This window comes from Thalassophryne amazonica, chromosome 22 (genome assembly GCF_902500255.1).
Source record: "Thalassophryne amazonica chromosome 22, fThaAma1.1, whole genome shotgun sequence".
In the NCBI taxonomy this organism is placed as follows: domain Eukaryota; kingdom Metazoa; phylum Chordata; class Actinopteri; order Batrachoidiformes; family Batrachoididae; genus Thalassophryne; species Thalassophryne amazonica.
In genome coordinates this window covers 9,437,204-9,508,580 of record NC_047124.1, presented here as the reverse complement: position 1 = coordinate 9,508,580, position 71,377 = coordinate 9,437,204, and the positions used below count along the sequence as shown (strand labels likewise).

Sequence of the window (71,377 nt, the reverse complement as noted above, 5' to 3'; positions counted from 1 at the left end):
AGGTTTTGGGGGCGTGTAAAAGAAATTAGTGGTCTCTGAAAGGTTCAGTTCACCTGGTGGGTTCCATTTGGGTATTCTGCCCCCTGCTGGGCTGAGGGAGACTGCAGGTTTGGAAACTGTGGACGAGGCAGGCCGTCTGGATTCTGGTGCAGGCTTTGCTGTAGGACTTCTCACTGGAGTGGAAGTTGCTAGAAGATAAAATAACTCGATAATAAGATAAAATGACTGGAAGAGATACTTGATGAATTATAAGAACGTACCCTGTGCCTGAGATTGAGGGTTTGGCGCCTTGCGTGGTTTCTTTTCTTTCTTTGAGGACAAAGGTCGTTTTGTTTTCTCACTCATTTTCTCCTTCTTTGATTTTCGGGCATTGTTTACTGTAAATTCCTCGTCTTCGCTCGCAGCTTGATCACTGAAATCATCGCCACTTTCTGAATCTGTAAGACATTTTTGGATCGTTGCCATTGTGAAGATGGGAAAAAAAAAATACTCCCTTCATGAACAGTAAACCCATCATTTATTAAAATGAACAATGAAACTCAGTTGAGTCTTCTTTTTTTTGGAGGAACTAATTTAAATTCAAACAGATGTCAGTAACTATAAGCAGGGTGAATTTTATTATCTGTATTTTTATTTTACTATATAAAAGCATTTATTATCCAGTGATAGGCTTATTTTAAAATATTCTGATTATACAAAATTGGTTCTTTTTGCATTTATATTCTAAATCATGTACTTGAAAAATCAGGCTTGCCCACAGGTTTTTTTTTAAATATAAATATTCAAGGGAAAAAGTGAATAAATTGACCAAACTTAAGTGAAATGTTTTAGAAGAGGTAAAAACCTGGTGTTGCTTTGGGCTCGTAGTCTTCGTCTTCATCTTTAAACTTTCTTTTCTGTACCTCACTGAGCTTACTGGCAGCTTTTCTTTGTCTGGGTGAGGAACAAGGGGATTCACTCTCTGTTGTAATTTTGTCTAGACCTAAATAAAACAAAATTCAAAAACCATTTTGTACCAACTGTAGTATGTATTTGCCAAACACGAGGACAGTACATGTGTGATCAAAAGAGGGGTGTGTAAAACCAAATTTACCAAGCAATGTGCTGTCCACACTGCAGTTAGAGTGCTTCAGTGATGCTGGATCTGTGTTTTCATCGACTGGAAACTGAACCTTGACGTCTCCTACAGACATTTAAGAGCAACATTTGACAAATCCTGAAGCCTAAAATACACTTTAATAAATCTTATATAAAGCGTGGTAAACCTTTATTGGTTGGGGGCTGCTCTTGGAGCCCATCTGCAGAATTAAGCAAGGAAAGTGTAATTGCTGCTTCTATGTCGCGTTCGTACAACTTCTCATCCAACGGTCGTCTGCATCACAAAACAAATTCTTAGCAAAATCTTCAAAATATTCCAGGTTCAGGTGAAGTTACAATGAGAGTTAACGTCCTTCGAACTGCATTTCCATATTTGAGCTTTTGGATTTCATTCTAATAATATGGCACTATGTACACTGCATACACAAATTAATGCATTATGTCACATACACAATTCATAACATACCGGATGTTCTGGCTCGCTGTGGACTGTGAGTCGATCTCTTGACTGGAGGATTTGCTCAATGATTTCTTGCGTTCTTGCTGTTTTATATCCTCTCTGGCTTTTTTGCTGGGTGGTGCCTTCGTACAAGTAAAATCCTCATCTGTCCCAAAATGAAAAAACATACGGGTGATGACAGATGAGTAAAACAGACTATCAACACAATAGCATCAAAGCGGTCTGGTGCGTTCAGGAAGAGCTCAGTTTTATTTTACTCACACATAAGTATCTTTTTAACTGGGAGTCTGGTCAATATTTGTCAAACCCAGTCAAATTAAGGTTGACATTAACCATGTGAACTGTACCTTTATGGGAATGGAACCAAAACATCCGCCAGCTCCAGAAACTGAACATAGTTCAAATATTAGAGAATTTTGGCATCTTTGCATTTTAGAGAATTAGCCCACAAATATAACATTAAAGTATATATATATATAAACACTAACTCACCATCATCATCCTGGGATTCACAATAATTCAAAACCTTTGTCTTCCTGTTAACAAAACATTAGTCAGATTAAGTCGACGAATCACAACAAACAGAACAAATTAAACGAAAAAGCGCTTTTAATCTGACGAACCTTGATGGTCGCTCCATAGCTAACGTTAGCATTTGCCATCCACAAAAAGGACAGAAAGCTAATAAAGCTAATTTAGCGCTTCCCCGACAGCTGCTCTTAAAACGTGAATCTGATCATTAGATGTGTGAAATATGTTACATTCTAAGTAATCAGCGCGTGAAACTGATTAACGTCACTACTGTGACCGAACTGTTGTTTTTAATCAGCCCGCCAACGAGTGTGACGTACTTCTTCTTCGTGTTAATTTTATCGGCAGCTTGTAATCGTTGTGCATTTTCGCCATCTACTGGACTGAGGTGTGAATACCTTGGGAGAAAAAAAAAAAAAAAAACAACTATCTATCTATCTATCTATCTATCTATCTATCTATATATATATATATATATATATATATATATATATATATATATATATATATATATATATATATATATATATATATATATATGTGTGTGTGTGTGTGTAGTTAGACTGGCTAAAGGACATTCCCTGAAGAGTTACTCGTTTATTTATTAATTCATTTATTTTTTTAACGGTTGTTCACAAATGTACTCTTGATCTTTGCTAGAGTAGACTTAATATCAGGAGTTTTACAAACAGGTCAATACATAATGGACTAATTTACTAAGTCATGTGATTCCCTCACCAGATGTTTCATTTAAAATTCATTTCAGAGGATTTTATAAATCTGTCATTTTTATATTGTTGATTGTTTTTATTATATTTCTTGATAAGTGTTGTATTTCTGACAATTTTTAGTATCTTTGGACAATTTTAAATTTCTATTTATGCATGATGTGTTTTTATGTACTATTGTACACTTTTTAATCACAATAATAAATGAATTATGAATTTTAGAATTGAATCATGGAGGTAAAATGAAAGAATTTCACTAGATAGCAGTAGTGCCACTCTATGGATGCCAGCTGCCATAAACACTGAAGAATGATGATGATGATGATGATGATGATGGAGGACGTGGTTACAAGTTGTTGGATGTCCCAAAAAATTGCTCACTCATTCTAGGCAGTGGAGCAAGATAAGAAGAAAAAAAAAATCAAATTCATGACTGAATTTTATTATTGGAGAATTTAAAATCAAAATATGTTTGTGTATGATTGCTGATAAATGATGTGTTGATTACAATCTTCACCTTCAATCAGTCAATCTGAAGAGAATTGTGTACAAGCTGACTTCAAAATACTTATATAAAATGCTCGATAACAAGAACTCAAGTGGAACTGGCAATGATTTCATACAACTTAGTGTTGATTTGTGCAACTGTGAAGCAACTGGGATGAGGATCAGCATCTCCAAATCTATAACGATGGTCCTCTGTTGGAAAAGGGTGGATTGTTGAAGCTGGAGAGGGGGGAGCATTATTACCCCACATGGAGGAGGTCAAGTATCTGGAGGTCTTGTTCATGAGTGGGGGTAAGATGGAGCGTGAGATCAACAGATGGATTGGAGCTGCATCTGAGGTCATGTGGATGCTGTACAAAACAGTCGTGGTGAAGAAAGAGCTGAGCCACAAAGCAAAATTCTGGATTTACCGACTGGTAAATCCAGAATTTCCAGAACTATCTACACTATCTACACATGACCTATCCTTGCGTAATGACCGAATGAATAAGGTCCTGGATACAAGCGACAGAAATTAGATTCCTCTATTGGGTATCTGGAGACAGGGTGAGAAGCTCCAATATCTAAGTGGGACTGAGTAGAGCTACTGTTTCTTCACGTCAAAAGGAGACAGCTGAGGTGGACTGGACATCTGGTGAGGATGGTCGTCACCTGAGACAGGTTTTCTCAGCACATCCAAAATGGAGGAGGCCTCGGGGAAGACCCAGGACACACTGGAGGGATTATATTTCCCAGGTGGCTTCGGAATACCACTGGAAGAGTTAATGGACTGGGCCAAGGGTAGGGTGAACATTTGGCGTGGCCCACGTGGTCTACTGCCTCCACAACCTGGAGCTGCATAAATGGTGGAAAAATTAACGAATGAATGGTGTTGTTTGCATATGTAGCATAAGCCATATTACAAACATTTAAGTTGTTTTTTGTTTGTTTTTTTACAAACCTGTTTTGTAATTCATATCTATGCACTAAGCAGGGTTTTGATAACTCAAAAATGTGAGTGCATGAGTCTGGGAACATTGGTAACATAACTCCCAAACAAATGGACATAGCTTCTTTAAATTTTGCATAACAGTGAATATTAAATCAATGGTGTTCTGGTTATAATTTGGTGCATTTCTCCAAAGCCAGCCATCAGTTATTGACTGAATGAATGAATGAATGAAAGTTATTCTGAACAAAGGAATAATAATAATAATCCACAAGAAAAATATGTCAACTAAGAAAGCGAGCAGGTGAGAGATCATTAATATGTATGAGAAATAAAAGAGACTCTAATATGGAGCCTTGAGGCACTACACATGCCAGATCAATAGGTTCTGACAACATCACAAGCTGGAGTTCTTCCTGAAATGTAAATCATCCTAAATCCAACACCATGTATCTTTGGTAACAGTAAAGTATATTTCAAATATGAATCTGAGTGTTTAAAGTTCCAGTGTTATTACTTCAGCCAACACTCAAGTTGAGGTTAACAGCTAATATGTTACTTGCCACCCAGTGTTTCTGCGCCTTTTGCTTTGGTGTCAATATGTTTCCGCTTTCAATAACAAATGGGCACATTTTCAGACTCTGCACACCAACCGCAGGCTGAAGTAGTTATTTGGCTGCCAAAGCTAAACTGGCATGAGGGCATATGTAGGTGTGTGAGGGCACACACGGGAAAAAAAACCCACTTCCTGTTCAAAAATATGTTTGGAAATATGTTTGAAAAACATGTTTGCGTATACACAATGCTTATTCAAACTGTACTTTTAAAAATGTGATATATTGAACTACACTGTATATTAATGGAATTTTATCGCATGTTAATCCAACACTATACTCTGAAATTTACACTGTAACAAGTTAGTAGAACAAAACAAAAAGAAAAAAAAGCTGATTAGCTCCAATTTTTTTAAGTTATACCAACTTAAAAAAAAATTGAAGTTAGTATTATAAATATGTTTTGAATGCAGCTAAATTAAACCACTTAACTCAAAAGTCAAGACATTTTGTTTAAGCATAATTAACCTTTTGTTAAAATCTGAGTTAAATCAACTTGAACATAATAATGTAACACCCCCACCCACCCCACCCCCCCACACACACACACCACCAATAAATAAGTGACAATAGTAATAATAATTTGACATGTTTCACTATGATATAAGGAAAAGTTCAGGTACTAAATCAGGGATCTTCTGAATTATGAACAAATTGTGCTCAAGTCCCAACTCTATTAAGGAACAATGTTGAATCTGCAATTCGAGTGCAATTCAGTTCTGCAATTCAATTGTTTTTATTGTGTTTTTATCTTCTAGTGTTTTATCTTATCTGATATCTTCTTTTTGTTTTTATGTTTTTAATCTACTGTATTTTAACTTTATTTAAATTTTTATATTTGATCTGTTGTGTAGCGCTTTGGTAACCTTGTTGTTTCTTAAAATGTGCTATACAAATAAAGTTGGATTGGAATTCTGCCTTGCGTATAACTTTAATAATTTGTGTACTTTGTAGTTAAAATTGTTAAGTTCTCTTAACTTATACAGTGTAAGTTCAACAGTGGAAAATATTTGAGTAAATTTAATCAGCATTTTTAATTTAGCTGCAATCATCGCATATATATATATATATATATATATATATATATATATATATATATATATATATATATATATATATATATATATGTGTGTGTGTGTGTGTGTGTGTGTGTGTGTGTAACACTAACTTCAAATATTTAAGCTGTAATAACCTAAACTTAAAAAATTTGATGTAATCAGTTATATATTTTTTCATCAACTTGTTTGGGTTTACAGTGTATATGAAATGTACTTGTTCAATATGGATAAGATTTTTATCATTGTATGTATTATTTATTTATTATTATATTATATATTATTATTTATTTATGTTTGTTCAGGGTGAATAATTATTAATGTGTAATTTTCCTGAGGGCCCTACGTGCCACCTCTCGCCCTATGAGTGCTGGGACAGGCTCCAGCTCCCCCGTGACCCCTAAATTGACTAAGCAGATATAGAAAATGAATGAAAGGATTTTTTTTTTGTTGTTTCTTCTTTTGCAGGATATCTTGTCACCAAGCAGCCAGGAGCCCAGCAGATGGCACTAAAAGGCCGATCCTACATCATCAGATGACAGAGGTAAACTCTGACTTGGTGATTGGCATGAACCAGTCACCCACACTCAGTTGCCACAACCAATCACGGCTCCCTCTCAAGTGCAGCAAAAAGAGCATATATATTTTTCTACAGCACATTAAAGAGAACAGTAGCCGTATTGAGGGTTATCATTTTCTAGTTTGTGAGTGGGTGGCTGTGGTTTGTCACAGCGTGGACCTGGAGGAGACGCTCAGGGATGTGAAGGTTCATGTCTTTGGACCGAGACTAGGGAGGAAGACGTACAGCTGTGGGGCCAAAAGGCCCTGCGGTCACACATTCCTCAACTCCTCCAGTGCTGCCTACAGCCACGACTAAAATATCAGACCAGTCATGAAACCCTGCAGTCACACTGACATTAACACGTATGGATATTTATGTTGGCGCCCTGACAGGGTCTATACATGACTTCTTCTTAACCACTTGGTTCAAGGTAATCACGACAACATTTATTTAGCTGGGAAATTATTTGGAATTATGTTGATGTAATGAAAATTGCAGCACCTCCACCTCTATGGTCTTGTTGCCAAACAAAGTCACAGGTACAAGAACACGCAAATATGGCAGCTTGTTGAACTAAAAGACAAAATAACCTTCGAGATGAACTGTGATCATCATATTACAAACAGTATCCTGAAGAAGATGTCCTGAAGATTACAAATTTTGTTTGTGTACATTTGTGGTTGGGGCGGAAGGGGGGTGTTTGACCTTAATATGGACTTTTAAAAAATTGGGTTACCTAAAAAATAAAAGTAAATAATGAAAGGCAGAGGGCTGATGCATACCTGTGTACTCTACACAACATAATATGAATGTAATAGTGAATATAGATATGTCTGTAATGGTGTTTGTGACTTCTATTTGACTTCTCATTCATACCAATCCATCTCCGATATTTTGTTGATTAATATATAGTTTAGATCATCCATCTAGGCTTCTTGGTTGCTAAGGTGTTTTCAGACTACGTTTTCCAATACCTTTCATCAAACTATTCCAAAATCTAATCATCTCTCAATATCTATCCAAGTAATGGTCCCACCAGGTTTGATCCATCTAGGCTTCTTGGTTGCTAAGATACACAACATAAGGTGTTTTCAGACTACGTTTTCCTTTACCTTTCATCAAACTATTCCAAAATCTAATCATCTTTCGATATCTATCCAAGTAATGGTCCCACCAGGTTTGATCCATCTAGGCTTCTTGGTTGATGAGATACACAACATAAGGTGTTTTTCAGAACATGTTTTCCTTTACCTTTTGACTAAACTATTCCAAAATCTAATCACCTTTAGATATCTATCCAAGTAATGATCCCACCAGGTTTGATCCATTTAGGCTTCTTGGTTGCTGAGATACACAAAATAAGGTGTTTTCAGATGTTTTCCTTGACCTTTCATCAAACTATTCCAAAATCTAATCATTTCCAGAAATCTATCCAAGTAATGGTCCCACCAGATTTGATCCATCTAGGCTTCTTGGTTGCTGAGATACACAACATAAGGTGTTTTTCAGACCATGTTTTCCTTGACCTTTCATCAAATTATTCCAAAATCTAATCATCTCCAGAAATCTATCCAAGTAATGGTCCCACCAGGTTTGATCCATCTAGGCTTCTTGGTTGCTAAGATACACAACATAAGGTGTTTTCAGACTATGTTTTCCTTTACCTTTCATCAAACTATTCCAAAATCTAATCATCTCTCGATATCTATCCAAGTAATGGTCCCACCAGGTTTGATCCATCTAGGCTTCTTGGTTGCTGAGATACACAACATAAGGTGTTTTCAGACTACGTTTTCCTTTACCTTTCATCAAACTATTCCAAAATCTAATCATCTCTCGATATCTATCCAAGTAATGTTCCCACCAGGTTTGATCCATCTAGGCTTCTTGGTTGCTGAGATACACAACATAAGGTGTTTTTCAGACCACGTGTTCATTTACCTTTCATCAAACTATTCCAAAATCTAATCACCTCTAGATATCTATCCAAGCAATGATCCCACCAGGTTTGATCCATCTACGCTTCTTGGTTGCTGAGATACACAACATAAAGTGTTTTCCAGACCATGTTTTCATTTACCTTTCATCAAACTATTCCAAAATCTAATCACCTCTAGATATCTATCCAAGTAATGTTCCCACCAGGTTTGATCCATCTAGGCTTCTTGGTTGCTGAGATACACAACATAAGGTGTTTTTCAGACTATGTTTTCATTTACCTTTGTCCAAACGATTCCATAATCTAATCACCCCTAGATATCTATCCAAGTAATGATCCCACCAGGTTTGATCCAACTAGGCTTTTTGGTTGTTGAGATACACACAAAAAAAGTTGTTTTTCATACCATGTTTTCCTTGACCATTACCAACCCAGGTCTACATATTGGTAGGCCAGTTCCTTATCCTCTGAAGTGCTTTGTTTACAGCGTACTCATAAAAAGAGATATTTTTGGACAGATTTCTATCTGTAACACCAGCAGTCACTAATACCAGGCTAGTCAGGAGATGGACATCCAGCTCATTTTGCGGCGCTGCACTAGCTGTCAGCCATGAGGTCATCAGTCGTTTTAATTTGAGCTTGTTAGTTGGAAGTGGTCAGGAGGCCGTTTTCCGCTTCAACCACTGATGTGAATGCCACCATTATGTTTGGCATGTGAGAGTGGTAGTTTGTGCAGGCCTCGTGTCCTGTCACTTGTCCTTGTATGGGCGTTCCGCAGGCAGAGACTGCACTGTTGTTATTTACATTCCAATGAAAAAATAGATTGGAGCGTCACTACAAGGTATTTTAGGCAGAACGCAAAACACTGTTTTGCACGATAGGAGTCATGAGTGTGGATTTGTGTGCACCGATGGCAACTCATAAACTGTTATTTTGATTGAAACTTGAAGTCAGATGAAATATTTTTAAGGTTTCATAGAGACAAATATGTATATTCATGACTGCAACACAAATCGACCTACGGATATCAATAAAGTAACCTGAACCTGAGTTGCGAGTCTCAAACTGACTTGCGAGCCTCAAACTAAACGCATTGCTGAATGCTTCGGATATCCGGTGCTGCAGTTGTGTCAGTGTGGTGTTGTTACTAAAACCTAGAAATGGCCCATGTCTTTAGTCCTGGACCAGCAGTGACCACAGCACAACCACAGCAGCAGGCAGTTCTGTCCATCAGCGGCTTCCGGAATTTGTTGTGTCTTCTTAAGTACATGCTTTCACTGATTTTTTTTTTTTTATTTATTTTTGAGTGCACACACCAGAGCCACGAAGCAAATTACTAGGGAGATGAGAGGAAGAATCTCGAGGGATTTTTGTTACTGCAGAACTTCGATTGACATAACGGACAGCAATCCCAAAACTCAAACTGCAACCTGACATTTTGCATCCAGCTTTTCATAAAGATAACAGATGTCACCAAGTGCTCTAAAAATTATACAGTAGTGTTCAGAATAATAGTAGTGCTATGTGACTAAAAAGATTAATCCAGGTTTTGAGTATATTTCTTATTGTTACATGGGAAACAAGGTACCAGTAGATTCAGTAGATTCTCACAAATCCAACAAGACCAAGCATTCATGATATGCACACTCTTAAGGCTATGAAATTGGGCTATTAGTAAAAAAACAAAGTAGAAAAGGGGGTGTTCACAATAATAGTAGCATCTGCTGTTGACGCTACAAACTCAAAACTAATATGTTCAAACTGCTTTTTTAGCAATCCTGTGAATCACTAAACTAGTATTTAGTTGTATAACCACAGTTTCTCATGATTTTTTCACATCTGCGAGGCATTAATTTTGTTGGTTTGGAACCAAGATTTTGCTGGTTTACTCGTGTGCTTGGGGTCATTGTCTTGTTGAAACACCCATTTCAAGGGCATGTCCTCTTCAGCATAAGGCAACATGACCTCTTCAAGTATTTTGACATATCCAAACTGATCCATGATACCTGGTATGCGATATATAGGCCCAACACCATAGTAGGAGAAACATGCCCATATCATGATGCTTGCACCACCATGCTTCACTGTCTTCACTGTGAACTGTGGATTGAATTCAGAGTTTGGGGGTCGTCTCACAAACTGTCTGCAGCCCTTGGACCCAAAAAGAACAATTTTACTCTCATCAGTCCACAAAATATTCCTCCATTTCTCTTTAGGCCAGTTGCTGTGTTCTTTGGCAAATTGTAACCTCTTCTGCACGTCTTTTATTTAACAGAGGGACTTTGCGGGGGATTCTTGCAAATAAATTAGCTTCACACAGGCATCTTCTGTCACAGCACTTACAGGTAACTCCAGACTGTCTTTGATCATCCTGGAGCTGATCAATGGGTGAGCCTTTGCCATTCTGGTTATTCTTCTATCCATTTTGATGGTTGTTTTCCGTTTTCTTCCACGCGTCTGTTTTTTTTTTTTTTTTTTTTGTCCATTTTAAAGCATTGGAGATCATTGCAGATGAACAGCCTATAATTTTTTGCACCTGTGTATAGGTTTTCCCCTCTCCAATCAACTTTTTAATCAAACTACGCTGTTCTTCTGAACAATGTCTTGAATGTCCCATTTTCCTCAGGCTTTCAAAGAGAAAAGCATGTTCAACAGGTGCTGGCTTCATCCTTAAATAGGGGACACCTGATTCACACCTGTTTGTTCCACAAAACTGACAAACTCACTGACTGTATGCCACACTACTATTATTGTGAACACCCCCTTTTCTACTTTTTTTTTTTTACTAATAGCCCAATTTCATAGCCTTAAGAGTGTGCATATCGTGAATGCTTGGTCTTGTTGGATTTGTGAGAATCTACTGAATCTACTGGTACCTTGTTTCCCATGTAACAATAAGAAATATACTCAAAACCTGGATTAATCTTTTAGTCATACAGCACTACTATTATTCTGAACACTACTGTAGCTAATAAATAAAATAAACATACTGTAAAAATGTTTTTTGTTTGTTTAGTTTTAAATTTAAAAAGTTAGTGTTCAAGATGCCTTAATATTTTAAGTTAAATGAACTTGAAAAGACTGGTGATTCAGCCATTACAACACAGTATCATGTAACTTTATGTCATCATCGTAAATGACTGATCTACTCATATGTAGTTGTGCTAAATGACACGTAGTTCAGAAAGAACTATAAAACCTGTGTACAGGTGACTTTGAACTGTGAATTTGTAAAGCAGGTGCACTGCCAACATGGGCAAGTTTTCTTACCTGCACACAATATTGTTTCAGTAATGTGTGCTTATGTATAAATCTAAGAGCACAATGGTTATTACAGAATGAGACACAAAATAACCTTTATTTTTTTGTATTGTGCAGAACTTTTTAAAGAAATAATAAGAAATAATAAATCCGAAGATCAACATTCATGCCTGTAATATGAAAAGATGTGATACTGTGTTGCAATGCACTGAAAGAAGAAAACTGTTCTTAATAAACCGCTTCAATTGGTAACACGCAAATGAATTAGGATGGTGGAAATTAACTTAATATTTACAACAATTAAGTTAGGTTTTATAAGTCTTTTCAAGACTTATTTATTTAAATTGGCTTTTCATACCAAATGACTCTGTGACAGGTTTTGCTTTTCTGTGCCATTTTTTTTTAATTCTGCTGTATGTTTGCCTTTATTTTATTTTGCTAAAAAGCACTTTGATCATCTTTTGGCAGCTGTAAAGAGCAATAAAATAAATGTGAATGAATGAATGAATGAATGAATTTATTTGGCACACAGACTCAACAATAACAAAAACTCATAAACAGAACAATTTAACAGTGAACTTGTGTGACCAAAAGGGTGTGGGCAGAAGCAAAAGCTTATAAACGCCCACCCCTTTTACCATGAAAAGTAAAATGTACGTGTGTGTGTGTATATAGATATAGATATATATATATATATGTGTGTGTGTGTGTGTGTGTGTGTGTGTGTGTGTGTATGTTGATGATGTTATTGTATTTTAGTGTGGTTGACTCATAAAAGTGACCTTAGCTTGTCTTTAAACAGAAGCAAAAGCTTATAAATGCCCACCCCTTTTTACCATAAAAAGTAAAATGTTCGTATATATATATATATATATATATATATATATATATATATATATATATATATATATATATATATATATATATATATATATATATATATATATTTATATATATATATGTGTGTGTGTATGTTGATGATGTTATTGTATTTTAGTGTGGTTGACTCATAAAAGTGACCTTAGCTTGTCTTTAAACTTATGTTTTCAGGACAATTAAGAATTCAAATGTGGATTTTGTTTTTGTGACATATGCAACAAAGGTCTCAAATGAGTCATTTCAGACCTAAATCGTGCTTATAGCAGGATACGTTTTACAAGAACACGTAGAATTAAGGGACCTTGAGGATCTTTACCAGGAAACCTCAGCAATATTTAACTGTAAGCAACAGATAAGCACCCAATTTGAGACCCCTTTAAAATTAGTCAGTGAGAAACTGTTTATATTCGACATTAACAGCCACACTTGATAATAAAGCAAAAAGCCATGTTAATCAATCTTCTCTGCAGACGTTTCAACATGCTGAATCATTACAGAAAGACACTGCTGTTGTGTTTTTCAGAGTGTCATTGGCCCTGGATCAGAAATCTGCAGTGTGATTATATGTGTTGACAACAAGTCAAAGATATAAACGGCATCAAAGGGTCCACAACAATTTAGTTCCAGTTTCACACCATGACATCACTGGAAATAGCCTCTCTAACACAGCATTGTTTCCCGTTGCCCTGCATAGCACTTGAAGGGCATCATGGGAGCATTCTCATTAGGACGACCTTTCAACAAGGAGGTCAGCAGAAGGGAGGGGAGGGAAAAAAAATGCAAGCACACAAACCCTCAATGACTTACACGTCACCATGCCTGGGATGCACTGTGCTCAATGCCCTTTCATTCGCTGATGGATCTGCTGTATCAGGTTCTCTGGTGTTGGTTTTCCACAAAGTGCACTGCGACCCTGTGCCATACAAAACTCTAATAATAAGAGTCCAAATAGCTTCAGGCTGCAGCTTCTCCCTGCAGTTAGCCATGTCAGGGTAATCTGTCCTTTTTAAAAATAGTGAAATTATCACACACTTGCATCAGAGGTCATTTAGCAACTAAAGCAAAACGATGAGTGACATGGTGGTGTCAAAATTCCTCGGCGATACACTGCCTGCAATGCAGAGGAAGACACACACACACACACCCACACATCCTTTGTGCATCAGGTGCAAGAAAATTAAAAGTAAATATGTGCGCTTATGTGTCATGTAAAGAATTCATATCCTGAAAACTCATCTCACAAGTTATAGTGGTTTACCCAGGAATTAGTCAACCCACATGCCAGTGTGTTTGCTGCAATGCAGCGAGTATTCAGGGGTGCCTGGTATTTACAGCTGATCCACACCAGAGGGCGATGTTCACCTGAGGCAGGGTGAAAGGCCTAAAAAAACAGCTGTAGGCTGAGGAGGTGTAGCTTTTCAAGGTTTAATGTTGACCATCGTTACATGTTTTGACAATATTTCATGACCAACGGCAAGGAAACTAAGAGAGAACACGCATCAATCAAGGCCCAAAAGCGCCTGATCTCACAATGTGGCATCTCAGCTTCGTTACCCAAATCCACCCACAAATTCAATGATTTCAAACTTGATTTTAAGAATTCATTGGCAGGGCACCAGCTTCTTTATTTAAGTCTATCAGGTTTGAAATTTCATCTAGCAGGTGCTGACAGAAATGGAACAATCTGACTGATACAGAACAAAGCGGTCGCATCCTCAGAGCCGGCAAAGGCGTTTAACGAGTGTGAGAAGGTGAAGAGAGAGAATTCTTCACATTCTCCTGCACAGTCCTGGTGGCCTGGCTCGGTGTTAGGTTCCTGGGAGAGAGGGGAGACCAGCCCAGGGAATCAGCTGCCGACTCAGCAGCTGACGCTTCCTCTGATCTCCATCGCTTCCGAGCGCAATAAACCAACCCTGACGTACCAGTGTGGCAGCTACGTCAAAGGCCCTCTCCCACCGGCCTGAAGTAAATCTGCCACAGGTTTTGTTCAAAGGAGCAGTGAGGTCAAGGTGGGAAAAAAAGTGTGCTCATATTGGGACCTTTTTGGAAGCGCTTTTCTTCTAAATAGTTTATCACACCATTAATTATCGCTTATCTTCGTATTCAGGTAAACGGTCTTCATGGACATAGGAGCTGATTTTGAATTCTGTTCAGCAGACGTTTGCACGTTTCAGCTCTATCGGGATGACAACGTGACGACTGAGTTTGAATGGAGAGCAACGGCCGCGAGATGGGGATCTGACTCTTCACTAAAGCTTAATATAAGCAAGTTTAGAGTTTTTACCTTAATACATTAATGGCCATATCTGAAGAACGAGATGAAGTACTGAAACGTGGTTTTCTGCATAGATGTTAGCTCTCTCGAAGCTAATAAATGCATTAGACCTCTAACCCCACTGACATCATGAGTTGACATTGAACAAAGCTGAAAAATAGGGCAGCGGAGTCTCGTTTGAACCCTGCGTGATATCGCAGACATCCGCTCCCGTTGCGCAATATATACACAGCATAACTTCACACGGGAAAATGGTGTACTGTTTTGTTTTCGGCTGCAATCACCTAAGCTGTTGCGAAAAGTGCCGTTTTTTTTTTTTCGGTTCTCAATGGAGAAGGGAAGACGAGGTGTATGTGAGGTTAGCCGACACAGCTAACCAGAGTAGCTACGTTCTCTCGCCTGCAAAACCGCCTCGACTCATTAGAGTTCTGGGTCATAAACAAACCGCAACACATGTCCACTTTCCCACCGCATCGTCACTTTTTCTTTGCATTTCCACTTTGTTTGCGTGTAATTTGCCAAAAAACTCATTTTACCCTTTTCAAACAAGACCGCGCCGCCCAATTCGCTGGTGGCGTTGAGGTACTGCAGTCGTGTTGATGCATTGGTTAATGAGTACATCAACACTTTGCTGATAGGCTTACAGAATATCTGAAAAGACGTCGCCGTTCATTTTTAGGATTGATTCTTCGTGTCTTGAACAAAAATTGCAGTCATGAGCTAGAACTGACTGAGATTTGTACATAGTTTAGAAGTCACAGCTGCCTTGTTTTCTCACGTCACTCAAAGATCATTTTTGCAGCAGAGTCAAATCTGTCTTCAAGACATTCACCAGCTGTACTTGACATTTGTATCCAAAGATCTCATCTGACAGGTGACGCAACAACAACGCTCTTAAATTTTAGCTATTGCCTGGAACCAGTCAAGTTGGCTGTTATTAGGCTCCCAGAGAACTCTGTATTTCTCACAGTATCACGAATGTACAAAACAGCAGTCCATAAAGCATAACCACGTGGTTTTGGTGCAGTTTTTGCCTTTTGAATTATACATGAGCCGCTTCAGCAAAAATCTAGATCCTGAGCTCCTGAGCGCTTGAGATAAAATCCAATTATTTACAATCATTCACCACAAGGCTATGCTCCTCAGCAATAACCCTGAACAAACTCAAAAGTTTGCAAACTCAAGTTTTATTAAGGTGTCCTAGAGATGGTTAATATTATTAGTTTGGAACCTGTACTGCAAAAGTGTAAAATGTCTACGCTGAAGCATTTGTAAGTGTATTAATACTGCAAATGTTCCATTACCACAGGGATATATATACATATATATATAATTCCGTCTTTCAGTAAAGGGTTATGTTGCCTGCAGATACCATTGGGCTGAGTGACTGTGATGTCATTCAAGAGAAATCCCCCTCCAGCCCCGGGTCCCCCCAGCTGTTACTCCAATATGTTTTAAACCAGGTGTTATTAACGAGGTAATTGAAAGAGCTTTACTTCCTCCTGTATCCAGTTACACTTGTGTAATGTGCACAAAAGCTGTTTGCCTGACTTATTCCCTTTGGTCCGTTCTGACTATGTGTGGTGAGTGCTAAAAAGATCCTATAATTGTAACGAAGGACAGCTGACCTGACAATAGTAAACTTCTATTGCACACCCTAGATTCTGTCAGTTGGGTTTCATGTTTCTTTCTTCTAATTTAGGCTAAATATGTTTGGCCAAAGTGAGTCTGTAAGCAAAATCAATTTGTTGTGCTGTGACACAGAGTCAGTGTCCCACTTTGACTCGGTCATAGTTGCAGCTTTTGTAGTCTTATTTTATATTATCAGCAAAAGTTCAAGCTCAACTGTAACAACAAGGGGCACTAAACGAGCGCAACACCCATGTCTTAAACAGTGGTGGGCACAGCGAAACTAAAAGTTAGCTTCACTAACCGCTAATGTGCTAACTGATAAGTCAGCCCAGTGTCATGTATTTTCATGATATCGTCACAAAATGTATTATATTTTTGTGATGCAGTCACCCTTCGCTCACTATTTTTAACCCTAACCCTAACTACAACCCCAACACACACCCCTCCCCAGCAAAACACAATTTTTTTATGACACCATCACAAAAACCTACTTCATTTCGTGATAGTATCACAAACTAATAGATTAAACCAGTTTTCGTGCACCCATCACTGTTTTTTTTTCATTATTTCAAGTCCTACCCATTCCCCTAACCCTAACCCTGACTATAACCCCCCCAGACCCGCATCACTCCACATTTCGTGCTCCCGTCATGAAAAGCGCGGTATCAGAAGCCATAGATTAGTTGGCTTTTCATGACGCCACCATGAGCTTGGCGTGACATCGGGTTGGTTACGTTACTTGTGATACCGCTACGCCAATAAACTGCAATATAAACAATAACTTTTGTTCCCTAAATTTAACTTTGGTTTGGTTTTTCAGCTCTAAAACCCTGAAAAAGTGACCAAAAACAGATTTATATATATATATATATATATATATATATATATATATATATATATATATATGTTGTCGACTGTAAATAAAGGTTTGCAGTCATACTGATGCAAAATCTAGTGAAAGAGAAGCCAGATGTTGTGTTTCATGGTGGCTTATTCCAGCAGCAGATTGGACGAATTCCTACTATTTTTGTGCCTGTAGCGCCGATGTAGCAACACAGGCAGCACGAATGACCAACCGCATCCACATCACAGCAGTACACCTCCACCTGCAGCACCAACATCACTTCCTTCTTGCTACTGTGACGTACAAACCAGAAGACGTGACGATGAACAACTCGATCGAGAAACTGCTTTCTAAAATGGACTAATTTTGTCGATCCAACGTGGCACTTTGTTTAAAGACAAAAACTGATCCTACAATGTTTATTTTCAGAGAAATGGAAATGCAATGAGCTCTGCAGCAGCACATGCAAATAAGCGTGTGATTTGCGTAATGAACAGATCAGAGTTACTGGACAAAAAGTGCCGTGCAGCTTGCCAAAAATCAAAAGCCAGTGTAAGACTATTAGCTAAATTAATCACAGAGCTCAGCACTGTCTCAGCACGACCCACCCAGTCACATTGATTGAAGTTTGGCTTTGTCGATAACGCACTAGTTCTGTTTATTCAGGTTGCCTATGTGTGTATCTGCGTAATGGTGATATTGTGTATGTGGAAAAAGTTTTAGATCTTTGAGTTCATCTCATACAAAATGGGAGCAAAACCAAAAGTGTTGCGTTTATATTTTTGTTGAGTGTAAATAAGTCTTTAACTTAGATTTAAAAAGTGCTAGGTCAGGAATAGTATGTAACTCAAGAGGTAGCTCATTCCACAGTCTGGGGCCAGCTACCGCGAAAGCATGATCACCCCAGCGTTTATATCTTGACCTTGGAACATCTAAGTAAAGCTGGCCAGATGCTCTTAATGTCCTACTGTAGGTGCGCAAAGTTAAAATTTCAGACAAGTAGGGAGGTGCAAGGCCATAAATAGCTTTAAAAACAAACATTTAAATTTTAAAATCAATTCTAAAACGAACTGGAAACCAGTGGAGTGAGTACAGGATGGGCGTATTATGCTCACGTCTAAAAGTGTTTGTCAAAAGACGAGCAGCAGCATTCTGCACCAACTGGAGACGTGCAAGAGACGACTGATTAATGCCCGAATAAAGTGTTTATGTTTATCTTGACTATCCTGATTAATTCTCATGTTATCCCAAGAGTCATAATTATATATACTAGCAAACTACTAAAGTTTGCTAGGTGAAGATTTGGAATGCTGAAATCATACATACCAGAATGGAATTATAATTGTTGTGTGGGCCGCTGAAGAGGAGGTACTGCTGGCCCACCACCAGAGGGCGCCCTTCCTGAAGCGCGGGCTTCAGGCACGAGAAGGCGCTGCCGCCTCACAGGAACAGCCGGGAGTGACAGCTGTCATTCATCAACTCCTGACAGCTGTCACCTATCACCATCTCATCAACCACTTCATAAAGGCCGGACGACATCTCCACCCCGCTGCCGAGATACCACCTACCATTGGAGGTAATTCCTCAGCCATAATCTGTGCCGTATCGCACGTATTTGTTGTCTAATCCTCTACAGGAGTTCCTGGTAGCTTGTGTCAGCGGGAGGCTGAGCTGGTCGTGGACGACAGGGTGATAAGCCGCACCCTTCCCGATCCGTGCAGACAAGTGTTTGTATCAGATCTGTAGAGACTCTGTGTTCGTAATTGCGGAGGTGGAGGTGTACTTCCCACCTGTATTGCTGACTGTTACTAGGTGTGCACACACCCACACCTAACTGTTTCTGCTTCCTGCCAGCAGTACCAGATCCGACAGCTGGAGACGGTGGCCACCTGGGGACTCGGGACTTGGCGGCTCCAGTATCTTCTGGGCTTGGTGGCAGTGGAAATCGTGTGGGATCCGGTTCTTGTCTGGACAGACGTCTTCTATCCTCGAGTCTGCCCACACGTCACCTCTGTGGATTGACTACATATAAATTCCATAATCGTCTGTATTTCGTTGTGCACATTCACAACAGTAAAGTGTTGTATTTTGGCTCATTCATTGTCCATTCATTTACGCCCCCTGTTGTGGGTCCATGTCACTACACTTTCACAACAGGATATCTCGGCCAACGTCATGGATCCCGAGGGGCGTCAACCATCTGTTGGACAACCAATGGAAGAGCAGGGTGCACAGGCATCAGCAGGAGGCGTGATTGGTGAGTTGCAGCAAATCCTCACCGCCTTTACTGCTCGGTTGGATCTAATGACCGAGCAGAACGTCATCCTCAACCGCAGGATGGAGGCTCTCACCGCGCAGGTGGAAGCACGCGCTCAGGGCGCTGCTGCAGCTTCTCCTCCTGCTGACCCGGTGCCAAATATAGACATTCCAATGGTCATTCAACGACCCCGCCCAACATCCCCTGAAGCATACATAAGTCCCCCAGAGCCGTACGGAGGTTGTGTGGAGACGTGCGCTGACTTTTTAATGCAGTGTTCGCTCGTCTTTGCACAGCGTCCCGTGATGTATGCGTCAGACGCCAGTAGGGTGGCTTATGTAATTAATTTGCTTCGAGGTGAGGCACGCGCTTGGGCTACGGCGCTTTGGGAGCAGAATTCACGGCTCCTTACCACTTATACTGGGTTTGTGAGGGAGTTCAGAACGGTTTTTGATCACCCCAACAGAGGGGAGACCGCGTCAACCGTGCTGCTGTCTATGAGACAGGGGCATTGGAGCGCAGCTGAATATGCAGTCGACTTCCGTATCGCGGCTGCGAAGTCCGGCTGGAATACGACTGCGCTCCGCGCCGCCTTCATAAACAGACTGTCGTCGGTCCTGAAGGAGCACCTGGTGGCCAAGGAGGAACCGCGGGATTTGGACGGACTTATCGATCTAGTCATACGTTTAGACAATCGATTAGAAGAACACCGTCGGGAGTGAGACGAAGGACGTGGCCGGGCACGCGCCGTCCCTCTCCCTTCCGGGTCCGAAAAGGTTCCGCCCTCCCCACGCTCCACAGCCTCGGCGCTCCGTGTGGCAACAGCTCCCCCTGCTGATGATGCTATGGACACGAGCAGGGCCAAATTAAGATCATCTAATAGACAGAGGAGACTGGCCCGCGGGGAGTGCTTTCTCTGTGGCTCAAGTGAGCATCAGCAGAGAGACTGTCCCAAGCGGTTAAACACGAACGCCCACCCTTAGAAACTGGGTTAAGGGTGGGCCAAGACATTCACGTGGGACATACACGTATTTCCACACGTCTCCCAGTTACGATCCTGAGCGGGGATTTAACCCTTCAAGCCCCAGCACTGGTGGACACGAGGTCAGAAGGGAATCTGCTGAACAACAGATGGGCAACGGAGGTAGGGCTCCCTCTGGTGGCGCTTCCTTCACCTTTGAAGGTTCAGGCACTAGATGGCACCCTTCTCCCTTTGATCACACACAAGACACAACCAGTAGTTCTGGTGGTGTCTGGGAATCATCGGGAGGAGATTGAGTTTTTTGTCACTCCTTCTACCTCCCGCGTGATTTTGGGCTTCCCATGGATGGTAAAACACAATCCCCGGATTGATTGGCCATCTGGGGTTGTGGCTCAGTGGAGCGAAACCTGCCACCGGGAGTGTTTAGGATCCTCGGTTCCCCCCAGTTTAATTGCTAATGAGGAGGTTAAAGTCCCCCCCAATCTGACTGCGGTGCCGGTTGAGTACCACGACCTTGCTGACGTCTTCAGCAAAGATCTGGCACTCGCCCTTCCCCCGCACCGTCCGTACGATTGTGCCATTGATTTGATCCCGGGCGTCGAGTACCCGTCCAGCAGGCTGTACAACCTCTCACATCCTGAGCGCGAATCAATGGAGACCTACATCCGGGACTCATTAGCTGCCGGGTTGATCCGGAACTCCACCTCCCCGATGGGTGCAGGTTTCTTTTTTGTGGGCAAGAAAGACGGCAGACTCCGTCCATGCATTGACTACAGAGGGCTAAGCAAGATCACGGTTCGCAACCGATACCCTTTGCCCCTGTTGGATTCAGTGTTCACGCCCCTGCATGGAGCCCAGATTTTCACCAAACTAGATTTTAGGAATGCGTATCACCTGGTTCGGATCCGGAAGGGAGACGAGTGGAAGACGGCATTTAACACCCCGTTAGGTCACTTTGAGTACCTGGTCATGCCGTTCGGTCTCACTAACGCCCCCGCGACGTTCCAAGCTTTGGTTAATGATGTCTTGCGGGACTTCCTGCACCGATTTGTCTTCGTATATCTGGACGATATACTAATCTTTTCCCCGGACCCTGAGACTCATGTCCAGCATGTACATCAGGTCCTACAGCGGTTGTTGGAGAACTGGCTGTTTGTGAAGGGCGAGAAGTACGAGTTCCACCGCACTTCTTTGTCCTTCCTGGGGTTCATCATCTCCTCCAACTCCGTTGCCCCTGATCCGGCCAAGGTTGCGGCGGTGAGAGATTGGCCCCAACCGACAAGCCGTAGGAAGCTGCAACAGTTCCTCGGCTTTGCAAATTTCTACAGGAGGTTCATTAAGGGCTACAGTCAGGTAGTTAGCCCCCTGGCAGCCCTGACCTCCCCAAAAGTCCCCTTCACCTGGTCGGATCGGTGCGAAGCCGCGTTTAGGGAGTTGAAACGTCAGTTTTCGACTGCACCAGTTCTGGTGCAGCCCAATCCTTGCCGCCAGTTTGTGGTTGAAGTGGACGCCTCTAACTCAGGGATAGGAGCCGTGTTATCCCAGAGCGGGGAGTCCGACAAGGTTCTTCACCCTTGTGCCTACTTTTCTCGCAGGTTGACCCCGGCGGAGCGGAACTATGACGTGGGCAATCGGGAACTTCTTGCTGTGAAGGAGGCTCTTGAGGAGTGGAGACACCTGTTAGAGGGAGCTACGGAGCCGTTCACGGTTTTCACGGACCATCGGAACCTGGAGTATATCAGGAACGTCAAGCGGCTGAACCCCAGGCAAGCCCACTGGTCATTGTTCTTCGTGCGTTTTGACTTCGGGATCACCTATCGTCCGGGACCAAGAACCAAAGGTCGGATGCCCTGTCCCGGGTACATGAAGACGAAGTCAAAACAGAGCTGTCGGATCCGCCGGTATCCATCTTACCTGAGTCCACTATCGTGGCCACCCTCACCTGGGACGTGGAGAAGACCATCCGGGAGGCCCTGGCACGGAGCCCGGACCCAGGCACAGGCCCAAAGAACTGCCTCTACATCCCACCAGAGGCCAGAGCTGCAGTCCTGGACTTCTGTCACGGTTCCAAGCTCTCTTGTCACCCAGGGGTGCGAAGGACCGTGGCAGTGGTCCGGCAGCGCTTCTGGTGGGCGTCCATGGAAGCCGACGTCTGGGAATATGTTCAGGCCTGTACCACCTGTGCCAGGGGCAAGGCAGATCACTCCAAGACTCAAGGACTTCTGCAACCGCTCCCGATGCCTCGTCGCCCCTGGTCCCACATTGGCCTGGACTTTGTCACAGGCCTCCCGCCGTCCCAGGGCATGACGACCATCCTCACGGTAGTGGACCGTTTCTCCAAGGCGGCCCACTTCGTGGCCCTCCCAAAGCTCCCAACGGCCCAGGAGACAGCAGACCTCCTGGTCCACCACGTCATGCGTCTGCATAGGATACCAACTGACATTGTCTCGGATCGTGGTTCTCAGTTCTCCTCACAGGTCTGGAGGAGCTTCTGCAGGGAACTGGGGGCCACCATGAGCCTCTCGTCCGTGTATCACCCGCAGACCAACGGACAGGCAGAACGGGCCAACCAAGAACTAGAACAAACCCTACGCTGTGTGTCGTCCACGCACCCGACGGCCTGGAGTGACCATCTGGCCTGGATCGAGTATGCACATAACAGCCAGGTGTCCCGCGTGGACAGTACGCTGGCTCCTGGACGTCCGACGTATGGGCCGGGGGTTCCAGTATTTGGTGGACTGGGAGGGGTATGGACCCGAAGAACGCTCCTGGGTGAAGAGGAGCTTCATCCTGGACCCGGCCCTCCTGGCCGACTTCTACACCCGACACCCCGACAAGGGGGGGTCCTTTTGTGTGGGCCGCTGAAGAGGAGGTACTGCTGGCCCACCACCAGAGAGTGCCCTGCCTGAAGTGCGGGCTTCCGGCACTAGAGGGCGCTGCCGCCTCACAGGAACAGCCGGGAGTGACAGCTGTCATTCATCAACTCCTGACAGCTGTCACCTATCACCATCTCATCAACCACTCCATAAAGGCCGGACGACATCTCCACCCCGCTGCCGAGATATCACCTACCATTGGAGGTAATTCCTCAGCCAAAATCTGTGCCGTATCGCACGTATTTGTTGTCTAATCCTCTACAGGAGTTCCTGGTAGCTTGTGTCAGCGGGAGGCTGAGCTGGTCATGGACGACAGGGTGATAAGCCGCACCCTTCCCGATCCGTGCAGACAAGTGTTTGTATCAGATCTGTAGAGACTCTGTGTTCGTAATTGCGGTGGTGGAGGTGTACTTCCCACCTGTATTGCTGACTGTTACTGGGTGTGCACACACCCACACCTAACTGTTTCTGCTTCCTGCCAGCAGTACCAGATCCGACAGCTGGAGACGGTGGCCACCTGGGGACTCGGGACTTGGCGGCTCCAGTATCTTCCGGGTTCAGTGGCAGTGGAAATCGTGTGGGATCCGGTTCTTGTCTGGACAGACGTCTTCTATCCTTGAGCCTGCCCACACGTCACCTCTGTGGATTGACTACATATAAATTCCGTAATCGTCTGTATTTCGTTGTGCACATTCACAACAGTAAAGTGTTGTATTTTGGCTCATTCATTGTCCATTCATTTACGCCCCCTGTTGTGGGTCCGTGTCACTACACTTTCACAACAATAATCCTCATTTAGTCATTTACATGCTATATAATAGTTATGATGGGGACATTTGATCGAAGAGTTTTTCATTTGATTGAAGAGTTTTCATTTCACAATCACTGATGTTTATGCAGCGATGTACATTTTGACACAGGTATTTCTGCATCAGTATCACCAGTGGTTGTGGGTGGATCGATGCAAATATTGATACCAACATTGGTATCGAGTTTGATCAATACTGGTGTAATGAGATTGATACTTTAGTTTCAGTGTCTCCCCCTGTATGCACTACTGCATTCAGGGAAAAAAAAAAGTGCACTGAAGGGGAGAAATTTTGTTTTATTTTTTGTATTTTATTTCCTGAACACACATTCTACTTGTTTTATAACAGTTGTGGAGTGATAATTGTGTACACTTGATTTAAGAAAAGAAAAAAAAGAAAAACAGAAAAGAAGTGCAATGAAGGGATAAAGTTTATTTAATTTTTCTCTTTTAGTTTCTGCATCTTCTACCTGAAAAAAATAACTGAAATTGTTCTCGAATGATAATTTTGTGCACTTTATTTAAGAAAAAAATCCAGACATGACAATGTATAGCAAAAAACATTTTGTTACTGTTATTGTTGTTATAATAAAGTATCTATTTACCTATAAGCTTTGCCTAAATTCTGTCCTGGGTTTTAACTAATTAATAATACAAAGGAAAATAATAATAATAAAAAACACTTAAACGTCATGAAAATTCATTCAGATTTAGCAACGTGATGATGCACTTTAATTATTAAATAGTATCTGTATCAGTATTGGTGATAATGTCGAATAATGACGCTGGATATTGAAAGACTGTATTGTAAAAAGGGGCAGAAAATATAAGACTTGTTCTTCTCTCTGCTCCTTTTCATTCTGGTAATTGAGATGCTTTATTTCTGCTTTTCTGTTTTTTTTTTCTTTTAAATGAATGAAATAAATAAATGAATGAATGAATGAATAAAGGCCCTGTATTTACTTAGTATTGGACCGATAAAAAATCTTGCAGTGTTGCAGACCAAATCACCACTATCACATTCCACTCTCCTATCATAGAACCTCTGGGTACACAGCATTCTATCTATTAACACTTCCGGTCAGATGATGTGACGGTAATGCAGATGTTGCTCTGCCAACCACCAAAAAACTTGACAAAAGACTTCTGGCTAGTTAGCATGCTAATACTTTAGTCTGAAATGATAGTACCAATGTCATATACATATGAGTGGCATTTGAAAATAATACAGAATTCTACCTGCAAGATCTGGACAGTAAATTCTGATATAAAGCCTTTTAAGTTGCTTCAAAGGGGTTTAAACTACTTTAAGCTAGATATTGATTTTGGAATCACATGGATTTAAGCTGGTTACATTTTAGGAGCAGGGTTTGACTGACAACTACCAAGTGAATTTTGTTGGATTATCACTAGCATGCATATAACGGCAATAATAATAAATAAGTCCCTTCAGCTGCTCCCTTGTTTTGCACTCTGTGTCGCCACAGCAAATCCGAGGTGGATATACATGTTGAATTGGCACAAGTTTTACTTGACAAAACTCCACATTACATGATGAAATGCGGCAGGGGTGGGGTTTGAACAGCATTAATAATAATAATCATAATAATTAAAGCTACAGTGTGTAGGATTCATTGTCATCTATTGGTGAGGTTGCAGATTGCATTTCTACGTCATCAAACTTTTGCATTGCACACTTTACATTTTCGCTTCTTTGCAATAGGTATAATTCTTCATTTTCCAAAATAACGGTTTCACAAACTTGTTAGCCTGCACTAGCAACCAGTAGACAGTGTATAGAGGAGCAACCACTGATTTCTCTCTTTTTATTTTCAGTTATCGAGTAAAATGCAAAAGATGTCCCTTTTGGGCTACTGTACCAATATGGCGGTGCAACATGGTAGCCTCCATGAGGGATCCATTCCCATGTAGATATGGACGACTCATTCTAAACTTATGAAAAACCATATTTCGGCTAATAAACACCCCTAAATACCACACACTATAAGCTTGAAAATATGTAATCCTTCTCAAAATCTTATCAATGCTTACTTGACCCAAGACAAACCTTTCTACTGGATATTACTGAAATACTTTTTACTTTGCCTCTTCTTATAGAGGTAATCAGCCTGATTCTGAATGGAATCTACTGATTCGACTGGTAGCTGTTCAGTTTCTGAAAGGGCATTTCTGGAAGCACAGCTCCAAGTTCTGCAATAAAGATCATCTCTTTTGTTTATTTGTTGTTTTTCTGTTATTGACTGTGGCCTCGGTTGCTAAGGTTAGCCTGAGGCTCCCTGGCAGCTGAGAACACCTTGGGGCCCCTGTGCCCTGTGTGACGTGTAGGAATTCCCCCGAGTCCTTCTCCTACAGCAAACTACAGGTTGGCAGCAAACAGGGATGTAAAGGAGAGTGAACCTGGTGAACTCATCTTCCATTGTTGTTTGCACATTGTACTCCCGCTTTATTGATAAGGAATAGTTGGCACATTAAGTCCTGGTAGATTATTGAGAAACGCTGAGGGAATAGCACCTCTTAACAGGAAATAAAAAGGATCTTATTCGCCGCTGGACCTAGGCGTGGAGTAACAGGTTCCTCACAACAATGCGGTGTATTTGTCACATGCTTCTTCTGAGTGGCACAGTGTGTTCTTACAATAATAATGACAATGTGACCACTCCAAGTATCTGGTGGTGTAAACTTCCTGAACAAACAGCTAAGGAAGTGTCAGACAGGCTTGCCATGCTCTCCTGTGACTGGCAGACTGTTTTTACACCATCGTTCTAAATAAGGCAGCGGCCTGCCATGACATGTGACTACAGCCCGATTTGGGTTCTGGACACAGGATCCATCCGTCCAACCCATGATTGCTCAATGCCAATGACAGCTTCACCACCACCACCACCACCCCACCAGGTCTTCCATATGAAGAAGAGCTGCATTAAGTAAGCTTCAATTAGCCAGCAAAAGACTAAAATTAGATTAGTTGGCCTTCAAAATAAAAGCATACAATAGTCAGAATTTACAAATTACACCTACACCTCAAAATCTTTCTAAAATGGGAATTGTTGAATCTGTCAAATCATCTAGTTCCCATGTTTAAATCCACTCTAATCTAGCCAAAATCCTTGAAAATAATGTTTTAGAAAAATTATTAAATTATTGAAGTACATAAAATCTCCCAAATAACAATAGCTGACTATTTTAGCAGATTTCTTTTGTCACAGTATTTATGAAACAGTTGATGAGTTGATAAATAAAATATACTTTATTAAGATTACAGACAATAAATTTGGCTGTAATCTGTTGAATCATTAGTCTTTGTGCAGTTATTCTGAAAATACCAAGAAATGTGCCAAGGTCGCTCTAAGCTATATATATTTCATCTAGTTGGAGTTCATAATTGGTAAATCCTGTCAATATGTTGCTGCACTATTTCCTTATTTTAATAAAGTTACAGTCTTTATATACGTATGTTATATAATTGGTTTGGCACTAGCTTGGTGTTAGGTGCAGTGTCAAAGTGCTGATGTTAGCATGACAAATTTATCATGTGATAAAAATATATATATAAATGCGAGGATCTGAGTAAAGGGAGCACCTTAAAGTAGTGATTCACATTTTGAAAACTTGTTAGCATCACATAACAAGATACTAATGAGGTAACATTAGCATGCAAACTCTCTAGAGTCACATAACACAATGCTAACAGGCTAATGTTAGCATGAGCTGAGTGACTCCACTGTGAGCAACAGAATTTAAAATGTGCTTTAAAAAAACATACTTAGAACTTAAATTTTACTTAGAAAAATCTTAGTGCACATCTTCAACCTATTTTACATATTTGAAAAATGACAATCTAATAATGTGTAGTTTTTGGCACAGACCAACTAACTAAGATATAACAGACATGCAGAAATATTGTATAGCTTATGATTTTATTACTTATTCTCCTGTGTGATGGAGGATTTTGCAAACAATTTTTATGAACCTCTTGGAACTCATATTCACAGGGTTCATGTTATCAACCTTATCAGCAAGCTAATGTATAACACCAAATATCTTAAGTACATATATTAAAGATCATCACCAAAAATGCACCACAGATGCTTGGTTAATGTGTCTAACACACAGTCTGTATCTGTCCCTGTCACTTTAAATGTAAAGGAGCTGCTGCTTGCAACATGTCTCCATTTCTAGCAGATTATGTAGGTAAAACGCTGGGAAAATTATAACATCATCCCACCTCAACAATCTTCAGCTAGCTTTTTTAAATTCATTGGAAAGAAATCGCAGATGGGACACAGTGACTGCTATGTGTCTTTGGTGGTAGTTTGTCTTGTATACAACCGAGATCTTTTGCCAAATTTTCCATATTTATATGTGTCATGTCAGAAGGCTAATTGTTATAAGAGGCTATACGAGATCTGTTAGAAAAGTATCGGACCTATTTATTTTTTTCAAAAACTATATGGATTTGAATCACGTGCGATTACATCAGACAAGCTTGAACCCTCGTGGGCATGCGAGAGTTTTTTCACGCCTGTCGGTTACGTCATTCGCCTGTGGGCAGGCTTTGAGTGAGCACTGGTCCACCCCTCCCGTCGGAATCTCTTTGTCTGAGAACTTCCTGAGAGACTGACGCTTTGCTTGATCAAAATTTTTTCAAAGACTGTTAGGCACATCGGAGTGGACACCATTCGAGAAATTCAGCTGGTTTTCTGTGAAAATTTTAACGGCTGATGAGAGATTATGGACTGTTGCTGTTGCTTTAAGGACTGCCCACGGAGCGGGACGTCGCGACGCGCCCTGAGCCGCCGCTGTTAGCCTGTTTCGAGCTGAAAGCTTCCAAATTTAAGCCTCTGTTGACCCAGGACGTTGTGAGAGAACAGAGAACTTTCAGAAGAGGTCGGGATCAGCAGTTTATCCGGACATTCCACTGTTAAAGGAGATTTTGTAATGAAAGAAAGTGCGGACGGGTCCACGCGTCGGGACACAGCCGGCGCCACACGCCGCCACAGGAAAAACACCTCCGTTGGAAGCCTTAAGGACAAGTTGGAACATGTCCAGCTGTTAAACAATTTCTCAGATACTCACTCAACTGAAAGCCATCAAAAGCCGCCTGGTTTTTACAAATGGTTATCAACACGAAGGTGTTTTTCCTGTGCCGCCGCAACGTGCCGGCTTTCATTAATAAAATCTCCTTTAACAGTGGAATGTCCGGATAAACTGCTGATCCCAACCTCTTCTGAAAGTTCTCTGTTCTGTCACGACGTCCTGGGTCAACAGAGGCTTAAATTTGGAAGCTTTCAGCTCGAAACAGGCTGACAGCGACGGCTCAGGGCGCGTCGCGACGTCCCGCTCCGTGGGCAGTCCTTAAAGCGACAGCAACAGTCCATAATCTCTCATCAGCCGTTAAAATTTTCACAGAAAACCAGCTGAATTTCTCGAATGATGTCCACTTCGATGTGCCTCACAGTCTTTGAAAAAAAGCGCCAGTCTCTCAGGAAGTTCTCAGACAAAGAGATTCCGACGGGAGGGGTGGACCACTCCTCACTCAAAGCCAGCCCACAGGCGAATGACGTAACCGACAGGTGTGAAAAAACTCGCGCATGCGCACGAGGGTTCAAGGTTGTCTGATGTAATCGCACGTGATTCAAATCCATATAGTTTTTGAAAAAATAAAAAGGTACGTTAGTTTTATCACAGACCTCGTATACACCTCTGTGTGTTGGAGGGATGGGTAGGAGGGCGTGGCCACAGAGGGCAGCCTGTGATTTGTGATTTGGATGTTGGTGCCATTAATGGTATAATCTGTTATAACTCCTTATATTAAAACGTATGTAGGAGTCACTGAAGAATTTTAGAATGCATTTTGCCACATTCACGAAATATTCTGTCACTTCACCTCAAAATAATCATGCCCTCCCCGTTAAGGCCACAAATTCAAAAACTCTAGCACCGCCACTGGGACTGCAGATCACCATGCAGACTGTTGGCTCTATGAGATTTTACAATCTTTATTTAAAGAGCTCCAACACGAGTTTTCTTGTGAAAGGTGGCACAGGAAATATTTCTCTCTGGTCTGTGTGAGGCAGACGTGGACATGCACCCCTCCCCCCCCCCCTTTTTTTTTTATATTCCTGCCAGAACTGCTGCTGGTTTGAGTCCTGTAACTCCCACCTTCGTACTTTTGATTGGGGTGGGGTGGAGACGGGGTTGGTTTGGGGTGGGTGGGGGGAGATGCAGCGGTTTAGTCACAGTGATGTCATGTGAGGATGCAAGCGTGTGAGCAAGGTGAGCTGGCTTTGCGTTGAGTGGTGTCCGTCCACGGCCGGCGTTATCTAAACAGAGGCGCGGAGCGGCGAAAGATGATCATCGCCACCGGCACCGACTCCAGCTCCGACGCGCTCTGTCCCTCTCCTACTCCTGCTCAGATCCCGGGCTATGGGGCCTTGATCTGCCTTCCCAAAATAAGCCTTCACCACCATGCCAAAGGACTACAGATAAGAACAGTTGCATTTTTCGGGCAGGTAACTTTAACCACGTGCCCCAAAGGTAACGCGGACGGCCGTTGCGCAGAGGCGCCTCTCCAGCATGTCCAACGGGGCCAGGACGCACTGGACGCTGCCAGCACTTCTTCTGTGGACTTGTCTTTTGGGAATCGTGGCGTCTTTTCCTATCCCGAGCAGGACTAACGCGACTTTAGTGGAAAAGAAATGGGAGACCCTCTTCTCCCGCTCCTATCTCGGCATAACGGGCGGAAAAGCGGAGCTGAACTGGCAGAGTGACTATTTGCAGGGCATCAAAAGAGTGCGGCGACTTTACTGCAACGTGGGCATTGGGTTTCACCTGCAGGTCCTCCCGGATGGCAGGATAAGCGGTGCACACAATGAGAACCAATACAGTGAGTCGCATCCGTGCCAAAAAAAAAAAAAGAGAGAGAAAAGAGTGTAACCCAATAGCGCCTCTGCGTGAAAGTGAAACCGGGTCATTGGTCTTGCATGATATTTAATGAGAGAGGTCGGCATGGCTGAAAGTCCAAAAAGAGCATATCAGAGCCGTGCATCCTTGCAGTGCGAAGCCAAAAACATGACACGAATGCTTGGATCCAGTTTAGACGCGCTTATTTTTACCCCGCGCCCTGCTGCAGGACGCGCACTGTCAGTTACTTTGACGGGACATCGCGATATTTAAAAGCGCATCTGAGCGATGCAAAATGATAATTTAGCAGAGAGCATCATCCAGTCGCAATGCACCTGCAAGGTTACACCCATCACTGCTGCACTGTAGGCCACCTAACCGTCCTGCTTTGTGTGACGTTGTCTTTGGTTCAGGTCTAATAGAGATCTCCACCGTGGACCGAGGAGTGATCAGCATGTTCGGGGTGAAGAGTGAGATGTTTGTCGCAATGAACAGCAGGGGAAGGTTATACGGGACGGTACGTCTGTGCGCAACACCACACGCTGCACCCATGCGCTTCCGAGCGCTGTTGGTTCCCATTCGACGCAGTGCTGAAAAAAAAGTTGACATTACGCTTGAGAGTTGTGAAAATGCAGCACAACCTACAGAGAAATAAACCTCGACTTTATATGATTAATATGCATTTTAATAATATACACGATTAAAAGTCACTGCACACTGTCATACCCATGAGATGATCAATTATTTTGCTAATAAAACGCATACTGAAGCTGTGATCACGTGGCTTCAGTTTCATTTCAGTGTTGCTGCTGGGACACTTTTTCACTCTTGGAGGTTAAGGTGAGGGTAGTTCATATTGTATAGGCTATATTTTTCCCATCAGCTGTGAAAATGTTATTAATGTGGTCACGACAGCAGCTGGAAAATTATTAAAGGGGTCATATTGTTTCTTTTTACACTTAAATTTGCTTTTAGCAAAAGTCACAAAATCCTTTGTGTATGCAGAAACACTCCTGCTGTAAAGCTAAATTTTTGGCCCAAATGTTTGGTTTTAGACGTCTGTTACATATGTCACATTATTCATTTCTCTGGAACCCTGCTGGCTCTTGGAGACACGCCCAGTGAGAATCTCTGCAATCTGTGTGACACGCCCACATGCTCTGTAAAAGAGATTGTCATGCACAGCAGATCCTTTGTTTCAATCACGTGTCAGAGAAACGTGTTTCTTTGACAGCTGATGTCTTATTTATTTACTGATGATGCATCGCCCCACTCTGTGTATCTGTGAGGTATTTGTAACTGTAAACTGTGATATCTGTTTTGAAAAGGTGTATAATATCGCTGCTTTAAAATATGTGATGACCATCTCCTGGATTTAAATATCCATAGTCAATTTTTAAAAGATACACATGACAAATCAAAAGTATATCACTATATTATCACTAGTATACCCAAGAATGTCCTTTGAAAGCTAATTTTTGAAAGCTAAGAGACAAATGACACATGACAAATTTGAACAGGCCAATCACAGTCCAGTATGCGACTGACCATGAAGACACTGATTCAGATAACCAGGGTGGTGGGCGGAGCTTAAAGCGTGGTTTAAGAATTTTACACGATACTGGCAGTGTTAATTTTGATATGTCGTCAACTACAACTAAACTAAACCTAAAACAATTCAGATGACTAAATTATGACTCAAACTAAATTACATTTTAGGTAAGACTACGACGAAAACTAAATCAAAATATGCTGTCAAAATGAACACTGTACAATTGTTACTGCTGCTGTTTTGTGAGAAAATGTTTGTGGGTTTGAAACTACATTAATATGCCTCAATATATATATTTTTTTTACCTTTACAGCACAAGATACAGCCTAATCCACAAGAAAATAAACCTAATGGCATTGGCATACTTTATATGTAAAAATGCGTTTAACTTTATTTAGAATGTGGCACTTTTAATGGCAACATCTTTATTATCTCTGCCAAAAAACAGTTTTTACTCTAGTTTGTGTGTCCACAGGCAGGATATAACAGAAATTAATAATAATAAACTGCATGATGCACTCTGGTGCAGAATATACAATTCAAAGTGCTTTTACAATAAAAAAAAATAACACCACCATGATAACATAAAAACAAAATTAAAATTATATACAATAATCAACGTAAAATTAACCACAGAAATTTAATCAACATCGTTTGATCACCTGACCCAAATGATTGACATTTATATATAATTAAATTATAAATTGTATGTCTGCAAGAACAAATGTGTCTTTTATGAGTAGATTTTTGGAACTGCGAAGAAGTCATTAGATTTTGGAGATGATCCCAGATTCATTCCAAGTATGAGCGTAATGTTTTTACTTATTCAACTGCACTTGAAGAGTACAATTAATTTCAAAGACAGTGCTTTAAACTTCACCAAATGTCAAGTGGACACATTGTAATGTTTATGCCATTAATGTTGTGAGATTTACTGAGCTTCTCTGTCTTTTGTTTTATTTATTTATTTTTAATTTTCAGAAAGTCTTTGTGGACGAGTGCAAGTTCAAGGAGACTTTGCTGCCCAACAACTACAACGCCTATGAGTCTTTTGTTTACAAGGGCTTCTACATTGCCCTCAGCAAACATGGCCGCGTAAAGAGAGGCAACAAAGCCACCACCGCCATGACTGTCACACATTTCCTCCCCCGGCTATGACTGACACTGGCAATAACTAATTTGCACATATGGATGTTCTTCCAGGTAACATAGAATGCATAATCAGAATATAAACACATATGGACTGTGGGGAAAAAAAACTATATTTATTCTGTTTGTATATAGATATATGTATATTTGGAAAGCTGTGTTTGTATATATGCCATCTTGTGCTGCTTATTTTTATGAGTTATGAGAGAGGTTGTGGGAGTGATGCCCTGTCTCACTTTACCGTGGTGCTTGCTGGAACTGAACTGTATGTCTCTTAATTATTTTTATTTAATTTTTTTTAAAGAAGGAGGATAACCTCCATGCTGTGCTTCTAAAGACTGAATGAATATGTTTTATTACCTCAAAGAACCACTGCAATAGATTAAGGATGCATGAACATTTGCTGAAATATCTAAGTTTATCATTTTGTGAAAACCTTTGGCGCGCTTGATGGTTCTTCTCGATGGCCAGTGGGGTGGGGACAACTTAAATGCACTAACTTCACTGCACGACTGAAAGGTGCCTTGGTGTTCTCGCTTGTGGCCCCTTTTAAACTTGCATGTAAGAGACACCTGCTGGAGTCAGAAATAGGGCTGACACTGGAGAGAGCCTTGGAAGGGGGATTTGGCTATCTCTGGTTTATTTTCTTTTCTGTAATTAGGTTGATTAAGTAACATACAATCTGCGGTGGAGACCAGAGCGTGTGGTCTGTCAGCCATGAATGTGGCGAAGAGGCATCGCCAGCAAATAAACAGAGTGGATTGCTCATATCTCCAAAGAGCGAAAACGCTAATATTTGGGCTTGCAACTGCACAAGAATTAAGTTAAGAAGAGAGTGTGCAAGTGCATAACACAACTGTATGTGCACAATGTCCCAAACTGTGCTCAGGGGCGTGTTTGGGTTGCTGTTTCAGAATTAGTGTGTCAGCAGCTGCAATTAAATGATGTCCAAACCAATGAAAATGATGTATATAGCTGCAAAGTGAAACTAATATATATATATATATATATATATATATATATATATATATATATATATATATATATATATATATATATATATATATATATATATATATATATATATATATATATATATATAAACAAAGACTTCAGGAGCTTTTTATGCTGCTTTGTCACACTTGCTTGAACGATGCATAAAGAATTCAGAATGTGATGGTGCCTAAATCAAATCGTCCCCATGTATTTTGTGTTGCCGTGTTTTAGAATATGTGTGCACTTGGGGCTGTTCTCTTCACTCGTGTGTTTGTTCTGCAGCAGCACTGCAGTGGCAGCAAGGTGTTGGAAGCTGTTGCCAGATACTTTAAAATGCAATTAAGGCTGGGATGACGGTGATGAGCCTGGAGGAATAACAGGTGGCGTAGTTTGTGGCTTGGAGATGGAGAGCAAAAAAAAAAAAAAATCCGGTGCTTTTGTGGCGTGTAGTCTCTGCAGTTGTTTATGAAGCTTAGAGAGGAAACAGAATTATTTAATCGAGCCAGCCTGCTGTCTATGTTGTATGTGAGGACCCCCCCCCCCTCCCCCCCATCCTGAGGACCCCCGTCACCTATCTCTGTCCACCACCACCCACCTCGGGTTCCAGCTGTAACCCAGGAGCTTCCTCCTCTACTTTCAGCCTTTTTTAGTTCAAGGTCAGAGTCACGGACCAGGCTTGGCCTCAACCCCGCTGGTCATGGTGGTCTGCTATCGAGATCATACTCCCATTTCCATGGAAGAGGAATTTAAACTATGTTTTTGATGCATAAAGCAAGTATGTGTACTGATAATATCATTTTGTGAACTGATGGCCGGGTGGTGCTCGAGTTCTCCCTCTGATTCCTGCTTTGAGTCATCACCACCCTCTTAAAGGGGTCATCTTATAAATCTTTTGAGCCAGCTCACAAAGGTCAACATGTCTTAAAGCACATTAAAGTCTGCATATGTGGCCCAATTAAGTACAAAACAGCAGATTTGCAGAGCCTCAGCTCTTGATGATTTCCCTTTGTGCACCACAATAGCTTAATTATTACAAACCATATTTCTGTCAAATGCTGCTGGAGGAAAGTCCTTGCTTTCTGTTCATGACACTGCATGGACAAAAGCCAGAATATGAAAACGGACCCCCTGAATGATAGATTGAATATTGTAAAACATTAAGCCCAGCTCTCAGCCTGGATTGGGATGATCTTGGAAATATATCGAACCCCTTTAACAAACTTTCAGGTCGATTTGAGCAACAATTTTGACCACACATGCATGCATAACCATTTATGTACAATCTCCTCTTCCTTTCTGTGGGTTTAGGAAAGGAGTAACTACTGGAAAGCATGATTTTTTTCCCCTTTTCTTTTTAAAATGATCTTTCTTGCGTGTGAATTTTGAGCCCTGTCTCCTTAAAATGCAGCTCCACAGCATACTCTGCCCTCCCCTTTCGCAAGCACTTGTGCTGGGATATTTCTGGGGAAGGGACATCTGCAGAGTTAATGCGGTGTGCGAGGAGCAGGAGGAGAGCAGAGTCACGCACAGACTCCTTCTGCACTCCAATCCTGCAGGACAGCGCCTCAGACTGTGCCCCGAAAGTACCCGCTTTTCACCGCATACTGGCACAGAACCTCTTGCTGTTCATCAGTTTTCTACCACTCACTCACTGAGATTGATTCAAACAGCATCACTGTATGAATTTCATTCTGTTCCAAGGACACTTTGTGAATGAATATGACACTCTTATTAGTACGCAAGGTTATGATGTACAACTAAATGAGTTTTTCCTTAAAATTTCACTTTGCTGCATTAATTCTGACTGAATTTTTTTGTTTGTTTCTTTTTTGGTTGATAGTTGTCAAATGACAACAAATCAATATTTATTTTATAATATTTATTTTTATGAAGGTCTGGTGATTTTTCTATGCATGCAGGGCCAACTTCACAGTCACAGCTCGAGTCGCATCTTAAATCCTGTGCAAACTGGTGATTTTCAAAAATTTCATGTGTTGGTAAACATATGAGGATTAGAATGAAAAGCCAAGAGTGAGGGTTTGTCTCCGAACACATAAATCTCACCTTTCGACCAAAAAATTTAATCTACATTTACTGTTGTCTTTTTTTCTATTTAAAGCTTATCATAGATTGAATTTAAATTCTTTCAAAGAGGATGTTTTTAATATTATTATTTTCTGTGTGTGTGTGTGTGTGTGTAAAATGATGATGCACGAGTCCCAGAATGACCCTTGTGTTGTGGACTTTGACAGAGTGAAGCTGCATCCTGTTCCTCTCATCTGTTCTCATATACCTCACCTTCTGCCTTAGTTTTATTTTGCTGTAAAATACAAAACACAAAAAATGTCTTTTGTTTCTGAAAACAGATAAAGGATATAAAGATTTTTTTTCCCTTTTATTTTTGTACGTATGTGCTGTGCACAGCAGTCTATTCCTGAGATACCAATAAAAGTTTTTTTCTTCTTTTTACTGGTTGCTGACAGATTATTAGTTGCTTTATTGTGGAGTCAGTGTCACTGTCTTGTGTGATTTGTAACAATGCTAAATTATCCAGATATTCTTGAGTTTTCGAGCCTAAAATGCCAAGAGATTTTTATTTTTTGAAGTGAAGCTGACAATTTTTTTTAATGCCTAATCAAAAAGTGAGATGCAATTCAAAGTATTTAAAACATGCAACATGCATCAGGAAGGAAAAGATTCTGCAGGTTTTCAGCAGGTGATTGCACGGACTTCCTGTTGGTGCACCAGTGCAGTCACATTCTGAGGTGCAAGGAAAACCAGCAGACTGTCCTCTGCTGCAAACTGAAACTCAAACATCCGAAGATGTATTTATGCCACCGGATGCCCTTTAACAAGGAAGCGACACTGAACTAAGTCGTGGCTCCCTCTGCTGGGGAAGGATTAGAAATATTGAGATGGACTTGTGCGTAAAAGCACCAGAGCGCATCTGGCGCAAACGTACAGGTAATTCTGAAATCCTATTTCAAAGTTAATGACCAAATCGATTAAAACAAGTCTAAAACTGTGCAGTTTTTCTACGTTTCAATTCTAAAGGCTGACTTTAATTCAGTGGACTTATAGGAGAATTATTCGTGAAGTGGTTAGTGCGCTTGGTTCCAGGTTCACGACCACCCGTGTCCATTTTCAATGTAATGTGCAGTTGCTTCAGGAAGGGCATCCGACGTAAAGCTTGCGCCAAATCAACATGCGGATCCATACAGGATCCGCTGTGGCAACACTGAGCAAAAAAAGGGCACGGCCAAAATAAATTACTTTCTATTCTTAGAATGAAGTTTAAGGTGGATGAGTCAAGACGTGTCACCAAAAAACAGACCAAACTAACCAAAAAAAGAAACTAGGCTTCTTGTTGGGCGAAGAGCATCGGGACAAACAGCCAGAGGTGGAAGTGGCCCTTCCGCTGCAGAAAAGCCACATCTGCTTTGGGGGCGAGTTTTTTTTTTTTTTTTTTTTGCGTGAAAGGATGTGAGCAGGAGTGGCGCTTTTTGTGGGCTTTAAATAGGAACTGTCTCCTAACTTTGGGATAACACACCAAGTGAACACTTCCAGCACTTCTCTGTGGAAACGCGCAGGATGGATGTCACCGGGAAACTGGGAATGTGGGACACCGTGCTCGCGCTCTTACTCGCTCTCCTCCAGGGATTCCCTCTGGACGAAGCGGCCCCAAACGCATCACCGCTGATCGGATCCAACTGGGGGAACACGAGAAGATACGTTCATCTGCAGACATCCACGGACCTCAGCAATTTCTACCTGGAGATCAAGTTAGATGGCACTGTGCGCAAAACCTCTGCCAGGAGTTCATACAGTGAGTGATTTAATTATTTTAGGCGCAAACTTGCAAATCCTCCATCAAAAATTTTTTTAAGCTTGTCTCCAACGTATAAATGTTTTCTTCCCCACAGGTGTGATTTCACTGAAAGCTGAAACACGACAGCGCGTTGCCATCTTTGGCGTCAAAAGCAGCCGTTACCTGTGTATGGACGCGCAGGGAACCCCTTTCAGCTCTGTAAGCCAATATTTAACTTTAAAATCAATTCACTAACCTCACCCATTAACCGACCCTCTTTTATTTATGACAAAGAAAAACATATCTTATTTTCCCTGCACTTTTGTGCGTTTTTACGCACGGCTTTTTCGGTGGAATCATGTTTTTACGCACAAAAAATGCTGCCACGAGGGGACCTGTTCGAGCCAGTTTCATTTTAAAAAAACTCCCAAAATAAGTGTGAAAATAAAAATCTGCTTTGCCAAAACAATTTTAATACTAGTTTCTCTAAATTAGTAGAAACTGACTGGTTCATTTCTTATGATTATTATTGTTATCTTTGCTTTAATATATGAAATTGCCTTTTTTTTCTGAGTGTACAAAAATAAAATCACCCCGCTTTTTTTTCCCCAATAACAACTATGCAACTTGAATAAGATTATGTTGAAAATATGTGAACCCGAATAGAACGTCACTTAAAACAGCTCCACGGGTTACTTCCAGTCCCATTTTGACTACATGAAGGGTTTTTTCGAGGTCTAAACAAATTAAACTTTGCTGCATCACTTGTTTTGCTCTTCTACACTTAGTTCTGTTCTGCAGAAAATATATGTAAATGATTTTCTGCAGAGCACAATGCAAAAATAGTTACCACACACATATGCTCACACACGCACACACAAACACTGGTTTGTGTTCAAATTCCTGTAGTATTATAGTTTGCATAGATAGCTGTTTATCTTTAAATTACATTTTTATTATTTATACTTACATTTTATTTTTACATATTTTCTCAATTTCCCTAGTTTTAAACCTGTACATTTTCATATTTTCTGTTCATATTTTCATTGGTCCGTTGGCATTTTAAGTGTAGCAGTGATAATAAAGATCTTTGAATCTGTGTCTCAGCCCACGTGCCTCTTGGAGGACTGTCTGTTTAACCACAAGCTTCTGGAGAACAACCATGATGTATATTACTCCAGCAGGACCGGCATCCTCTTCAACCTGGAGGGCTCCAGGCAGGTGTACTCTGAAGGACAGAACCTGCCACAGACCTCCATTTTCCTGCCACAGAAAAACACAGTGCCGCTGGAGCGCCTCCTGCTGCACCGAGAGAAGAGGAACCAGGTGGTGGATCTCACAGACCCACATAACATCTACATGGGTCAGGCTGAGGAGGGATCAGACTCTCGAGCTGCACCAGAGGATGATGCCGACATGGAAGTGGAGGCTGGGGATGCTGGAGACGCTGTGGATGCTGGAGATGCTGGGGAGGAAGGGAGGAACGTGTCCAGAGAGACGCCGCTGGCTCCTTCCATCCACGACCCCTGGAATGTGTATTCATCCAACCTGGCTAGCCCGCGTAGCAGCGGGTTCATGGGGTAACTCTGGTGAACAGGTGCCATGTGGTGTTCAAACCCCAACCCTTCTAGTCTCAGTGAGTCAAAGTGTCAGTGCAAAACATCAGATTCTATCCTGAAGAAACGGATCTGGTGCAAGATGATCCAAGATTTTCAGTAAACCGTTCAGAAAAAATGCTCATACACTGAATGTCTGTAGACTTGATGTACAGCTTCTCTTTGCACAGTTATCGCCTCGAAGCTCTACCATCCTCCTGTAAAATATCTACTTTTCTTTAGCAAACTCCATTTTCTGCCTAGTTTCAGACAACAAATATATTACACCAGTATTTTACTCCTAATTGAGCAGTTCAAGAAGAGAACTACTGTATGTGCTACAAACAGAACTAGAAATGATGATTTCATCCACGAAGAGTAATTTAAAAAAAATGCAAAATGTAGTTTCCCTGATCATTGGAGATATGTGACTGATTTCCAAAACAGGATTTTTAAGTTGATTCAAACACCAAGTCTACTTTTAAACTTCATGTTTCTTCTCATTGAGGTTTTTCACAGCTGGTCTGAGAAATTCACATTTAAAAATGACATCTGAAATCCGAATCTTATTGACCGATGCGCACTTCAGGAGGTTCGACTCCTGAAATTGTACAGTAAAACTTAAAGAATAAATATGACTATTGCACATTTATGTGCATTTAGCCGAGCTGAGTTAAGTTTTACTTGCAGAGTTAGATACAGGAGATTCTGGGAACAGTTTAGTGTGCATCCAAACCACAGACCAATCACTTTCTTTGTAACAGTATTTTTCCATCTAAATAATTCCATTTAAGACTTGAAGGAATACAACTACAGGGTAAAGAAATGTCAAATCTGAACTTTGTGATTTTATTTTTTACAGGTGCTGGGCACCACCAGCAAACAAAAAAGTAGTCCCGAAGAGTATTTATTTATTTAATCCATTCCTTTATTGTTATTTATAGTATTTATGAATGCTTCACAGTTCCATGTACATGTTGTGTTGCATGAATGTGGGACTAAATAAATGTGTTAACCAAACATGTTTGTTTTTGTTTTTAATGTGAATGTGTGTAATTTTTATATATTTGTTTGTTTTTTAACCTTGGTGTGTGAGCACCGTGCAGCTTGTTGTGCTTGCCGATGACAACACGCACAATGTGAAAGGAGGTTTTGAACACGTAAGCAGGTTTAACATTGACTGGTTACTGAAAAGTTTCCCCTAATTAGCTGAATTCCTGTGGTCTCTCTCCTTTTCTGCCAAACAGCTCACACATATGCGAGTGATGTTCGGGTAAAAATACACATTGTTATTTTTACTTTGACAAAACCTGTTTTGGGTAATCTGAACCATTATCCTTTGATCCTTTCTTCAGAATTATCAGCACCTATTAATTTTAAGTACAAAAAAAAAAAGAACCTTGTGGACAAGCATCACACCGCAGGACTAACTCGAGTATTCATAACTAAATCACACTCAATCCAGAAAAGGACACATGCACAGATGGAGCATGATGCTATATGACCCAAAAGTTCACATAGTGGTGCAGCTTAGCTAAAATTTCCATAAAAGTTGTTCATTTTGTGATAAAAGCATGGAATTTGGCACACATATTCTAAATTAACTAATGCTTATTTTCAGTTATGGAGTCATCCTGGAGCTGACCTCTAATGAGCTATAGGGGTCAGTAAAGAATTATACAGGGGTCAAAATTTAAAAATGCTCCAATCCTGTTGAAAACTATACCACATTATTTGTCTGATCATAATGATTCCAATAAGGTATAATTTGGATTATCTATGACTGAATTCCATAGAGTTATGGGGTAAAAACACCAAAAATGGTGACAAAAGTCAGTTTCAGTTTGTACAGGGGTCAAAATTTAAAGTTGCTCCAATTTTGTTTAAAAAAATGATGCAAATTATTGGTTAATAGCATTTTAAAAAAGGAATAGTTTGCACCATCTGGTATCATGTTACAGGGTAACATATGTTATACGTCATAGAATCCAATAGACGTCTACCTTGTTTGACGTTTACTTTGGAGACCAAGCATTCAACACAGTCAAAACTATTATTATTATTACTTTTATTTCAACCAATAATTTGCATCACTTTTGACCAAAATTGAAGCAACTTTAACTTTTGACCTCTGTACAAACCGAAACTGATCTTTGTCACTATTTTTGCAGTTTTCACCCCATAACTCCAAAACATTCAGTCATAGATAGTCCAAACTATACCTTTTTGAAATCATTATGATCAGACAAATAATGTGGTATAGTTTTCAACATGACTGGAGCATTTTTAAATTTTGACTCCTGTGTAATTCTTTATTGACCCCTGGAGCTCATTAGTGGTCAGCTCCAGGATGGCTCCATATCTGAAAATAAACATTAGTTAATTAAGAATATGTGTCCCAAATTCCATGCTTTTATCACAAAATGAACAATTTTTTGCCATGCCGCCCTACTAACAGGGTGGGGAAATGTATATGATCAAGGATATCAATTTTAGTATGAATTGGATAAGAAAAACGTGACATATAACAAAAACATGATGCACACATGCATAAAGCAGGATTCTATAAACCCCGTGGCAGCGTGGCCAGTAAGGGAATAACAGGCTTAAAATGTGCATAAATAAACAGCAATGCATCAATTTTGTATAAGCTGAATAGTATTTACAAAAATGCCCAAATTTACTGATAAAAAAAAAAAACTCAGAGTGAAATAAAAAATAAAAAATAGAGACGTGCATGTGACATTTAACAGCCCACTAAATGAATTTATAGCATATAATCACTTTCAGAGCCAGTTTCCTTTTGAGAAGGAGGTTGGGTATTCCAACAAGACAACTCGTAAGGAAAGCAACCAAGACTTCTGCGGACACGACTTGAGAAACAGTGCATTGTGCAACTTATGTCTGTTGCATCACCAGTTACAAGACAACAGAACAGGGAAGCACCTTATTTCAAAAGATGTGAAATTACAGCTCGTATGCTAGAAGACACATGGGAGACTTCTGTCTAGATTTTAAATGTTTTATTGTAACAAAATCTTTATCTACTCCACTCTGCCATGAAGCTGCAAACTGGAAATGTTTGAGGAGGTAAGGTCTCGAGGAGCCTCGGTTTAAATCCCTGTCAGACTAGAAAATTCCTAAGGGCCATTGGGCAAGTTCTTTAATCCCCAAGTTGCTCATGGGGTGCAGTGGAATGTCTTGCATGGTGGCAACAAGCATCTGTAGACAGATTTATCATACGACGTACATTTCTTAATGCCGGATGTAAATGACGTCAAAGACACATTTAGTGACTTGAAAATGTTCATCTGTGCATCACCTGACTTGTCACAAGAAAAGTGGCAGTGAAAGCGACAAATAAATGATGAGTCATCAAAATGTGCCAATTACTGTTTTTACATCTGAGTCTGTATTTTTGTCTGTATCTGTTTGTTTGCTTTATAAACACACTTTTCTTGTTCAATAACTGTTCACATTGTATTAAACATTCTGAAATAAAATGAGTTAATTTGCACTGATTTCTGAACATGTTCTTAAAATCCAAAGGCGTCAGATCTACAGGTTACATATATTTAGTTATTTATTTTTACATTTTATGAGATGCACCACCAGCAAAATGATAATACTGCAGGATCTGTATGTTCAGTGGTGGCTTCTTTACTTAATTGTGACTTCATTGTTTGATTTATAACATCTATCATTCGCTCTATTTTATAAATCCAAAGAGCAGCACATAAGTGTACCAGTAAGAACGCACTATTAACTTGTTCATACTTTGTGTGTTTATTAAACTCTTATAATTAAGCACTCAACAAACAGCCAAACTGATGCAACTTTATTTGCAGGCCTGACGAGCTCCTGCCCAAGACAAACTATCATCCAGTCAAAACCTTAAATATTTCAATAAATTACTAAAACTAAAAGATTGCTGCTGCGACTGGTTATACAACATTTCTGTGAAAATAATTAAATAAATAAAAAACACCAATAAACCGTAATGCAAACAGTCAGCAAAACACTGCCAACTAGAGTACCGTGTTCTCCGAAAACACGAGTTTCCAATTCCACAAATTTTTACCTTGGAAAAAATTTTCAAGGTCCGAGTCCTGTTAGAAATGGCTTTTCATAAGCAAAATTAGATGCAATCAAAAGTCAGGAGTATGAATTTAGTTCATGCACTGAATCAAAAGGGGGTTTGTTTTGTTTTGTTTTTTTTACTTTTTTGGTTTCTGAATTCTTTTTCAGATAATTTTCACAGGACATTGGTTATCTCTGCTATACACAATTTGTCATTGCTTTTTGACACTTGGTTTCCGACAGATAACTGGAAGACAAACAGGCATAAAATTGGAACCTCCATCCAATTTTGGAAGCTCCATCCATAAAGAGGGTGACTTAAGTACTTTTAAGATATAATGCAAAAAGTACACCAAATGGGCTTTTCAATATTAAATTCAAATGTCCAAAACAATCTACAATCCAGATCAGATCTGGATCAACCTTTGCCAGGTGATAGTGAGTGCCAGTATGCACCTCACTTTCAAATATGAGAGTGATTGGGGCACGTTTGATTAAGATATAATGTTAAATACGTATACATTAAATGGGGTTTTTAATGTTAAATTTAAATGGCTACAAAATCCGTAATCTGGGTCAGATCTGAATCAGTCAGTCAGTCGATAAAGGATACCATCCTACATAATGCTCTCAAATATGAAAAAAAAGATCTTTTTTGACAGTTATGAATTTTTGAAAAATTGTTTAATGTTAAAGGAAAGGGATTTTTCCAATTTTCCAAGATTTTTCCTGCCTGACCTTTGAAAATTGAATCAGTTCATGCCTATAAGGATATGAAAAACAAACAAACAAAACATATAAATTCATAACAATATATGAAAATTGTGGGTTACAGGCTGTTCACAAAAAGACAGACAAATAAACAAACAAACAAACAAACAAACAGGGGTGAAAACATCAACTCCATCAATAATAAATGTGTTTCCACACCATGCCATGTGTTTTTTTTTCTATTTTATGCTCAACAGTACTTTTTTTACCCTCCAAGAAAAATTTTGTGTTGTCAAGTTGTATTGCACAACAAAACATAGCAGCATCACAAACGAGACATAAACTTTGACTTCAGGTCCCACTGGCATAATAATAATTCAAAAATATTAAAATGTCTGACTTTGGTATAATGTGAAAAAAATACAGCAAAATAAATATTAACCTGTGCAGTTATAAGCAAAGTCTGTGGTGGATTTGAGTTTTTCCTGTTTCCCTTTTGTGTTTATAATTTTTTTTTTTCTGTCATAATTTTGCACATATGTGCATGCAGTATGCAAACTCCATAGACACGATTATCAGGATATATTATTTGACACCGTCAAGGTTTTCCAGGTGGTCTGTTCGGTTGGTGAAAATGCAACGAACAGCAGAAAGGACCGGGCCGGACTCTGACTGGCTCAGGGTGACAATGAAGCGGCTGATGCCAGTGTTCGGGCAAATTGAACACACCTGGGACATCTTCGCCCCAGTGGGCAGCGAACACTTCAGGTCCTCCACAAGGTGTTTGATGGCTATTCGGATGTAAGCGCCGTGGCTCACCACCAGAGCATGGACCTGTACTCCATGGATGCCGTCAACAGCCAAACCACTAGGAGCAATGCCAGAGACAGCTGCTGTGCATCCGTTCAGAGCAGCTACACCATTTTGTGTTGGTCCAGCACAAGTATCTGATGCTAACCAGCCATGGTCAACCAACATTTGCTGGAAAAGGGCTTTGAGGAATTTTTTGAAACGCAGCCTCACCTGGAAGCAAGGAAATGGTCAACCAAAAGGTGAATTTGATTTAAAAAAAAAAAAGATTAATTTTAGCAGGCCAAAGAGATCAGGCTGACTGTGCAATTCAATGGTTTGGAGGGTTAAAACTGATGAGACACACTGTAGTCTCATGTTGTTGTTGTTGTTTTTTTTGTCCATTTTGTTTAACACGACAAGCAAATAATAAAGATAGTCGATGTAAAAACATGGCACAACAATTACACTTCTTGTACATGCATTACACCACGAAACAGTCTGTGCATTTATGGAAATATAACAGCAAATGCTTGGGGTCAGTTGTAGGTTGGGTCAAGCTTTTGCATGTCTAGCAAAAGTACTAAAATCTGAGTTTGCATTCAAGAATGATCTAATTTATATGCAAATCAGGTTACTGTTAATGTGGTGTTCAATTCCCTCACTGGGATAACCCGTGTGCCAAGCTTGGCTAGCATTAGCCAAAGTGCCTTCTTAATATGACAACAAATGTTCTGACTGACACACGGACTCCATACACCACTGATACTTTGCTTAGGTACGTGATAAGAGCCATTTGTATTTAGAAATACTGTTTGAAAGGTTTAAAACAATGTCTCCAAAAGGGCAATAGATGGTGTTGTTGCACAAACAATCATCTCAATGTTGAGTTTACAAGCAGCTGTTTGAAGCATGTGTAGCCGGCATGACTACGTCAGTCTCTTAAAGATGACTACTGGCTGTTTCACTCACCTCTTCAAATGTCTCGCCTCCTGGAGGGGTGTAGTCACGACACGACTGACCAGCTGCATTGGCCATGTTTTTCAAATCCTCTTTAGGCCGCCCTTCAGCAATGCCGAAACCCTGTTTTAGCAACACAACCGCATTTAAGCGCCAGGAAATGACATCAACCTTTGAGATTTGGAAGCAACAACAGTTTGTACCTTCTCTTTGAGTAACGGGTCCAAAACCATCTCCACGCCAGAACAGTGAGTGTTATTCCTGAGAATTATTTCAGCAGTCTGGGAAATGAAAAACAACCGCAAAATTATTGACTCAGAACATTTGTAAGTGCAAAAAGAATCTGTCATGGACGCACCATGAAGACATTAATGCACTGTCAGCAGCACTGAGTCAAAGACCACAGAGACATGAAAGCACATGAAAATATTTCATGCCTGGAAGTCACTGAACTACATCCTGCTATTTATGTTCCATCACAAATCTATTGCAATATATACTGGGATTTAACACTAAAACAATCAACTAGGTCTGCAACTAACATGTATGCAATCTGTTGATTATTTATGTAATTATGAGATTGCTATAGAAAAAAAGGGGAGGGGTAAAAAACAATTATATTAAAAAAATTAGGTACCCATTTCAAATTTCAAGCGATCACAATGAGAAACTGCTTGTTTTGTAAAGCAAATCATAATCACAGCTGATCAGGTTTGATTTGTGCAAACTGTGAGATTGTGTGTCATAAAGAATCCTGACAGTATAACGGTTTGGTTTCTATGTAAACAAAAAACTTCATGCAGGACAACAAAAAAAAAAGAAAAAAAAAAAAGAGGAAAACCACAGGTTCTACTGCATCTTGATGCCAGGTATGAACGTTCATTACGTAATCATAGGCAGTCGGAGACAACGTTTCATTCATCAATGATTCAGCAAATAACGTGGCATCAGGAAGTGTTCCTGTCGTTACTAACCTGTCCTGAATTACATTCATGAAGACACACCACTTAGTCAGTACACAGAAAAGCGCCATGTGGTGAATCTGTCAGAATCATGTGGCAGGACGGCAGCTGATTCCTGATTATATCACGCATGATTTAAACAAATGGTGCTTGTTGTGACCCACTTATCCATCACTTTTATTACAGAACCAGCCTAAATCCAACTATCAAAATCAAGCTGTAGACTGCATTCTTCCTCTCAGCACTTCACACACCTGCTGGGCTCGTTGCAAGCTGCTGACGAACACGTTGTTGAATGGGATGTCTCTGAGGTAGCGTCCCACTGCTTCACCTTGCTGCACCCCTGTTTCTGACAAAGAGGTGTCCACACCTTGACCTGATGACACAAGTGACAAGAGTATCAGAAGTAAGATAAGCAGACATGTTTTGTTATTATTAACAATATGATAGATAAACCTGTATTTCTTTCAACTTCTCTTGTTTTAACTATGTGTCACCGCAGCAGGTCCAACATGGGAGCTGCATATTGAATTGGCAAATACATGACAGAACAGTGGCCCCACAACAGACTGGCATCCAGTCCATGGGGTACCTCACAACATGCCCTATGTCTGCTGAAATTGGCTGCAGGCCCCCCGTGATCCTTAACTGGAGTAAGCGTGTATAGCAAATGAATGGATGGATGGATGACAAAACAGGGAAGTAAAAGAAGAACTAAAAAAGACTGAATGTCTGAATGCGGATGACACAAATACATTCCGTCTGTACTGCAAATTATGCACAGCAAACTCGAAATACTGTTTCACAACATTTCAAAACCTTTGCAACACCTGTGTTTCAGGCTGGTCACATCAGGTGCTATGCTGCTACCTGCTGAGTGGTTCACTGTTATACATCCATTTTAAATTATGAATTTCATATTTAATGGTGGGCAGCACAGTGACTTAGTGGTAAGCACTGTTGCATCACTGCAACAAGGTCACAAGAAGGAGCTTGCAGGTTCTCCCCGTGTTGACGCAACTTTCCTCTGGGTGCTCTGGCTTCCTCACACTTCCAAAGACATGCAGGTTAGGTGAACTGGAAACTTTAAAATCGACTCCAAGTGTGAGTATGTCTGTCTCTCTCTATGTGGCTCTGTGACATGCCGGGGGCCTGTCCAGGGAGTACCCCACCTCTTGCCCAATGACCGTGGGATAGGTTGCAGCTCCCCCTGGATCCTTAATTGGAACAGGCAGGTGAAGAAAATGAATAAATATTTGAAGGTTAGAGTGGACACAAGGTCTATACATGAACCAATGTATGTTGCTTCTGTTCATAACATTTTCATTGTTAGCAAGGGATGGCTTAAATAAATTTTAGTCTGGTTGTTTATTTAAATCAGGTCTCTTTGAGTCTAGAAGTTATGGAGAAGAAGTGGGGCGATATAAATGTATTACTTCAGCCCACTCTTATTCAACTGAACTCTGCAACATGCAGGTACTTGCTTCACTGTACTGTTTTTCTTCTTCTTAATCTGTTTACATGTTGGAAATAAAGATTTCACTCATTCATTCAATGATTTGTCTCATCTAAAAATAACACCTTTAATTTCATACAATTAATAATACCAAACACCACTGTTTGTGGTGTTCGTTAGCATGAGGGACAAGTATTTGCGAACACATTCTTCACCACAGGCGAACATGCAGAGGCTTAAACACACACACACATGCATATATATATATATATATATATATATATATATATATATATATATATATATATATATATATATATATATATCAATCAATCAATTTTATTTATATAGCGCCAAATCACAACAAACAGTTGCCCCAAGGCGCTTTATATTGTAAGGCAAGGCCATACAATAATTACGTAAAAACCCCAACGGTCAAAACGACCCCCTGTGAGCAAGCACTTGGCGACAGTGGGAAGGAAAAACTCCCTTTTAACAGGAAGAAACCTCCAGCAGAACCAGGCTCAGGGAGGGGCAGTCTTCTGCTGGGACTGGTTGGGGCTGAGGGAGAGAACCAGGAAAAAGACATGCTGTGGAGGGGAGCAGAGATCAATCACTAATGATTAAATGCAGAGTGGTGCATACAGAGAAAAAAGAGAAAGAAACACTCAGTGCATCATGGGAACCCCCCAGCAGTCTAAGTCTATAGCAGCATAACTAAGGGATGGTTCAGGGTCACCTGATCCAGCCCTAACGATAAGCTTTAGCAAAAAGGAAAGTTTTAAGCCTAATCTTAAAAGTAGAGAGGGTGTCTGTCTCCCTGATCTGAATTGGGAGCTGGTTCCACAGGAGAAGAGCCTGAAAGCTGAAGGCTCTGCCTCCCATTCTACTCTTACAAACCCTAGGAACTACAAGTAAGCCTGCAGTCTGAGAGCGAAGCGCTCTATTGGGGTGATATGGTACTATGAGGTCCCTAAGATAAGATGGGACCTGATTATTCAAAACCTTATAAGTAAGAAGAAGAATTTTAAATTCTATTCTAGAATTAACAGGAAGCCAATGAAGAGAGGCCAATATGGGTGAGATATGCTCTCTCCTTCTAGTCCCCGTTAGTACTCTAGCTGCAGCATTTTGAATTAACTGAAGGCTTTTCAGGGAACTTTTAGGACAACCTGATAATAATGAATTACAATAGTCCAGCCTAGAGGAAATAAATACATGAATTAGTTTTTCAGCATCACTCTGAGACAAGACCTTTCTAATTTTAGAGATATTGCGTAAATGCAAAAAAGCAGTCCTACATATTTGTTTAATATGCGCTTTGAATGACATATCCTGATCAAAAATGACTCCAAGATTTCTCACAGTATTACTAGAGGTCAGGGTAATGCCATCCAGAGTAAGGATCTGGTTAGACACCATGTTTCTAAGATTTGTGGGGCCAAGTACAATAACTTCAGTTTTATCTGAGTTTAAAAGCAGGAAATTAGAGGTCATCCATGTCTTTATGTCTGTAAGACAATCCTGCAGTTTAGCTAATTGGTGTGTGTCCTCTGGCTTCATGGATAGATAAAGCTGGGTATCATCTGCGTAACAATGAAAATTTAAGCAATGCCGTCTAATAATACTGCCTAAGGGAAGCATGTATAAAGTGAATAAAATTGGTCCTAGCACAGAACCTTGTGGAACTCCATAATTAACCTTAGTCTGTGAAGAAGATTCCCCATTTACATGAACAAATTGTAATCTATTAGATAAATATGATTCAAACCACCGCAGCGAAGTGCCTTTAATACCTATGGCATGCTCTAATCTCTGTAATAAAATTTTATGGTCAACAGTATCAAAAGCAGCACTGAGGTCTAACAGAACAAGCACACAGATGAGTCCACTGTCTGAGGTCATAAGAAGATCATTTGTAACCTTCACTAATGCTGTTTCTGTACTATGATGAATTCTAAAACCTGACTGAAACTCTTCAAATAGACCATTCCTCAGCAGATGATCAGTTAGCCGTTTTACAACTACCCTTTCAAGAATTTTTGAGAGAAAAGGAAGGTTGGAGATTGGCCTATAATTAGCTAAGATAGCTGGGTCAAGTGATGGCTTTTTAAGTAATGGTTTAATTACTGCCACCTTAAAGGCCTGTGGTACATAACCAACTAATAAAGATAGATTGATCATATTTAAGATCGAAGCATTAAATAATGGTAGGGCTTCCTTGAGCAGCCTGGTAGGAATGGGGTCTAATAGACATGTTGATGGTTTGGATGAAGTAACTAATGAAAATAACTCAGACAGAACAATCTGAGAGAAAGAGTCTAACCAAATACCGGCATCACTGAAAGCAGCCAAAGATAACGATACGTCTTTGGGATGGTTATGAGTAATTTTTTCTCTAATAGTTAAAATTTTATTAGCAAAGAAAGTCATGAAGTCATTACTAGTTAAAGTTAAAGGAATACTCGGCTCAATAGAGCTCTGACTCTTTGTCAGCCTGGCTACAGTGCTGAAAAGACACCTGGGGTTGTTCTTATTTTCTTCAATTAGTGATGAGTAGTAAGATGTCCTAGCTTTACGGAGGACTTTTTTATAGAGCAACAGACTCTTTTTCCAGGCTAAGTGAAGATCTTCTAAATTAGTGAGACGCCATTTCCTCTCCAACTTACGGGTTATCTGCTTTAAGCTGCGAGTTTGTGAGTTATACCACGGAAGTCAGGCACTTCTGATTTAAATTATTATTTATTTATTGACGAGATACTCTATCTCACTTACAGAGTTTAGGTAGCTACTCTGCACTGTGTTGGTATATGGCATTAGAGAACATAAAGAAGGAATCATATCCTTAAACCTAGTTACAGCGCTTTCTGAAAGACTTCTAGTGTAATGAAACTTATTCCCCACTGCTGGGTAGTCCATCAGAGTAAATGTAAATGTTATTAAGAAATGATCAGACAGAAGGGAGTTCTGTCACAAATTATATATATATATATATATATATATATATATATATATATATATAATTTTTTTTTATATATATTTGAAATTTCGACCTGTACATAATGCAATATACAAAAACACATTCAACAAAATAAAAAAAACACAAGACTTGTTTCCCTTATAGTCTTCAATAATAATAATGTTAATAATAATAATAATAATAATTACTAAATAAATGAAGCCCAATACAAAAATAAAAAAACATGACCTTATAACGTCATACTTTACTCACCTTGTAGCAGCTTGTCTCTGTTGTATTGGGTTTCCCCACTGTAAGAAAATAAGTTCTCCAGTTAAAAAACAAAGCTCTTATGCCCCCCCCCATACACACACCCGGAAAAAACACCGGCGTCAGACCGCAACACCGGTGTTAGCCAAGTTAGCTAGGAGGAACTCCAATAGCCACCTAATGGTAACTGTTTCCGTTCGAATACAGAAATGTAAATATATTAGTATTCATATTTATGTCTACGGATAATATATTTTTTTAAGTGTATTATCACTTACTGTCGTACGAACGTTAGACTAAATGTCAACGTTCTCGACATCTTCAGTTGCTTCTACGCTCTGGTTTGATTACGTCGAATGACGTAACCTTGAACGTCGTTACGCATTACGGCAAGAAAAAAAAGTCAAACCTTGTTTTAATACCTTTCCTTGTTATATATACACACCTCGAACAATTGTTCTCTTCACCCGTATTGTTCATATTTGTAAATAAATATTTTAAAAAAAAGTCAAAAGTTGTTCGTCTTCTTCTGTCGAGTTTATTGGCGGTTTGCAAACCGACACGGCGCATTACCGCCACCAACTGTTTGGAGAAATGGAGCGCTACAGGAGGGGAAGAAAAAAAAAAAGGTGGGAGAATTTCACTGTACTATAATCTATTGAATAACCCTGTTCCCTTTAAATATGCAATTACATGCCTCCAATCAGGCGGTGTAAGTGTAGCTCAATCAATGCTCTTTATTTAACCAGGTAAAAAATATAAAGTTGACCCTGTGTGTGTACTTGTGTGTTCGCTACCACAGTAATCAACACCAAACTTAATATGGTGAATGGGGGCACCAAGGGGGAGGTCACTGGGGCCCTTTAGGTTTACATCGTACGTGCGGGAACACACAGTCAGCCTTATATATATTAGATCACAACCCTCGGCTGCAGCCCTTATTTTCACACTTCACGTGGTACTCAGGTCAGGTAGCAAGCATGACACTACTTACTATGTAGTAGCAGCTGGCTAGGGTGCACTTTAATTACAATCCAAATGGGCCAGTGCATGTTGCGTGCGAGTTAAGGCGACGGATTATTAAATTAAAATGTACCTTGTGTACAGTATGCCAGAGCATTGCAGTGACACGACATGCTATCACCTTTTTAATTATCATTCACTTGTCTCATGAATAACTATTACTATACCTTAACTAAAGTGGCATGTAATATACAATGACATGGCTAAAATTCTTCATTACTCTTGCATATAACAGGGATCTCAGCCAGTTTGATACATACACACACACTCTCCCCAACAGCTATATATTGTACATGCTACTGTGTGAATTCATTGCAGCTTTGTCAACTACATACAGGTTTTTTCCCCAACTTCCGATTTGTTGGTCACAACTTAATACGTACATCTACATCTGTCAAAGAATTTAATACCAGTTCTTGTTCCTTTGGATTTGTGGTCCATCTCTTCACTGCAGTCATAGTCTTGAAGTGGAAACAGAAGGCTGAATTAAAAGCACATTCAAACACTGACTACTTGTGCAGACCCTTTGGGAAAAGTAAGACAAATACACCACAGATGATTTTAGCCAATTTATTGATCATAAATTGTGGATCAGACATCTTTGAGGTACACTGTGGGCGACACATGGTGATGGGTTTGGAAAACACACTGGTGGTCCCATCTTTACTCCCCACATTGAACAATTAACATTCTAGTGGCCATAACGTGGACTCAACGGTACCTCAAAAGAAACAATATTCCACATGTTCCAATGAACTGGTTCTAAACAAGCCAACAAAACTCCAAGTAAGGGGAAAAACAAAATTTTTGGGGGGGGGGGGGGGGGGGTCTTTTTCCTCATACATGCACAATATACTGCATAGTCTGACTTAGCACCAGATATATGGGGAAAAAACCCTGTTTTTAGACTCGACATACTTTAAACTGCTAGGCGGAATCTGGCGACAAACCTGTGATTTAAAGAGAGCTAACAGTCCTCCCTTTCGTTCAGAAAAAATAAGTGAAATCCCGTCCAACAAATTCTGAGTGAAGCGACACTGACGTGATGTGTGATGAGGTAATGCGCGACGGGATCTCGCGCCATCTATCCAATTAACCTGAGGTACACAAACATTACAAAAAGCAGCGAGATTGACAGGAGATACAAAATGAAAACACGAAGAATAAACATGTAATCAAACGATCAGCAAACAAATACTTCCAGTCCCGTTCCAACCTTTGTTACGATCCCTCCAGAATACATACAACAGGAAAGCATAAAGACTGTTTTTATATATATATATATATACACACACACAAAATGTCATAATATAGCAGCAGCACACTCAAGTGAATCAAAATAAGGCAATGTCATCTTTGTGTAAGACTAGAAAAGAAAAGCTTCGTAGCAGCAAAAGAATGATGTGTGTAATTGATTTGTCGCTTTGGAATTCTCTTTCAAATTACACATAAAACTTTAAAGCATAAACAATTTTTCCTGTTTAAAGCACTTTTTTTGTAAAACATATTTTGGCTTATTTTGCACAACAGAACAAGCAAGAATACAATTTAGAAACTATATTTCTGTTCTTAAAAAAAAATTTAAATACACGAGTATTTCTAACAATTCCCATCATGGGGAAATTGGCTATATATTGTACAATATTTCTTCAAACAGTCATACCATAAAAGCCCCTACCCATGTATATAATGTAATGGGGGAAATACCTTGACAAAAATTGCAGTTTTAAAACAATTTGGAGGAAGAATTTATCTACATTAAAACAACAACAGCAAAAAAAAAAAAGAGTAAAACACACAAGTGAATTCTGAGAGAATTGTTGGAAGGTTTGGTTATGGATTCCGCAAAATTCAAGTAAGGTAATAAATGAAAAAAAAAAAGTCTTGGCTTTCCTTAGTTTACAATGCAACTGATTTTGTTCCATATTTCAACATAGCTATAAAATAATATCCTACAACCACACTCCTCTTGAAGTGTAGCTTTCAAGACAATATGTATTAGCCCATGGGAATCCAGCCCAAAAAAGGTAAAATAACTTAAAAAAAAGAAGAAAAAAAGAGGGAAAAAAAAGACCCTAATAACCCACTGAGCTCAGGAATCAGCTTCCCCTTACCGATCTTAAGGAGTGTGTTTTAAAAGTGCATCGATATTGTTTCAAGCCTCCCTCCCTACAAATAACTAAACTTAAAGGGGTCATATTGTACATATTTTTTAAGCAAAATATTGGGTCACGTGGTGTCTTAAAAATAATCTGTTGCAGACTGTAACTATCGTTACAGACTTTGGTAAATAAACAGGCGACTGGTTTGTCTGCCTGATGCTTTAAATGGAAAGGAGCTGCCTGTCTGTAGCACCAAACTAATGGCCGAATAGTCCAGCCCTTTCACACAGAGTGTAGGTGTATCACATAGAACAAGCCCAGACAAATTAGCCTAAATGTAGCTCATAGCAGGTCCATTTCTACGTGCACAGAGGAATAACTGGCTGTTTAATATGAAATCTCAGCCATATTCAACTGTGAAAAGTGAATTAAAAAATGTTGGACAATATGACCCCCCCTAATGGTAAAACTGATACAGGAGAAACTGCAGTACACCTAATCTGTTCCCTGGACATCCACTCCTCTCAGATGATCTGGAAGAATCCAAGGGTTCCTGTGTCGCTAACTGTGCAACTTCAGAAATGCGTAGCTTAAGTCACCTTTCACCCCAATTCATCGTTCAACCCATATCCCATCTTCTTCCACTTTACACATACTTTCATTTTCCAAAGATCCCCAGAAACCCTCCAAACTGGATCTACATTTACTCTCAATCCTGGTAAAAATGTCAACATGCCAACTTTCCTTTTCATCCCAATACTAGACATGACATCAGCACCTGAGGCCCAAACAGCCACATCTCCTGCAAAGCAACTACTAAACTCAATCCAACACATAGGAGCTATATGACAAACAGAACGCTAATTACAACAATCTATTAACTGAATGTAGTTTTGCTGAGTACAGATACATACTGTGCTCCTAACATATTGATCTGTAGATTGGGCAGTGAAATCAAGACCTTAATAACTGACCTCTGTATTCATTTTCCAGACAGAAGCCATTGATCCAGATCTCGACCACCCACCCTACCTTCTTGTTAGAGCAGGCCCAGCCCGCTTCCAGACAGCACATTTCAGCATAAATAGAAGGCAGTGCTAAAGGTGCACAGTATGACGGTATAGAAGAGCTGGCTTGTGCTCCTCTTGGTATAAATGCTGTCAGCCCATCAATCATTAGACTATGAAAAAAAGGCTTTCCTGCAAGTTGATATGAACGACAAAAGTCAGAAAAACCCACTAAATCTGAATTGATAATTGCTAAAGATAATTAAAGAATAATTAAACTAGATACTAACTAAATAACCAGATATACATTAATAATCATATTTGCTTTTGCAGGGTTGGATCAATAGAAATGTGTATTTCATATAATTAGGCCTTTTTTTCAAGTATGAAACTATATACAGGTTTCCATTGTGGGAACGTAAGGCACTATCAAGTTTTCAAGAATTTACTACTTTAAATAAATTGTTTGAGTACATGTGGTCCATACAGGACAAAATACAAGCAAGCAGATGAGTGTTGGAGAAAAACAATTCAAGGGATTTATAACTTGAGGTCATTCTCCATTAGCCTTGTCTAGGCCAGTGGTTCCAACCTATTTGGCATCTTATCTATTAAAATGAAGTGAGACATCACCACTGGTTGCACATATGGTATCTGCAATGCATGAGGCCAACCTTAAAGTTAAAGTAATTGTAGAGGCCTTAAAATCTTAAATTATCCAGTATTTCAAATAGAAAACAGCAATCACTGAAGAACGTGGAGCCACTGGTCTTGGTATCCCCATGTATATAATTCAAACAACCAGGTATGAAAGACTACAAACCCTTAAAAGTGATTCATAAAATGTCATTTTACTTGACGTCTCGACGAGCGAGTGGCAGAAGCTCAGATGGTCACATACGAACTCTTAGGGTGACTTGATGCACGTACTGGCAGCTCGTGCCTTTAGTTTCCACTAGTTCACTGGTAGGCAGGCACGACTGGGGTTTCAGCTGGCAATGTAAGCTCATAGGTTGATATCACGTACGTCTGTGGGGGTGCTGGACTGGTCTTGTTGCTCCCTTGCCTTGTTGCCTGCTCTGACACCCATGTCCCGACTGCACTGCTGTCCCCGCTGCAAGCTGATGACCAGCACGCGCTCTATTTGCTCCTGGCATGCCCTCAAACAGTCCTGGAACAAAGAAGATCAAATCAACACAATCACTACAGTAAAATATTTGCTAGTGTTTAAATGCATTTACGTAACAGGCCACCCTGGCCAAATCCGCTATGGCCTCATCTGTCATCTGATGCTAATGCTCCTCTGTGTATGCTGAGCAGATAGGCAGTACGTAGTTATGGCAGATCTGAAGGTGCAGTTTGTCTAACAGCTTTGGTCACATGTGCAGCATACCAACGGGGAATTAAATGCCTTGCGGTAGGCACCATGACAGGAACAATGGGTACCAGTCCATTTCATTGCCAATAGTAACAGTGCCGCAAGCTGCACGGTGACCACTGGAATCCAGCTGGGCAGAGGTGGAATTTTCTATGAACTGTGTTTTGAGTGACAATTAGAAGGATCCTAACAGAGATCTGCAGTATATCAGAGAAAACGTAAGCACATTTGAAACACTGGAGTCCCTCTCTCCGCCCCTCAGGGTATACAACCCTCTCAGAGGAAATGGTTTTGACCTACTGCACCCTGACCTCTGAGTTTGGGTGCAAAATAGAATATAGGACAATAGGAGCAGATGTTTTGGACAATTTCCTCTGTGTGATGAGCCTACAATCCTTCTGAAATGGGATCCTGTCTTTCTCCATCTTGCTCCTCTCATCCTGGCAGGTCTGCAGGAGATGTGGGAGGTCTGCTTTGGTAAGCTAGCTGCAGGAACCTTAAAGAATGCACAGAGGCTTGCAAGAGGCCAACATTCCTTTGAAATGTACGGATAATTGGAACCCGATGGGCTGCTGTCGAAGAGCCTGTTGTGACGGCTGGGTTGTGGGACTCGTATCACCATGGAAACAAAACCACAAGTTAAGAGGCAACTGTACCGTTCCTATGTCTGTCTGGCTGTGGCCTTTTTGGATTTTTAGGCTTTTTAAATTTTGACTGGTGCCGTGTGTCAAAGGACGCCATGGAAATATAAGCAAACACATGAGTGATAAATACTGAAAATGCAATTTTAGTTTCTTCCAAGAGTCTGAGTCAGCAGGTATGGTGGTAGCTTGGATAACGCCTTTGAGAATAGCTTTTCTCCTGGAACATATTCCATCCAGGACGGGCATACAACTGAAGCTGGAACCATGCAAAGAAATTGCATGTGTCCTACCACAAAAATGTGGGTTCTGAGTTTTAAGAAGACATTCTCTTTGCTGTTTCTCTTTATAGCAGCAGTCTGGGTCTCCAGCCAAGATCCAAAAGCTCCCACCACCCATTCCCTTTGAAACGTAAATAGCTTCAATCTGCCACCACTGAAGTCATCACTGTTGTTTACCAAAAGGTCTTCTCAGTGTCTGTCACGAGGAGTTGCACTGATCATGATAACTGATGGGTTGCTGTGTACTGCAGCATCATTAAAACCATTTAGTTGCTTTAAAAGAAAATAAGAGGAACAAGTTTACAAGCAGTGCGCCACTCACCACCTCTGTATTGGTGATCTTGGCCAGCAGGTCTGTCAGATTGTCTCGACTCAGCCTCTGGTCAGTGTGGCACAATTGCAGGCCACAGACAGCAGCTCCCATGCTGCCAGTGGCAATCATGGAAGGAGGGTTCATCGCGAGGCGGTCATCTGATTAAAAAAAAAAAAAAAAAAAAACCTTTTCAAACAGTAACTTAAACCACAACGACGGTCAGTCACCATATTTTAGCAGTGAGCACAAAAAGTGACAATAGGGAAATTATGAAAGCTGCAAATATCTGATTCATGCCCAACGCACATGCTTCCCTGCCTGAACCACACTTTCCCACTGACTGAATTTCAACATGAGTGCCTCATGATGGAACCTGTGCAGTTTTCTTTGCAGATGCTTAAGCTGATTCGAAATGCAGAGTAGGAATCCTCCCACATAGTGAGCAATGACTTCCAGAAACTGCTCCCCGCGGTTCCTGTGTAAGCTCAGAGGTTGAAGCTGGAATAGTCCCGGATGGAGGAAGTGGAAGGGGGGGGGGGGTGCATGAAGAGGATGCAGTCTACAACACATTAGAAAGTCCTCTGCTAGTATGAAGATGAGGGGAATCGACTGCAAATCCATTAAAACTTCAAGTGATTTCAGTTGTTTTTCATTTCATGGCAAAAACACAATTCTTTTTGCATACGTATGTAGCCAGCACAGATGCGTGCCGGTGGCCTGATAGTGTTAAGTAAACCCTTCTCCTCCAGGGATGCAGCTGTCTATAGGAGGAGCTCCTCCATCATAAGAATAACATCTCAACTCCATAGAAAACTCCAAACATTTACATTACTGCAGAACCACAGCAGGCCTCTTTTTCCCCACTGTGGCTGCTTTGTGCTCGGATATAACCAGCTGCTTATGAATAGCAGAGGCGACCAATGACACACGCCCTTATGCGCGACACTAAAACTGCTAAACAAGGCATAAAACTCATTGAAGGGGCCTGCGGGTCCAATAACTAGCGCAATAAGCACGTGCTTATTGGCCCGATCTGACCACAATGGCGTTTGCAAATATTTCTTGAATGCAAAACAACCCACTTCGCTTGTTTCGCTCACTCCATGAGCTAAAAAAAAAAAAAAAAAATGCACCGGACTAAAGTGATAAGGGAGGCGCTGCATTAAGTGTTCCTGCAAAAGCATAACTTTCCAGGATATGAAAATATTAGAGGGATTCCTACTGCCGGCAAAGGAATGTCTTGGGAGAAGCCTGGAGTTTGTGCTTCTCCACAGCCTGTGGGGTTTATTTTGAACATCACACAGACATGGGAAGGGGGAAGGAAGATCACTGCCCTGACTTTTTAAACATGGAAACTTCCCCCAGTCAACAAACAATACAGAGAGAGTGGCATCGTGGCTCAGCTGGGTCTGAGTCATCCAGCACATCTCCATCATTATCCATGTACGTGGCTAATCTAAACAAAGCAGCAACAGGATTTACCCGAAGAATGCTGGAAATGACCACTTCAAGAACTCCAACACAGCTTTTAGCAGCTGGTCTGCACTTGGGTCGGGGGGGGGGGACTACAAGCTGTGGAGACTAGAAGTGGATAAGGAAATGCAGCCAGAAGACTATGTGGAGAGAAGAAAAGAGGTCACAAGCATAGTGACTCACCACGAGAGAATGCTTGCATGTGTGGGAATATTCTGGTGAATGTGGGAATAAAAGAGTGAGATGCGCAAAAAAATGTTTTAATTGGGTTTATTTCGGCTCACGTTCTTTGAAGTAGGGGAGTGTGGCCAGTCTGAAATCAGGTCAGCTAAACCTTTACACAAGAAAGCATGCAAACCTCTAAAGACCAAGCCTGCTGCTTTAACTGCACCACAGATATGCACAATTAATGCAGCGTACCGACGTATTCTAAAATTAGCTCCCCAAGATCACGTAGACCACACAGCCAAACACCTGAAGCTGACCTGCAGCCAAACAACAAGAGTGACCCCTCAAACACAAAGATGCAAATGTGCAATATCACACAAATGTCATGCTTTTGGTCCATCCCTGCGCGTGTCTTCATATCCCGCCAAGTCAAGCGTATTGTGTTTTTTTTCTTGATCTTTGCACTCGTACAATGCCTAGCAGCAAGCCATTTCGCTAGTGAGCTAGCAAGCATTTACTAGGTAGGTGGTAACTATCAAATTCGTTGATGTGTCGCATCCCATCAGAGTGGGAAGAAGACAAGCTCATCAAGGTCCCAAATTAAGGCAAGACCAGCTCCTGTGCCAATGATACAAGACTAACGCAGCTGTCTATTCAATGCAAGGTGTTCAACAAAATTCTGAAAAAGGAGAAAAGAGATCTTTGACCCCATCTACTAAAGCTGCAGGTTGGATATTGCGAAGACAAACTGTCGACCAACCAGATGGTAATCCAATGCACTCAGTCAGTGGAGGAGCAATTGCTCCCTACATATTAATTTTTTTGACTATGATAATGTGTTTCACAGAGAACTCTATGAAAACATATGCCTAGCGTCAAAGAAAAATCACCAACATCAAACAGACACCCTATGAGGTGATGACTCACAAAGCAATCCATTCTAGCATGCCAGGTAGCAGTCAACTCTTACCATAACCAAAAACATTCAAAGTTTAAGGAATTTCAATCTGAGAAAGAATGTCTTGATTTGTTGGCTTGATACCATCTGCAAACAAGAACTGTGGCACCGCAGCAAACAGTACCCAGCAGAGCAATAATTCCTCAGAAGTCACTGAAAAGAGATCAGCCACACCCTCCGCAAAACTACTTCCAGTGTCACAAGTCAGAACCTGACACTGAGTCCCCAGGGAAAAAAAGAAAGAGGGTCTAGCCAAGAAATACCTGGTGGTGTACTCTAGAGACAGACACCAAAAGGGCTGATGATGCCCTGGGAGGATGGGGAAGACTGGTTCAGGTCAGAAAGCTTAGAGGCAGTGACATACACCCTGAAGAGGTGGACAATCCACGTATGTGACAAAAACAGACATGCAAACTTCTCACAGATGCATGGGCACCTGAGATTGTATGACACAGATGTCCTGCCACAAACACTCCAATTGATTTGTAAAAACCTTGTAACTGTTAAAATGGTCTGGTCTGCTTGAGGTTTCGTCCTCATTATTACCAGAGGGAGGTTTTTTCTTACCACTGTCAGCTATAATTTACCAGAAGGTGTATCTAAGCCTAGATTTGATGTTTTGGTGAAAGAATGAAGTACTTTTATTTTTTTTAATAGACTTTATAGACTTTTAATAGACTTAATAGACAGTGCTCTCTCTCCCTCTCTGTCTGTCTCATTCGCTCTCTCTCTTTCTCTCTCCCTCTGTCTCTCTTAATTCTTCCTCTCGAAAACAGCAATTTTTGTGCTGCGCAAACTTCAAACATTTTGGAAACACGAAGTCTTTCAACTGTGAAATAAATGTATCATCACCGACGCTCACGCGCAGGATTTTAATGACTTTTTCCCTTTCAGTGGACAGAATCTCTGTTCAGCTCCTCCTCGGCTGCACGCTGAGCTGGCTTTTCATAGCATTTGACAGCCTCGAGACGATGAAGCAGCTAACTTTTTAATCTCACATTTTCAGCAACAATTCAGTTAATTTTTCGGAAAATCTGTGCTCGACAGACAATTTGAACACGATGGCCGATTTGCCGCCAACCGCAGCTAGAACACTGCGGAGGAGAGCTCTCTCAAACAGCCCGGCTTCAGAAAACCTCCCCCCTCCTCCCGTTCGGCAGTAAACAAGCAGAGAGCAAACAACAGCAGCTGAAAGGATTCACAGTGGCTCTTCTCCAGTATTGGAAAATGTCGCGGACTGGATTGGTATTTTCCGATACGTGAATTACGACGGTATCAGAACCCAATACCGATCCGGGAGCAGATTGGTCCCATCCCTACAAAAAATACATACATCTTGTGTTACTAGTACAGCATGAACTTGCTCGGTTAATCCCTGTGCAGTGCATATATAGGGGGAGAGCTGAAGGACCGGATCAGTCAAAGAATATTAACAAACACAGGTTGAAAACAATAATTTTGAATGGCAAATATCAATCACCTTTCCACTGCTGTGGGGTATCTCAATATCAGGTGATCACATAACGCCCACCCCCTGTTGGTTAGCGATGATAAAATGGCACATTATAACATAGACTATTACGTAGCTGTATTACCTGTGGCACAGAGGGCAATGAATGTCTGCGTATGTTTGCGGACCATTGCGAGCTTGTCTTTAGGAAGAGGGAGCCTGCGAATGATGTGGTCAACAAAGTCATTCGGTATGACTGACGCCATGTTCCACTTCAATTTCCCTAGTACCACCAGTTCCCATTCCTGCAAGACATGACATACAAAAAAAACAAAAAAAAACATGACACATTACTAAAACAAACCAGTCCAAAGTGTGTGATCGCTCCAAACTGGTTCTGGAAACTGTAAAGGGTTAAATGGCGTGATGACACACTTCCATCGCCCATGAATAAGATCACAGTCCACTCCTTTTCTCAGAGGAAATAGCTCTGAGTGTAATACTTCTTCTCTTTATCTCTCCTTGCTGTATCTTATTATCTGCATGCCTCTCATTCCTTGCAACTTTTCTGTTTATACGCCAACATGTCACAAGCTTTGCCCTGCAAATGAGACGACTCACCCCTTCCTTCCTGTCACAAGCCTCAAACAGCTACAAAGGGTTTGCACTGACATGACAGCCACACAGAGCTGCCTGTTCAGTCTTTGTACCCAGAGGAAAGGTGTGGATTCTTTGATTTTATTTATCTTGTGTGTGTGTGTATCTATTGAAGTCAGTGTTTGCACGCTATAAATTTTCACTGTGCAAGAAAAAGGCTTCATTGTTTTCCACATTTGGTTTACAGAAGCTTCACTAAAACAACACGCCAGCAACAGACAACATCAAACTGTGCAACTATAACTCTTAAAATGTATAAGTTCATAGATACAAAAATGTTTTAGTGGTGCACACCAAGTAGTGTTTTATCAAGCTTATTAATATTAGAAAGCCCATGTGAATTGAATCGTTTAAGGCTAACTGTAAAACCCATTTATTTTTTATGGTTTCATCTTGCGCGTTTTATTGGCATTTGATGCAACAATTTTTAATTAGTCTTATGGATGCAAAATTCTATTTTATTGTTGTGCTTTGATGTTTTATTACGTAGTGCACTGAGCAAATGTTTCTACTTTAAACTGCTATAGAATTACTTTACTGCTGATTATTTGAATAACAACAGAATAGCAGACCTATAATCATGGTGAGACCCCTTTCTATGCAATGTTGCTAGTATCAAGTCAAAAATCTGTAATTTTTTATGAGATTAGACTAAAATAAGGGCATCAGGATGTTTGTTTTGGAGGAATCTGACAGCACTGTGTAACAGGGCATCTACGTTTAGCTGTACCAGTTCTGACAAACAGAGTTGGCTTTGGTGGCCACCTGACACAGGCCTCGAATAGAAACCGAAAAACAAGTTCTTTTCAAACTACGTGGGACTTCAAAACCACACATTATGTTGAAGAAAGGAAGGCTGCTCTAGCTACATTCACATAAAAATCTTCCCACGGGGTTGTGAGGAGGTATGACTGTTACCTTTTACTTTTAGAAAGCAAAGGTAACAATAATGAAATAAAGAAAATAATGGTTTCGTGTTCTGATTTACAAAATTTCTGTGTGTAAACTGCCTCTCTCTCATAGACCCCATTCATCGCATACCTAGCTCAACCATCTCCCACGCTCTCTTGCTTTAATGGCTGAATTTACACAAAATCCACTGGGTTCTGTAGTGGCATGACCCTTGTTAATTGTGTTTTAGAGCATAACTGCTGTGAAACAATCAGAAAAGTCAGAGTTTATTTCCCTGATGGTACAGTTTCTGGATGAAAACAGTCTGTCAACCACACCTGCAACTAAACCATCATCAATACAGCATTCACCAACCATCCAGCAGACGGCAGACAACTGACCCATCTTTACTTCTTAAAAGTAGCCAACTACCTGACACAGCCAGGTAAAACTTGGGCAGTTCTTGGGTGTTCTCCAAAGATTGGAGTCCTCAACGTTGACATATCTGCCTGCTGGATCATGCCTAAAGAAGCCCACCACACGGCCAAAATATTGTGGCTGATCTTCTCTCATTAAGCAGGTTATATCAGTGAATATCTATTCTTAATGTCTACATATAAGCACTAGGACAATTTTTTTACTTTAGCCTGTTACTTTGGCATTTTGCTGATTGTTATCAAAATTAAATAACTTTGCACTTGAGTGACCTGCAATCATCTCACTATGTCTGCTCCATATCAGATAAAGACATTTTGAATTACGTTGTTCACACCCACACAAATACACAGCACCAACAACAAGACACCCACATGTGCCATCGCGGCACGGCATCCTGCTGTAATTAAATAAGATGTTTTTGCATATATGACTACATGCAGATGAACTGAACTTCCTCTCCAGAGATGTGTCACCTCCAAAAGCAAAGAGTAAACACCAAAAACCCCACTTGCCAGTAGGGACTGTCCCCCTTCAACATGAACCCCTTGAAATGCCGCCCATTCACGGTGGCTTCCTGCACCTGTCACACACATGCTAACATTTAACTTTTTCCGTCCCCTCATCAAAAATGCTGACTATGAATGGGTGACGTGGAGTTCTGCTGAAAGCGCTCTCACTTCCTGAACAGCTGCCCTGATGCAGCCCCCCAAACACGTGTAGCAGTGATTTGTTCGACAACATCATTCAGCGGCTAAAGCTACTTTCTGCATGCATCCTGTGAGGATATCCAGGAATCAGAAGTCTTACTTAAGTATTGTACATCAAAAGTGACAAATGTAATTTCCTTCAACAGCTGCAGGCAAGAGCAGAGGATGTATAGAGTGCCTGTCGAGCCATTTGGTTGGGCTCGGAAGGAAACTCTAAAACTTCAGGTATTAGGGATGTACATCTCTCCCTGGAAAAATGATACGATGGGTATCTAGATACACAGGCTACAACACAATTCAAAAACAATACTTTACTATGGAACAACCACATACAATGTCATCTTTGTTAAAAGTCACTCTTCATTTTCCACTGTAAATTAGAATAAGCCAAAAGTGGCACTGATTAGCAGCAAATATATATTTCAAGAAAAACCAGGGACCCTTTTCAGGATTTTACTCCTGTGCTGCAGCATGTTAGCACTCATCTTTGTACACCACTGGAAGCAGCACCAAATAGAGTGGCAGAAAGGGCAGTATAGAAGAAGTCTAGATGAAGAAGCCACCTGCTGTTGGCACAGCATAAACACAATCACATTATTTTGTGGTTCTGAACCGTATAACAGTGTTAAACTATGAACCGAACATGAAATTCAAAGAGGTACATTTATCCATTATACTGCATACCACTATCAAACATGCTTAGTTTTTACCTTATAGGCAAAGCTAGCGTTCCTATAACCAGTCTCACAAGAGCTCTGTGCCGACTTTTGAACTTTTACAAGAATTTTAAGATGCGGAAACAGCAACAAAACAACATAAATTCAACTGTGCGTGTGTGTGTGCGTGTTAATAAGTCAGGATTCAGGAGATAGCTCACAATCACATGTGTGATCGTCTAAGTATTTTGGTGAAATTACTGGGAAGACGTGATTTGATTTTAAGAAGACTCATATGTGAATGTAAGAATTTTTAATTTTATTTTATTTTATTGAGAGACGGAATCCTTTTTGACATATTTGCCTCATTTGGTAATGAAAATTACAGACAATAATCGATTCCACCGTGGCTCAGATCTGGATTCAGACTGTAAAATTCTTAAAGGAGTCTTGAAAACTGACAGTGTCATTTCTTTTTCTTTTTTACATTTTTGACCTCAACATATTGAGCCTCATGCTGGCTCATTTTCCCCCAATATCAGATCTGGCTCTATAGTCACTCATTTTTATGTAGATTATTGGCATATAGGAAATAAAATGTTGCAAGTGGCCCCACCATTTTTTTAAATGTCTACCAAACTGCACAAAACAGATTGTAATTATCAATTTGGACATGTTGGCCAGAAATGCACAATTGTCTCACAAACCAACCCATTCTGACATAATGACATTTTAAACTAATAATATGTGTGTCTGCGATTAAGTCATCAATTAAGTTCATTTACTGCAATGACAAAATCTAATTCTATACTGTATTGCTGGCACTAGATGGCATCACACTCTTCTTGAGCACACAAAGAAAGGATGTGGCTGTATTGTGTGCAACCTCGCTTAATGGGAAAATTAGTCACTTCCTGAAAAAACAATACACTTATTAATATTACTTTTATATCTCATAATGTGACAATAGTTTTTTATAGTACCATGAATAGGCTTTGTGAAAGACAGGCTGCCATTAATTCTTACCAGCAGTTCCCTTGCAGTGATGCAGTTGTCTGTGTACATGCATAGTTTTTCTACTGATAATGGCCTGTTTTCCTTTAGCTTGGAGGCCAGGAACATGCAGACAGCTCCCAGAAGCTGCAGATGACTCTTTCTTGTAGGCACCACTGCTAAATATCTGTCCAAATAATTAATAGCTAAAGGATAGACGTCTTCATTACTTTTCTCCTCCTCACACACCTGCAAAAGAGAAAGATATAACTAATTTAGCATGCAGAGATCCATGCCCGTAAAGACTTCCCAAGTAAAAGTCCAAACCATTTTTGCTTTATAAGGACAGTGTCCCTCTGTGCAGGTTTACAGCGCATCCAGAAAGTATTCACAGAGCTTCACTTTTTCCACATTTTTTTTATGTTACAGCCTTATTCCAAAATGGATGAAATTCATTTTTTCCCTCAAAATTCAACACACAATACCCCATAATGACAATGTGAAATGAAAGAGATTTTTGCAAATTTATTAAAACCATCGGGTTCTTGGTCACCTCCCTGACTAAGGCCCTTTCTCCACGATCGCTCAGTTTAGATGGGTGACCAGCTCAAGGAAGAGTCCTGGTGGAGCCGAACGTCTTCCATTTAAGGATGATGGAGGCCACTGTGCTCATGTGGACCTTCAAAGCAGCAGAAATGTTTCTGCATCCTTCTCCAGATTTGTGCCTCGAGACAATCCCGTCTCGAAGGCTGCTACAGACAATTCCTTTGGCATCATGCTTGATTTGTGCTCTGGCATGCTCTGACAGCTGTGGGACCATATATGTAGACAGGTGTGCCTTTCCACATCATGTCCAATAAACTGAATTTACCACAGGTGGACTCCAATTAAGCTGTAGAAACATCTAAAGTGGAAACAGGATGCACCTGAGCTCAATTTTGAGCTTCATGGCAAAGGCTGTGAATACTTATGTCCACATGATTTCTTAGTGTTTAATTTTTAATAAATTTGCAAAAAAAAAAATGTCATTATGGGGTGTTGTGAGTAAAATTTTGAGGGGGAAAAACTTACTCCATTTTGGAATAAGGCTGCAACATAAAAATGTGGAAAAAGTGACGCGCTGTGAATACTTTCTTGATGGACTGTATCTGCGTGACTCAATTCACGCGCTGACAGAGGTTAAGTTCAATGTTACGGTTATGTCTTATTAACATAACATTAACATTTCACTACCAGCTCCGTCAGTCTTGCACATTATCCCCTGTGCATTAACTCAATCAGCAACCAGTGGAGATGGAAGAATAGTTGGTATATGGTAACGGTGTGGAGCCATATTGAATCCAATGAACATGCAGTGTGATGGAAAAATAGACAGTATGTGGTCTGGTCTTATAGTAACAGCCTAAAAACAAAATGACATAAAAGTATGTTATATGTTATATATTTTGCAGAGTAAAATAGACTCTGCATTGAGTATATGCTCCAAATTAGGGATGGGTATTGATTGATTTTAATCATTATCAACATCATCATTGATTCCTGCTTGTCATTCCGATCCTGTTTCTTTGAATGCAGCCATTTTCCCCATTACTAGACGCAATTTGTCATTGTGATGTCATGACGCATGACATACTTTTGCAAAGTGGAACTAAAAAATAAAGAAATAAATTTAACTCCAAAATATGACCCCAACTTATGGCATTGTCTCTGGTGTTGGCATGAGACTCTAAATGTGTCTCAGTTGCCTAGCAACTTTACAAAATTATTTTATGTTAAATGTGGTTAGGTTATGACTAGAATTAGGGTATAATTTAGGGTTAGGGTATATTTTTTTGTAAAATGCATGAAATATTTGGAAATTTGAACAGTACCTCCAGTCTTTTGCGGTAACACAATTCCGATATGGTACAGATCTGATTCTTAAATAGTTCTGATTCACCAAAATGCGCAGAGCACCAGCAATGATAACAGGAATGATGTCTGAGGGGTAGGATTCTGACTGATCAAATAATTTGAAACTGGTTCTCAATTCCACTCATTACTCCAAAGTGTATTAAATCAACTCCATCCGGTGGTTGAGCTGATCATCGTGCTTTAACACAGAGTTCATTTAACACTATTTGGAGTGGGACCATATGTGCAAAATTTACTGTGTATAACATAATGAAACTAAGCATTTAGGTTCTCTGTGTGATAATACTACAAACTGCACATTAATACCATGTTTGACTTTAAATATTTAATTTGTATTTATTGTCGTTTTTGTTTTTAGTCAATATAGGAAGCAGTTTTGCAAAAGTTCCACCATTCAACTCTTCTTGTTGGCCTCTAAGGCTCATAAAACCAATAATAAACTACTCCTACAAGCTTTATAACGCATGCATAATAATTGCACATTTTCTCATAGTCATAGACATTTACATAAACTACTTTGCTCGCACGTTTTTTTTTTACATTCAAAAATGAAAGTCGCTTGCATGTGCACGTTTTAGCAGCCGATGCCACCCGATTTTAGCAGGTTTAAAAATTAACAAAAATTACTGCGACGAGGAAATATCGGATCAAACATGCTGTAAATTAAGTTTACACTCTCTTCTATCACGTGGTGTATCTGGTTAGCATAAACTAGCACGTTATTAGCTGTAATCCAATGAAAACATGTGGCTAGGCTATTACTTTCAAGCTACTTTTCTTCGTGGTGGAATTTTTTTTTTTTTTTTTTTTTTTTTTTGAGGCTCCCACGCCTTTGGTGAGTCATTGTCAGAGAATAACACACATGACAACTCTTTATCAAGCTTAAAAAAACATTCACGCACATTTAGAAGCGAGAATTAGCAAAATATATGGTCTAAATTTATATTAGCTTTTAACATAGAGAGGGGGGGGGAAAGAAACAGAACACAAACCTCGTGCATCCAGCCTGCAACCATTTGTCTCATATAAGGTTGAATATCCTTCTGGACTCGTTGGAAATACGAGCATTGGGGTAAAAATCTGTCCTCAATTGTTAATAAACTTTGCAATACTCTGTCATCATAGAGGATGTTTGGGTCAGGCTGGGCTTTCAAGGCTGCGTCCGACTCGAGGCAAAGAAGCTCCATGACTCCGCAAATCTTCTCTCCCTCTTTTAGATGCAAAATAATGAAAAATAATAATAAATAAATACTGTCACTGTTTTGTCGACAGACGACAGAAGGAGGAGGAGAGCCCAGGACGAAACATGAAGCTGAAGCTGAAGCTGCTGGTTTTCGCTCCACTCCTGCTGCTGCTTGCTGACTCTCTCACTTCGCTGCTCCTCGCGACCGTAAAGTTAGCCGAGGTGGAAACTTGAATGCCGTGTTTTGGCCTTCAAAATAAAAGTCCACGATACAAAATCTTCGAAGGCTTTCTAACAAATGTTTAGCTCTCTACGGCAAACCGGAAACAGATATACAAAGACGGGCTTTAACATTTAGTAGATAAAGTGGGGGAGAGAAAGTCTACCAAATTCGTTTTTTAGAGGACTTACTTGGATCCCTCTCATCTAAGAAACTCCTTTTCTCCCTTGAGAAAAGGTGACTTTTCAGGTTAACTTACATGCTAACTAGTTATGCTAGCTGGCACGGTGACCGTTGTGTAAACTGGTCTATGCTAGCGCATCAACCCATTTGCTCCCAGCGGGAACATCTTTTCAATCAGGACCCAGGACCTTCATCCTGCTACACATCTCCCCACCATTTTTGACTTTGTCCCGAAGTCACAGGTGCATTTAAGCATGTTATGTGACTACCCACATCCTGCTGACAATGCCAATT

At 40.5% G+C, this 71,377-nt stretch overlaps 5 protein-coding genes across 7 annotated transcripts in view; 2 read left to right on the top strand and 3 right to left on the bottom strand.

Annotated features, from left to right (window-relative positions):
* rad51ap1 (RAD51 associated protein 1) overlaps nucleotides 1-2,411 on the bottom strand; it is a 2,746-nt gene extending 335 nt beyond the window's left edge. The window contains exons 1-8 of the mRNA XM_034163404.1: nucleotides 2,182-2,411; nucleotides 2,051-2,094; nucleotides 1,565-1,703; nucleotides 1,266-1,372; nucleotides 1,094-1,183; nucleotides 845-982; nucleotides 261-437; nucleotides 54-188 (exon numbers count right to left, since the gene is read on the bottom strand). Of these exons, the coding sequence (XP_034019295.1) occupies nucleotides 54-188; nucleotides 261-437; nucleotides 845-982; nucleotides 1,094-1,183; nucleotides 1,266-1,372; nucleotides 1,565-1,703; nucleotides 2,051-2,094; nucleotides 2,182-2,213 (862 nt within the window). The 5' untranslated portion in view covers nucleotides 2,214-2,411. The remainder of the gene's footprint in view (nucleotides 1-53; nucleotides 189-260; nucleotides 438-844; nucleotides 983-1,093; nucleotides 1,184-1,265; nucleotides 1,373-1,564; nucleotides 1,704-2,050; nucleotides 2,095-2,181) is intronic.
* A 28,127-nt stretch (nucleotides 2,412-30,538) lies between these two features.
* Nucleotides 30,539-34,296, top strand: LOC117504393 (fibroblast growth factor 6-like). Its single transcript, XM_034163863.1, has 3 exons — nucleotides 30,539-31,143; nucleotides 31,574-31,677; nucleotides 33,694-34,296. Exons 1-3 carry the CDS (start codon nucleotides 30,834-30,836, stop codon nucleotides 33,868-33,870), a joined length of 591 nt encoding a protein of 196 aa, XP_034019754.1. The 5' UTR covers nucleotides 30,539-30,833; the 3' UTR covers nucleotides 33,871-34,296.
* Nucleotides 34,297-35,457: 1,161 nt separating this feature from the next.
* Nucleotides 35,458-40,582, top strand: fgf23 (fibroblast growth factor 23). Its single transcript, XM_034163840.1, has 3 exons — nucleotides 35,458-38,683; nucleotides 38,781-38,884; nucleotides 39,773-40,582. Exons 1-3 carry the CDS (start codon nucleotides 38,449-38,451, stop codon nucleotides 40,247-40,249), a joined length of 816 nt encoding a protein of 271 aa, XP_034019731.1. The 5' UTR covers nucleotides 35,458-38,448; the 3' UTR covers nucleotides 40,250-40,582.
* Nucleotides 40,583-45,123: 4,541 nt separating this feature from the next.
* On the bottom strand, nucleotides 45,124-52,804 carry tigarb (TP53 induced glycolysis regulatory phosphatase b). 2 transcript variants are annotated; one of them, XM_034163780.1, is made up of 7 exons: nucleotides 52,726-52,804; nucleotides 52,451-52,488; nucleotides 48,017-48,138; nucleotides 47,004-47,081; nucleotides 46,813-46,923; nucleotides 45,628-46,074; nucleotides 45,124-45,590 (listed from the first exon to the last, which is right to left on the bottom strand). In XM_034163780.1, the coding sequence occupies exons 1-6, from the start codon at nucleotides 52,764-52,766 to the stop codon at nucleotides 45,637-45,639; spliced, it is 828 nt and encodes a 275-aa protein (XP_034019671.1). In that variant the 5' UTR covers nucleotides 52,767-52,804; the 3' UTR covers nucleotides 45,124-45,590; nucleotides 45,628-45,636. The 2 variants fall into 2 exon arrangements, with proteins under 2 accessions (XP_034019671.1, XP_034019670.1); XM_034163779.1 differs by having other exon boundaries at nucleotides 45,571-46,074.
* Nucleotides 52,805-54,028: 1,224 nt separating this feature from the next.
* On the bottom strand, nucleotides 54,029-70,870 carry LOC117503915 (G1/S-specific cyclin-D2-like). Of its 2 annotated transcripts, none has more exons than XM_034163212.1 (5): nucleotides 70,490-70,870; nucleotides 67,617-67,832; nucleotides 63,387-63,546; nucleotides 59,205-59,350; nucleotides 54,029-57,750 (listed from the first exon to the last, which is right to left on the bottom strand). In XM_034163212.1, the coding sequence occupies exons 1-5, from the start codon at nucleotides 70,682-70,684 to the stop codon at nucleotides 57,586-57,588; spliced, it is 882 nt and encodes a 293-aa protein (XP_034019103.1). In that variant the 5' UTR covers nucleotides 70,685-70,870; the 3' UTR covers nucleotides 54,029-57,585. The 2 variants fall into 2 exon arrangements, with proteins under 2 accessions (XP_034019103.1, XP_034019102.1); XM_034163211.1 differs by having other exon boundaries at nucleotides 59,202-59,350; nucleotides 70,490-70,684.
* Between the last annotated feature and the right edge of the window lie 507 nt (nucleotides 70,871-71,377).

Excerpts from the sequence above, each read along its gene's own strand:
- LOC117503915 (XM_034163211.1), bottom strand. The coding sequence starts at position 70,684 with ATGGAGCTTCTTTGCCTCGAGTCGGACGCAGCCTTGAAAGCCCAGCCT. Across the intron at positions 67,833-70,489 it reads TTGCAGGCTGGATGCACGAG|GTGTGTGAGGAGGAGAAAAG; the intron begins GTTTGTGTTCTG and ends TCTCTTTTGCAG. Across the intron at positions 59,351-63,386 it reads CATTGCCCTCTGTGCCACAG|ATGACCGCCTCGCGATGAAC; the intron begins GTAATACAGCTA and ends TTTTTTAATCAG.
- tigarb (XM_034163780.1), bottom strand. The coding sequence starts at position 52,766 with ATGTCGAGAACGTTGACATTTAGTCTAACGTTCGTACGACA. Across the intron at positions 52,489-52,725 it reads AGTCTAACGTTCGTACGACA|TGGGGAAACCCAATACAACA; the intron begins GTAAGTGATAAT and ends ATTTTCTTACAG. Across the intron at positions 47,082-48,016 it reads GCTTGCAACGAGCCCAGCAG|ACTGCTGAAATAATTCTCAG; the intron begins GTGTGTGAAGTG and ends TTCATTTCCCAG.
- fgf23 (XM_034163840.1), top strand. The coding sequence starts at position 38,449 with ATGGATGTCACCGGGAAACTGGGAATGTGGGACACCGTGCTCGCGCTC. Across the intron at positions 38,684-38,780 it reads CTCTGCCAGGAGTTCATACA|GTGTGATTTCACTGAAAGCT; the intron begins GTGAGTGATTTA and ends TCTTCCCCACAG. Across the intron at positions 38,885-39,772 it reads AGGGAACCCCTTTCAGCTCT|CCCACGTGCCTCTTGGAGGA; the intron begins GTAAGCCAATAT and ends TCTGTGTCTCAG.
- LOC117504393 (XM_034163863.1), top strand. The coding sequence starts at position 30,834 with ATGTCCAACGGGGCCAGGACGCACTGGACGCTGCCAGCACTTCTTCTG. Across the intron at positions 31,144-31,573 it reads ACACAATGAGAACCAATACA|GTCTAATAGAGATCTCCACC; the intron begins GTGAGTCGCATC and ends TCTTTGGTTCAG. Across the intron at positions 31,678-33,693 it reads GGGGAAGGTTATACGGGACG|AAAGTCTTTGTGGACGAGTG; the intron begins GTACGTCTGTGC and ends TTTAATTTTCAG.